This window comes from Mixophyes fleayi, chromosome 7, assembly GCF_038048845.1.
Source record: "Mixophyes fleayi isolate aMixFle1 chromosome 7, aMixFle1.hap1, whole genome shotgun sequence".
NCBI classification, from domain to species: domain Eukaryota; kingdom Metazoa; phylum Chordata; class Amphibia; order Anura; family Limnodynastidae; genus Mixophyes; species Mixophyes fleayi.
This window is the reverse complement of record NC_134408.1, coordinates 102,093,395-102,165,483: the sequence shown is the minus strand read 5'-3', so window position 1 is coordinate 102,165,483 and position 72,089 is coordinate 102,093,395. Positions and strand designations below refer to the sequence as shown.

Below are 72,089 nucleotides of genomic sequence, written 5' to 3'. Positions count from 1 at the left end.
AATGGTGATGCTATTTGAGGAACTATCGGCAGTTAGTCGAGCAATTGATTGTTGGTTGGAAAATTTTTTATAGTTCTGCTGAACACTCAAATAAAACAACGATCGGTACTTTGGAAAAACTATCATTCATTGTGCAAGTATACACACTAATGCAATATTGGGCCAAACATTCATTTTTTGGGTGTTTGGCAAATTCATTGGCTGAAAAACTTGTAGCCTTTATTTTGTAGATCATATAGAGATTTGTGCTGTGTTGTGCTTACTCTTGACATTTATTAACTCAGAATAATCTTTGTCTCTTCTTTGGCTTTGGTTCACTTTTACTGATGTAAGTTTATTGCTAAGTTTGCTAGTTTGTTTTAATTGTTCAACAGTCTACAGTCAGTGTGACAGTATGTTATAATTCAAGTGTTGTATTTTCAGTTTGTAGTAGCAGTTCACATCTGGTGAATGAAGTAATTGCATAGTTTGTTGATTTTGGTATTTGAACTTTTGTTGGTGTTTAATATTGATATTGTTACAATTTACTAAAGTGGTTGGGATGACTTTGAAGTGTGCATATGAAAGCCAGGTATACTTTTCATTAAAGCTTCATGATCCTGCATTACAAACAGTGGAGAGGTTCTTTTCTGCATTATCCCTCCTGTATGATGACCCAGTTAAGATGTCCTCTGCAGAATCTTCATTGCACGCTCTAAGACAAACCAATTGTCCCAATGAAGTGTACTGTTCAGAATTTTGTATGTGGCAGTGGAGACCACTTGGAATGATCCTGCTCATTGCAGTCAATTCCTTGTTGGATTATATGAGGTGATAAGGTACGCCCTTCTGCAATACCCTCCATCCGAGATGTTAGATGCACTCATGATGCATGATGAATATCTGCCCTTGTTAATGGAGTGTCTGGTGTGGTGGTTTCTGTCTGCTGGAAGGTCTCCATGATGCAGTGGTTTTGGAGGTCTGTAGTTGGTTTGCCTATATAGCTTAAAAGAAGAAAGGGTATGGGATGTCTGCTTACCTGGTTATGTGCAAGCCTTGGTTATTGTCTGGATGTGGAGATGGGTGGTATTCTTGATGGTCCTTTGTTGGTGGTTCTCGTGGTTGTTTTTTATAGAGTTCTGTGAAGAGTAAACAGATGGAGAGGTTCACCTTATTGGGATCTGTGGTTTGTGGAAAATTAAGTGGTTATCCTTGTAGAAAAATCTTGTTCATTTGTGTCTGTTGTCCCTGTAGTAACAATCTTTTATTTGCGTGTATGTTTTAAGCCATTATCTTGGCTTATAGCTCTTATGCAAATATATATTTCATAATGTTTATAGCTGGTCGAATTTAGCCTGTGCTGTTTGTAAATAGCAGTGTTTATGACTCTTTAACACAGTGTATAAGGTTGTATCTTAGTAATGTTTATAGAGGGCAGTGTGACTGTGTGTAGCAAAGAATGTTTATAGCAAGTGGTCTGTGTTGCCCAGTATTTATAGTTAGTTGTTTTTGTAACTTTTTGCACTGTCTGTAGCTCATGATGTATTGAAGTTTGTAATGATGTTTATAGCAGGTGTTGTTGCTCTTCCAAACAAAAATAAGATATTGGGAAACCACAAGACCTAGAAAATAGGTGTTTCTCCTCGGTCTTAAACCTGAAACTCTACACAATCCCTTAAAATGTATTACAAGACTGCTATCTGTTACCACTGCAATCCACATTCAAACTGTATTCTGTATCTGCTACTTAAGTCAAGTTGATGGATGAATACATAAAATAATGCTTTGAGAAACGTTTCATTTGCCATTTTAAATCATCAGTTGGAGACGGATTTTACTTTGTTTCCGAAAAAGACAGAAGGTTACACCCCTTTGACTTAAGAGAACTTTGTAAAATAACTATAAAGAATCAATATTTACTTTTATTAATTTCTGGACTTTTGACCAGCTTAGTGGAGCTACCAATGTTACCAAGATTGGTCTTCGAGGGGCCTACAATCTGATTAGAATGAAAACTGGTGATGAATGTAAATGACTTTTAATATTATCTGGCAATGCCATTTGGTCTTTGCAACTGTCCTGCAGTGTTCCAAGACCTCATTAATGATACTCTCTGGGATTTCTTGAGACATTTAATTGTGGTGTATCTCAACAACACCCTGATTCATTTCTAGTCTCACAGAACATCGAGCCCATGTATGCCTTGAATGTCTATGATTTAACATGTTGTTTGCCAAAAGGAAGAAATGTGAATTTGCAGTGTCTCAAGAATCCTTTTTGGGCTACATCAAATCTGTCGAAGGCTTCTCTATGGATCCCATCAAGATCCAAGCCATATTGTATTGGGGAGAGATTATTAATCTCAATTACATCAAAAGATTCCTGGGGTTCATTAACTACTACAGGATATCCATACCAGCTTTTTCTTCTATAGTAGTACCAATCACAGCATTCACAAACAAAAGTGCAGATCTCTCCTGCTGGTCCCTTCAGGCCTTGTAAGCTTTGAAATCACTGAAGAAAGCTTTTACTTCTGCACCAGTTTTGCTACATCCTGATCCACAACTGTCATTCTTTGTTGAGGAAAATGCCTTGCATGTGGGAGCTGGGGCAATTCCCTCTCAAGCAGATACAGAGATTCAGAAACTCCATCCATGTGCATTCCTTTCTAAAACAAAATCTGCTGAGCATAACTATATGGAGTAGGCAACAGAGAAAATTTAGAAGTAAAATGGGCTCCAGAAGAATGGCGGCACTGATTGGGGGTGCAAATCACAGAGTGACCATTCTCACTGATCATAAAAACTGGAATACATCAGTGCATCTAAGAGACTCACACTCAAACAAGCCCGATTGGTCCTCTTTATTACCTGATTTAACTCCATGATTACATACAGGCCAAGGTCCAAAAATATTAAAGCTGATACACTCTCTAGGAATTTCCTGCCTTCTCATGAGAGCATTCCTGATAACAATCCAATCCTGTCTGAAACTATTTTTTTTTAACTGAAAATAAGTTTATTGAGTTTTATAAAATATTTGCTGGGCGTACAGAGAAAAACAAGGAGGGTGGAGAGGGGAAGACATTACATGTGGGGAAGGGGTACATAGTGGGTATGGAACACAACAATATATCATAAAACACAGGCAAAATACATAGTCACATCTCTGAAGTAGTCAAATAAAGGTTTAGCCAGTTGGATAATAAAGTTAGAATCTAAAAACATAAACATAGATCACGCCTGCTTTTACAGTATGACCAGACCATTGTAACCTTGGACTTAAACCTAAACACTATGAACCTCTTAGATAAAAACTGTTAAGGCCCAGAGGGATCAGCCGTGTCTAACTGGTGAGGTGACCGAGACGGGGCTCCCTCTCCCTCTGTAACATAAATATGCCAACTACGCCATTTCACTAGTGGAGGTGGCAGCCATGGAAATGGAACTCCTAGGATCTCCATCTCAAAACCAAAGTTCACTTTTGCTATAATCTTAGGCAAAGTCGGTGGAGACGGTTGCTTCCAGGCCTGTGTTATGGCAGCTCTCATTCCGAAAAAAACTTGACACATCACATATCTGTCCCATGAAGGAATTTAGGGTGGATAGTAAGGCAAGCTCTGGGGAGGGGTATATTGGGTATCGAAGGACCGTTTCCAACAGATGAAAAACTTCTAACAACAGGGATTGCAGGATTGGACATGACATAAAAAATATGGAATACATCTCCTCTCTCAGAGCAATTACACCTGCATGTAGGGGATACTGAAGGGCAAATTTCATGTAACTTCTGTAAGATCCCATACAGTCTATTCAAAAGTTTAACCAACATTTCAGTGTGATTGAGACATTCAGACATTTTGAAGGAATTCCGGAAAATATGTTCCTATTCCTCCCCTGAAAACTCTACCTGGAGATCTGACTCCCATTGAAGTTGAATTTTGGATTTGGGAAAGTCTACTTATGTAGTTATATTAGCTCTATTACTGCTCTTTGTCAGGTTCACATGATATATAGCCAGAGCGGATCTTATGGCAATGTCTTTGAGTGAGGGCTCTGCCAGGCAGTGCCTAAGCTGAAGGAATTTGTAGACATCCCTTCAAGGCAAGTGGCATTGCTCATTCAAATGGATAAAGCAGGAAAGTGTACTGATTCAAAAAAGTGGCTTAGCACCAAAAGCCCTCTAGATGTCCACCCTGAAAGATTTAAATCAGGAAACTGTCTGGCAACAGCTTGTATTGAGACATTTGCAGTGGGTCGGGCAAATCCCTCAGGGACCTCACACAGTCAGTCCTACACTGTCAAGGTGTTCCTAGTAAGAGTGGGCAGGTTATGGGCCGGAGGTCTCCAGTCTCGGGGAACCCACTATAGATCAACCAATGGAAAGCCTTTTCTAGGTCAACTCAATGCTTCCTTCCCCCTGGAAAGAACCAATCACGCATCTGTGAGAGGAGATATGCTTCATGGTACCTCCCCAAGCCAGGGAGGGTCAAACTCCCCTGTGTATTTCTCCACATCATACATTGTAGGGCCATCCGTGGAGGCCTAGCCTTCCATAAATATGACCTCATAACCTTAACTAATTACTTATAAGGCGAGTCGGAATGGGAGCATGCGGAATAAATACATCATCTTTAGGAGGCTAGATGGAAGAAAGGGTTGCGCTCTACTTCTAATGTTACAAGAGCTGAACTAGAAAGGGTGTCCCTCCCTTAAAATAAACAATAGAAGAATTAATTAGGTGCTCAGTGACTAATAGGGTTAACCCTAAATCGGGGTGTCAAACTGTAGTGAAGGTCCTCAGTGCAGGAGTGGTTCACCAATAATACTGATTAATCTATTAAGTAAAAAAGGGACATGCCCCTGCCATTCTACTCGCTGACACGTCAAGCAGAAGTGACGTCTGCGTTCCACGGTGGAATGCAAGCATCTTCAGACTCCCCGCACACTGGACCTGCATTACCACTGAGCTTCCATAGCCTAAAAAGTTACTGGGTAATGTTTATTACCCAGCAAATCTCACAACATCAAAAAGACCAATATGGTTATGTTTGTTTAATACCGCTTATAATGTGCGGTAAGAACTTTATGCGATACTAGTGAGATCAATACAGCGCATCCACATAAGCCTCCCCCATAAGAGGACTACACCTTCTGTGACATCAATTATTCTATGGAATTATCTTCTGTGGACTGCTCTCTACTAGAGGATTTACAGCGGACATTATTTCAATTGCTGATTGGCTGGTTACTTTGCTGGTTTCTAACATATTTTATTATTATTATTTTATATATATATTTTTCTATATTTTTGTGTTCTTTATTATTAATTTTTCCTCCATGTATTGTGTATTAATAAATGAAGTTGTTTTATTTTTTATTATTTTTTCATTTCACTTTTATTTTTTTTTGTGTTAGCTATGGTGTGTTATATCTAATATATAATTAATTCATATACCATCTGGGATCAATAGGGTGTGATTTGATTTCACTGGACAAGGTTAGAATACAACTAGAGATACTAGTCAGTGACCATTGGTCTTTTTAAGGAATCAACAAGGTCTGTTTTAGTGGTATATAGAATGTGTAATAAAACCCCTTTTTTTATTTAATAGATTAATCAGTGTTATTGGTGAACCACACCTGCACTGAGGTCCCTAACTACAGTTTGACACCCCGATTTATGTTTAACCCTATTAGTCAATGAGCGCCTAATTAATTCTTCTAACTTTGGGAGGCTGTCTCAAGCTTTTAAACAGAACTAAGGTATGGCTCCACCCAAATCTCCTGAAAACCTATTGTTTGTCCATGATTGTTTCCGGCAACAAGTTCTGTCAGAGTTCCATGATCATAAACTGTCTGGACACCCTGGTATTAGGAAGATGACCTCTAACGTTTACAGATCAGTATGAGGGCCAGCCTGGTGACAAGATAGTTGTGACTTTGTAAACTCCTGTGAGGTATACTCCCACAAAAAAATTAAACGTGACATTCCCTACCTTCTGCTAAATTCGTTACCAGTACCCACATGTCCACGATCACACATTTTCATGGATTTTGTTTATGGGCTTTCAGTTTTAAAAGGTTTTACTGGTACTTGGGTAGTCATTGACAGATTTAGCAAGATTGTACCTCTTTCCCACTGCTGAGATGTTAGCTCCAATATTTGTTCAGCATTTCCTGAGGCTCAACGGCATCCCATAAAATATTGTGTCAATTCATAACTCATTTTAGGAAAGTTGCTGTAATCTGCTTGCCATTTATCTCAGTTTCTAATCTGCATATAATCTACAGACAAATGGGCAGATGTTAATCAGACCATGGAACAATATTAAAGATGCTTTACCTCTCTTTTATTGGTTGACTGGGTGGAACATTTACCATGGGCTGAATTTACTTATAACAACTTTGTTAGGACCAGGGCTAATAGATAAACTTTTAGAACTGAGCTAAAGAGGTCTTCACCTAGCAGCCACCTTTCCCATAGAACTAGAATCATTCGGAGGTACTTGGATGTCCCCAGGACTTAAACTCTAAGGTAGTAGAAGTTTATCAATTTATCTGTAGCGCAGGGAGTAGGAAACCAGAATACTGGAGACAGGAACCGGAGACAGGCCAAAGGTTGTAAGTCAGAAGCGAACAGGAAATGCCAAGATCAGGCCAGAAGTCAGGACAGGAAGAAAACAGTCAGAGGTCAAAATAGCACAGGTATATAAGCAGAGTCAAATCAACAAGTCGAAGGTCTCAACAGGTAAACAAAATCTTAGGACTGCAAGGAATGCAAAGGAGCTGGTGTACAAACTGTGAGGCACACAAACGCTATAACCGGCAGAGAGGTTTAGCCCTCTCTGCCTTATATACAGAAAGTAACCAATCAGGGGACAGGAGAACCATGGTCCAAATGTGTACAGCACTCCTTCTATTGCCCAGGAGGCTGAATAAAAAATAATTATATTAATTGCGCACGCCAGTACTTAACATATTGTGTCTCTAGAATATCACCATTCTACTGCATTTATCAAGTTCATTCTAAAGGAAAACTATTTTTCAACTCCTAATCATGCATAAACCTTTGAGGTTTGTGATACTTCCATAACTCAGAAATTGGTTTGGAGGAGCGTTCATAAGGCCTAGTATCCAAGCAGCTGTCCAAGGCAACACATTTTTTAACAAACACCACAGACCATTTAAATTATTCATTGGAGATCTTATTTTGCTTTTAGCAAAAAACATCTGTAATTGTCAAACCACTGCTAAATTCAGGCTGAAGTCCATAGACTATCATCAAGAGAATTAGCCAAGTCACAGTACATGGGCTTTGCCCATGTCAGGCTGATCACCTAGTATGAGGGTGTACATGCTAGATTAACACAACTGAAACAGAGTCTAATATGCCCTGATGTTCACCAGGGCCCCTGCAAGGAGGTATGGGCTTTGTTGCGTGGGCCAGGTGTAATGAGGTAGCTGGAGATCAGCCGAATAAGATAATGAACAAGCTGGGTCAATACCAATCAAATAGAGCAGGTATCATAGGAATAAGTAGCGCATAATCAGGAACAGCTAAAGCCAAAACCAGATGTTCCAAGATGTTGATACCAGAAGAGGAAGTGGAGTTTGGTAAGAAGTAGGTGTCAAACCAAGATCAATCCAAATAGGAGCAGCAGTATAGAAAGACCAACAGAACCTGAATACACCAAATTGTTACTCTGCCACAAAATATGTGCCATAATGGGGTTAATAAGAGCTGGGTTAATAAGATCAGAGAAGCAGAAAGGGGCAGACAGCAGGGTCAGCTGAGTGCTCTGCTTCCATTCAGCAGAGAGCACAGAAAGAAGGACTACAGGAATGGGCATCACTGTTGCAAAGCAACAGGGCCTTCCGGTCTCCGAAGAGGAAGGTGCGTCCCATTGCCTAGCAACAGGGCATGAGAGCAAAATTCATACTCTTAAAATTCATAATGCTTTCCATTGTTCTTTGCTTATTCCAAGGCTCTACCTCTGGTAAGTGTTAATGGATCTCCCAAGCATAGAGTGGATAAAATGTTAGATTCAAAAAGGGTACAAAACCAAGGATAACATCTGGTCCACTGTAGGGGTCCTTCCTTGAGATCTCCATGCAGATAATCTAAAAACAACATCTTATTATTAATTTCTGAGCATCCCCCACTAATGGACCCCTCCTCAAAGAAGGAGGGGGTAGGGGCTAGTCTTTTTTGGTTTTCATCTGCTTTGTTTTATGCTTGTTGCTCAGACATGCTATGTAGTTCAAGAGTGTGTCCATCTGTGTACTGATTGGAAGGCTGCACTTTATAAGCTCTCATCTGTCCTGCACTCATTGGCAGTAATAGCTGTACACACTATCTTCCTGGCTCATGTATCTGTGTGCTGTGTGATTCTGACCTTGCATCAAGCAGTCCCTGACTTTGCATTCAGCAGTCTCCTGGTTCCTGATACCTGGCTGTCAGGAGTCCTGTGTTTAGATGCAGGACTCAGTATTCAACTCTCACTTCATGTAATGCTGAAAAGTGGTGAGCTGTACCGGTAGATGCTGAGAAGCAGTAAGCAGCACAGATATTCTGAGCTGCACAGGTAATGCCGAGGAGTGGTGAGCTGCACAGGTGTTGCTGAGTAGTGATGAGCTGCACAGGTATTCTGAGCTGTTCAGGTAATGCTGAGAGTCAGTGAACACCACAGGGATTGCTGTGAAGTGGTAAGCTGTACAGGTATTGCTGAGTAGTGCTGAGCTGCACAGATAGTTGTTTAGAAGCAGTGAGCTGCACAGGAGTTCTGAGTAGCAATAAGCTGCACCATCCACGATGTCAGGAACAACAGGAGTCAGAGGGAATGCTTCCTATCAGGCAGAGAGACCTGATGATCTGACACCCATTAAAGGGAGAAGGGCTCTTATACAGGGAACTGGTTGCAGATGATCAAATCACTGCGGAGCAGAGGTTTTGAAGGTTCCCAGGGAAACGCATGTGCAGACCACTAGGCAAGATTGCGTCCGTTGATAGAGGAACGCCAGGCTGAACAGCAGATAGCGGTAACCAAGGGAAACCAAAGCACACAGTGAACCACACGAGGTGAAACTGGTGAGATGCGTGATATAAGTTAACAGTGCTATTATTGAACTCTTCTGAGCCAAGATGTTGTTGTCATCATCCTCAGCCTCATGCTCACCCTCATCAGTTTCTACATCATCCTCACACAATATTAATTCATCACTGCTGGAATCCACCATTACAGAAGTCTCAGTATTCTGATGTAATTGGCTGGAAAGGCCTTCCTCGCGGAACTTGAAGTTCACTTTTATGAACCTCATCTTTTCCACATTTTGAGGAAGTAGCCTCCTACGCCAATCGCTGACAAGGTTCCCGGCTGTGCTGAAAACTCTTTCCGAGTACACACTGGAGGGTGGGCAGCTTAGGCAGTGCAAAGCAAGTTGGTACATCGGTCTCCAAATTCCCTTTATGTTTCTCCCAGTATGTAAAGGGACTGTCTGATGTGTCTATTTTCTATGCTGTCATGAAAATAATCCTCTACCATCCTTTGGATGCTGATAGTGGGATTAGGTGGAGTTACGGCAGAGGTGTAACATTTTTTGGTCAATTCTTTTAGACCAGCCCAGATGTCAAAATGTTGTGCTGAGTCATCTGCATCATCCCTGGGTCTCTTGGGAAAGCTAAGTTTTTTCCTAGCAGCATTTGACTGAGAAACTGAAGGAGGAGATGCTGTCTTGTCACGTAACACTTGAGCTGTCATCTTGCTCACCAGGAGCTCCTTGCATCTCTTCAGATCTGGGTCAGTTGGAAAAAAAGAGAAGACATAGCTCTTAAACCGAGGATCAAGCACAGTCGCCAAAATGTAGTGATCCGATTTCAAGATTTTGATAACTCTTGGATCCTGGCGAAGCAAATAAATTACTTGATCTACAAGTCGGACATACTTAAAGTAATTGCTTTGTTTAATCTTCTCCATCAGTTTCTTAAGCTACTTTCCAAAAGTCTAATTAAGGGAATCACTTGACTCAAGATAGCTCACTTCACAAGTGACTACTTCGAATGATTTCAGCACCTTGCACAACATGGAAAGTATTCTCCACTGCGCTTGAGTAAAATACATCCCCCCTCCTTTCCCAATGTCATGGCTTATGGAGTAAATGTGGATGGCTTTTTGCTGGTCTTCCATTCGCAAAAGCATATACAGAGTGGAATTCCACATTGTCAACACCTCTTGCTTCAGTTGGGGGCAGGGCAAAATAAATTGCTCTTGTAGTTGCTGCAATCTCCAAAATGCTGTTGCCGAATGCTGGAAATTTCCAGATATTTTATGGGCCAAAGACAGCGTCTCCTACAAGTCCCTGTCATTTTTTAAAAAGCTCTGCACCACCAAGTTTATTGTGTGAGCAAAACAGGGAATGTGATGAAATTCACCCAGCTGTAATGCTCTCACAATATTGGTGGCGTTATCAGAAATGATATATCCCGAGGAGAGTCTAAGTGGGATAAGCCATGTTGCAATGACATCTCTTAGTTTTTGTAACAGATTGTCAGCTGTATGATTCTTAGTGAAGCCGCTGATACACAGAGTAGCCTGCCTCTGACAAATGTGACGTACTTGGGTACATGCTGCCGCTGTTACTGTTGGTGAAGGTGAATCACCAACCCAGTGGGCTGTCACAGTCATATAATCTTTAGTTTGCCCAGTTCCACTTGTCCACATACCTGTGGTTAAATGTACAATGGCTAGAATGGCATTTTGTAGCCCAATAATTACATTTTTATGAACCTTCTGGTAGAGGTGAGGAATAGCTTTTCTAGTGAAATGGTGTCATGATGGAATTTTGTAACGGGGACACAAGACCTCAAGTAACTGTCTAAAACTAGCTGCATTAATAGTGGATATTGGACGCAGATCTAATACTAGCATAGTCAAAAGGGTGTCTGTGATCCGGGTGACAGCTTTAATACTTGCCTCCTCTTACAAAGGATTATTTAACAGTCAATTGTTGTAAACTACTAGTAGTCTTCTTCTTGGTCTGCTTCTGGGATGAAGATTCACCCCCCAGCAGCAGCAGTAGCAGTGGGACTAACGCCCAAGAATTCTTCTGAGGAATCCAGGATAGTGGAGGAGTCATTTAGCCTTACCAACTTGGATGCAGGACTAACTCCGATAACTACTGAGAATATTGATGGACTGCTTGTTGTTATTTTTTTAGCATAAGCTTCTGATTTTCCCAACAGCTTGCCATGAACTTGCTTCAAATGGCCTAAAATGAATAAGGTTCCTAGATTGTTAAGGTTCCTTCCTCTACTGACTGTGGCTTTACAAACAATACAAATGGGCAAAATAATTCCACGCAAGTGAAGTGGATTTTTTGGTCTTATGTCCAGGCATGACAATGGCCTTCTTCTTATCACGTGCAAGAACTGTTTCCACCAGTGCAGGACTTACTCAAACAACATCATCCTCATCAACATCCTCACTACCGCCCTCGTCGGCTACACAAATATCCCCCTCATCCTGTTGCAATTCCAAAGTGGCATCCTCAATTTGTGTATCACTGGCTACACTTGGGCTGTTCATGCACACATTTGCAGAAATGCTGAAAGGGGCCTTCTTTATGGGTACACTATCAGAATTGTCAGGATTACACATAGCACTTGTGGATAGACTCTCCTCAGGGATTTGTGTCATTTCTGAATCTGAACATACATTTTCCTCTAATGCCTCACTGTTTTCTTCCAGCTCGGCGTTTACACGTAAAAGTATTTGGACACCACTTTTGGAGTCCAAATGACAAGGTCTTGCTTGGTCATGACTGATCTTGCAAGAAGATGCCTCAGTGACAGTTGCAGAACTAGCACTCATAGAGAAAGGAGAAGGCCTCATTCTTTCCTTGCCACTGTGTGTGTAGAATGGCATGTTGGCAATTTTATTTTTTTCTGCAGATAACTTTGCCAGGATTACAGGTCTTTTTTTCTTGACCAAGGTGAAAGGTGTTTTTTTTCATTTCTGTTTCCCTGACTTGCAAACACTATACACTTTAGCAAAGGCTTTGCCAGATGACGTAGAGGGATTACTATCATCATGACTGGTGCCAGCAGCTGCTTGGTGCTTCTGCTCTTCTGTGTACTGCTGCGAATCCATTTTGATAACACTGTACAATTTGACTGCAAATTCAGAACATCAAGCCTTCCAGCCTTAGTATCTCTATTTCAGCAATGACAATTAGCAATTGAGCAATGGAGCTCTGCTCTTTGTGTGTAACCTATATAACACCGTACAATTTGACTGCAAATTCAGAAGACCAAGCCTTCCAGCCATAGTATTTCTATTTCAGCAATGACAATTAGCAATGGAGCTCTCCTCTTTGTGTGTAACTTATATAACACCATACAATTTGACTGCAAATTCAGAAGACCAAGCCTGCCATCCATAGTGTTTCTATTTCAGCAATGACAATTAGCAGTGGAACAATGGAGCTCTCCTCTTTGTGTATAACCTATATAACACCATACAATTTGACTGCAAATTCAGAAGACCAAGCCTGCCAGCCCTAGTATTTCTATTTCAGCAACGACAATTAGCAATGAAGCTCTCCTCTTTGTGTGTAACCTATATAACACAGTACAATGTGACTGCAGATTTACACCAAGACTGCCAGCCTTAATATTTGTATTCCAGCAATGAGAGTTAGCAATGGAGCTCTCCTGAATGTCACTGGAGACTTTGAAGAACACTGCTACCCCGTCTCTTTCTTTTCTACTTATGACGCTGCCCAACTGCTCTAGAGACTGCCAAGAACTGTGCTACCCCTTCTGTGTCCCTCTGTGAAATGGCGCTGGAAGGCCGTGGATGTTGGTACTTATAGAATCCAAAACTTGTGAGATCCGATGATGTAACAATGACATTTTGCCTCGTTTTCATTTCTGAGGGAGCGCGGATCTGCTAAGTTTGGGTGTATTCAGTTCTCGGGGAACTGAGTCTGAGCATCTTTAATTTTAGTTAAAAGGAATTCTGTTTTTTTCTTGTTCCTTTTGTCTATTTTATAGGTAAAGGAAGTTAATAATAAGTATTGGCAATAATAGGTCATTTGATTTATTCATCAATGCCATTAACTTGGACTCACAGAAATAGGGTAGCATGTTATGAGCAACTTTCTGAATAAACAGACTTGTTCTCACGTTCAAGGAAAGACAAACTATTTCATTTCACACTTACTTACAACATAAAAATATGCAATATTATATGTAAACTTCCAACCTCCTATCGCTCCATTCATTGCATTAAGCTGTTTATTAATTTATTGCCTCATTTATGGCTTATAATAATCATGAGAGTTTGGGGACTTCAGGACTACCTTTATTATATGTTTCACATTTGTGTGTTTGAAGATTTTGTTTTACGTTTTCTGAAGTGTGCATCTCCATTTTAGTGCAACTGAAAGGTACTAAATGTATCACTTTAAAAGTATAGGACAAAATATGATCTCTGCAAGATCTGAACCGTTGCAAAAAACAACTGGTTTGTGAAAAGGGCTTTGGTTCTTTTCCGCATTGCAAGGAACACTTAAAAAATTTCACCCACTCCTTATTTTATTTTGGTAATCTAGCACCGCAAAATAGCTCTCCTTAATTGTTCTGTTCTGCAAATCATATCACCCAAGAGGATTTTGCACTGTGCCTTGGCCAAATTCCGTATTGTAAATGAGGTGCTTTAGGTGTACCTGCACCGCCTTTTGTTTTAAACAAGGTACATTTAATGTGGTGCATTAACTATTGCTACACAGCATATTTTCTGGTTCTTTTCTTCCTTTTTCAATACAGACATATAAAAGCATATTTAAAAGTTCCACTTTATTATCTTTTACAATAATCTATACATCCTACTCAGGGCCGGATTAACCAAAGGGCTAACTGGGCTAGAGCCCAGGGGCCTATGGCATCCAGGGGGCCCTTGAAAGTGCTCAGCAGCAGTATTGATCGGTTGGGGGCGGGGGCACCCCCGGCACGATCAGTGCTGCTGAGCACTTTCACTGCGGTCCTTCTCCGGCGCGCTGTAGTCTCCTTACTGAGGAGTCTCACTCTCACAAGATCTCCTCAGTAAAGAGCATACAGCGCTCCGGAGAAGGAGGTAAGTGCCGGGGGGGGGGGGGAAGCAGGGGCGCGGGCAGCTCGGATCACAGGGAGGGGGGCGCGGGCAACTCGGATCATGGGGGGGTGCGGGCAGCTCGGATCACGGGGGGGGGGCCTCACAGGGGAATGGAGGCCCCCTTAGCCCAGGGGCCTCCATTCCCTTAATCCGGCCCTGATCCTACTGTATCATTACAATCCATTTTGCAGCATGTCTTTGCTACCTTATTACATTATTCTTTACATTCTTTGCATTTCCACAATATATTTTCAATTCTTTCTATTTCCTACAATGCAAATACTCTTTTCTCATGTTACCGTCAATACTTTATTATTTAACCACATTAATTGTATTTATACCTAGAAAAGTTGGTATCTACTTGCAATAGTGTTAATATAAAATATATATTCTTTTAAATGTTCTTGTATTAATAAAAAATATTGTTTTAAAATGCCCCCTTTGATCTTTTACTTAAGAGTACTTTTACTTACCAGTCTACGAGCTTCAATGCTTTGCTGAGACAATTACATTTCTTATAATAGTCAAAGTTTTTGTATCTCCTTTATTACATTCATATTGCCTTATTTAACAATATAATCAATAATTCACATTTCACTGTACTTACTGATTAGGAGAAATGGTACTTTGTAGTTTTCCAGATATAGAGAATAAAAACAGATAAAATGAGTGGTAAACCCAGCATACATAACAAGAGAAGGTATGCTTGCTATATCTGGTTAACTAGCCTCCTGTGAGGGCCATTTTTTTAGTCTCTGTACCATCTTGCTAGTCAGCATTCAGATAAGTCCCTACTACCCTGATTTTAAGTCCCGGGGGCTATCTGATTACCTGCTAGTTTTTCGCAGCCTATAGGAAAGGTAGCTTGCTATAGGTGAATACCTCATTTAGTTCTAGTTCTGGTTCTAGGGATTCATCTGGTGGCGTAACAGAGAGGAAGGTGAGTGCATATAACTATAGGTCCACTAGGTCTCTGGTTATCGTGCACATCCCTAAAAAGGAGTATAATAGAATAGAGGAAGTAGAAGTTAATAGATCCTGATGTCCAGTCTGTGTGTTACAGTTAAATACACAGTGTGACAGTGATCAACATTTTTTAAGGTACCTAAATATTTTATAAGCTCCTCATCTACAAGCTTGCCAACTAGTACATATTGGACACAATATCAAAGCACATTCTATTTGGATCCGGCCTACCTATCTACCATAAACGGTTTAAATATAACTGCAGAACCACCCTTAATTAATAAAAAGACTTCAATCCTCTTTCCACCTTACCCAACCGATTCCCAGACACAATACAAATAAAGTATTTTGTGAGCAGGGACAGATTGTACCAAACCTTTCCAGAGATAATTTTTTGTAAGATCAACCCATGAGTTATTACAGGAGCAGTGCCTATTCTCCATTAAAATTAAGTTGCATGCCCCTTTTGTTTAGCCGAGCCCCAGAAATTTATTAGAGCCTTAAACTATAAATAATAATCTAACACATTTAGGATATCATATCCTCAATTTTATCTTCTTCATAATGTGTGGAACACATCTAGCTTTCTACAATTCAAATATAATATCTACGTTTAGCATAATGAACATGTCACCTGTGTGATGATTACAAGATTGAACACTCTTAAATCACCAAAATTTGCTACACTATGCACCATATATACCAAGTAACTGTGGATGGCAATTTGTGTACTTACCTCTTTGTCTCTCTCTTGTCAGAATTTCTTATTGTCCCAAAGGACATGTTCTTTGTGGTGTCACTGTTGTGCACACTGAAGATAAAGCTAGTTGCAACACTGCAACCTCTCCAGGCAGCAATAAATGGTTTCAGACAGCCTGAGTAATCTGCTACAGCATATATATCTTTATAAACAGCTATGTGCACTGTTGTTATCCAGAGCCAAGTGGCCAATCTATTGATGAATGATTCCAGCTGATTTTAGATTGGCTAGAGGAGAAACAGAGGGCCCACAAGAGCTTATTATTATGCTGTTCATGTAGACTGAGACCACTAGCAGTCTATACACTGCTTTTTATAGGCGGCCCTTCTGTGGCAAAGAAGAAAGCCTGCAGCAACCTTAGTTACACTGGTAGTGGTAGGAGCATTGTCGGCCCTTCAGTTCCCTATGCCCCTAATGAACAATCTGCCCCTGTGATGAGTGCAGAAATATGCTTGACTGTTTCAGTCCACAAATCATTAATGACCTCAATAAATATATATATATATTGCCGGTTGTCCATCTCTGCACTGTGACTTATCGTGTCTCTCTGCATTGCTGTATGTGGTGTTCCGCTCAGGATTTCTCTCTGCCTCAGTCCCAGTACTATGCCTTCTCGTATGTTGATGCTTGCATTGTTATATGTTCTCCTTGTGATTTGCAGCACTTTCCACTGCTTCCATTAATCTAACCCATTCTCTTTATTCTGTATTACGTTACTAATACTTCCATGTATTAGCTGTAAAATCTATACGTATTTATGCTTCTCCATTATATGTGATATCTGTATTATACACATGCAGACTATACTTCATTCCTGTCATCTGAACATATTTATATATATAGAAGATATACAGCAATAAACAATTGGCGCAAACAACAGTATTGTATATGTATGGTATGTCAAGAGAATCCACAAAAACACCTCTTCCACGTATGGAGGCAGCCTTCCTTAAAATGGGTGGTAAGTCCAATCATCATAAAAGCGTAATCATCATAAGAACGGAGCGTTCTCATAACCTTCGTTAAGGCCAGCCGGGGCCAGGGTGTTAAGTTGGAATATCCAGAACATTTCCCTTCTGGATAGTTTAGTTTGAATATCTCCACCCCTTTCACCCAGACAGACACTGTCTATTCCCTTAAACGTAAGGTGGGTGGGAATATATATGTTTATTTGAAGTACTGAAGAAGTAACATCCGTGTCTTGCCTCATTATTCTGGAAACACTCAGCACCAGATCATGTGTACAGGCCTGCTCTGATTAATCAGGCCTGTATCAAACAAGATCCATAACAAGGCAAAAAAAGGGAATATGTTTTCTCCTGGACAAACCATGTTAGAATGTAAAGGGTGCAAATTAGTTTATTATTATGCACAGACGTTAAATACTGGTTGTTTTTCATATAACACACAAATACTAGATTGCTTTATATTTACACTAAAATTTTAAGTTGATTTAGAACATACTCTACCCCAATTATAAATCTGCCATTAAATTTAAAATTTACAAGAGTATTTGCTTTCTACTGTTCTTGGAGGTGTCAGAAATTGGAGGAGCACAAGCCAACACCTTCACAAGTAACAAGCTGCTGATTGATGCACTGGTTCACCATTTAAGGAGCACCCTAACCAATTGCTCCCTAGTCGACTGCCTAGGTTTTCCATAATGATAGCGCCGGCTCTTAATGTGCATTTCTATGCCCATAAATCCCACTGTAACTAAACCATTTCAGCATATTAATGTGACACGTGGGAGAAAAATGGATACGGTTAAATTAATTAATGGGGTGCTCCAAAAGGAAATTAGGTAATACTTTGCTGTAATGTTGTTGAAGCAATTTTATCTGGACATGCAATCCCATAAAAGGAGCATGATCCTGAATGCAGACTATGATCGTCAAAATAATTTGTGATCTTCAAATGGTAGACAGCACCCTTTAAAGATTCTATTTTTAAACAAGGATAAGGCTAGATTTTAAAAAAATCTTGCTTTTTCCTACCATATTGAACTTGCACAGCATGGGATTATCATGTGGAACACACCGTTATAAATTTCTGGATGCCTAAGGTAAGATAAATTCTAAGCATAAGTCAGACTGTTCTTTTTATAGGGCATAGTGTGTTCCATAGGATACTTTTTAACTATTACATACCTTTAAAGCTTTTTCTCAATATAGTGTCTATTTATCAAGACCCTTCATAATGAAGATTTTCTTTTGGAAAAATCTTGTTTCACCGTATTTATGTAAAAAAGTTACTGGGACACCTGAGTAATGCTCAGTTTTCAAGGGATAGTGGCTGGCAGGGACAAGAGGACTTTTATAGCTCGCCAGGCAAGTGTAGTGTCCCTCCATGCATAATGATAGTGATTGGAGGACAGCGGCGGTAATATACTGCTGCTGTCCATGTTAATTAGGCTTTTCCATGCTTTCCAAAGGGAAGCTTTGCTGGACAGAGAAGGCTTCATAAATAGGGAGAACTACATGAACTAATTAATACAGCACTTTGTAAAGTATTTTGCTTTAATAAAACACAGAGGGCAGAAAATGGAAGCCACAACCAATACACCTGTAATCATTCAAAAAAATAATAATAATAATATAATAAATCATAAAATTCCACTTACATGACAGATATTATCTTAAACAAATACATATACAAAATATTTTTTTGGTGCGTAAAATTTTGTTACAAAAAACTAACACTTTGCAATCTTTAAATAGCTCCATAGTTGGGTGAGGTACGCGTTGCCGATGCTGATAAATTCAACGCTCAGGACGCTGAGGACACCTACAAAAGAAAACTGATTAAAGAAGAAAACGACAAGAATATGCACAGACTTACCTGATCAGCGACTGTCCACATATCCGATCCTAACAAAACACTGACAGGAGCTTCTTCCGAATGCACAGATGTCTGGGAGTAGTGTCTGACGTCAGTGCGCCCTCAATGAATTTTTATTTCAAGCGGCAAGGTTGGGACCCCGCAGGTTAACTGTTAACTGTTAGCAGCTTTTCCTTCTGCTAACACCCTCTAACGCGTTTCGTCCTATGATAACTTTTTCAAAGCATGCTTTGGTTATGTCTATAGTTTTATTGGGAATTCTAACCAGCTTATAAAGAACTTGTGTAATTGTAATATATTTTTTTTGTAACACAATTTAGGCACCAAAAATATGTTTTGTTTATGTGTAGATAATAACTTTTATGTAAGTGGAATTTTATGATTTATTACGTTAAATATTTTTGAATGATAATATGTTTATTGGTTGCGGCTTTTTTTTCTGCCCTCTGTGTTTTATTAATGCAATAGACTTTATAGAGCGCTGTATTCATTCGTTTATGTAATTGTATATTGAAAGAAAAGTACTGGCAGCCATAGTCTTTTTATGTTTATTGTGATTTACAATTAAACAATTAATATTATTCTATTTTATATATTTTTACTATACTTAGATGTCCATTCTGCGCCTGAGAAATTTCTTTGTCTTTGAGTTTTCTATAAATAGGGAGAAACCCTAAATTTCACTGGAGTTGGGGTTTTTCCTTATAAGTTTGTTATTGTCTTCTGATTTCATGAAGCAATAAAGCTAAATTCACTAAACAAACAAGGATTCTGCAATAACAAAGATGTATGTGTAAATGGATTGTCTTCTATCCTTCTTATGACTTAAAATAATAGTTCTACTGGAGGCTAATTAAAATACATGCATCTTCATAAATTCCCCAATTCCAATTTACTTTATGTAATAGCTGATCCCATAGAGATAAAGGAATACATGCAAAAAGTTATAAACATTAGTAAAATATACAGTTCAAGGAGCAGGGCACAATTACATTTCCTTGAAGAAGAGAAAACCCTTTTAGACCAGAGCAAGCTTCAAGGGATTTGTGCATGCACTCTCAATCATGATGTGCCATTGGTTAATGCCTCTGATTTGTCTCAATGTCAGCATGAGTCATTCATTCCCCCAACAAACTCTTTATGAGCTGTGATATCTCATTGCTCTTCTAAACTGTTGTGCGGAAAGAATTTGAATGAGTGAACGAAGTGCAGAATTTCTGCAGCATTTGAAACTCATGATTTCCTTCATAAAAAATGTTTCATTGGTACAAACACAGGAAATCAGAGTTGAAAATAAATTCTAAGATCCTTTTTCATTTTTATGTAGTTATTATAACTTTGTCAACTTGTTTATACTGGTGTAGCTGTGATCCTATAATCAACGTTATGAGTAAACAGTTGTGTTATCATTTCAAGGGAAAACAACAAGATAAAAAATATTGCCTGACAACCCAACTTATGTCAAACAATATTTGGCAAATATTTTTTGGGATAAAATACAGAAAACAGGACTTGTTTTTGTAAGCTGTGGTCAGCATAGGCTTCACGGTGTTATATCAGAACTGATTTACGTATTAAGGGCCTCATTTAGGGTTATCGCTTTTGATTGGCTGCCTACATATTGATCCCTCCAGTTGATTGGTGTTGTAGCTATATTATACCAAACTGGACACATCTATTCGGATAACGTATTCGTTATTTCTGTTTCGACTAATGCAGGAAAGAAGATACCCATTGGATTTATAAGTAGAGATGTTCACTAACCCCCATGTTTTGGTTTTGGTATTGGTTATGGATCTTGGTTAACTTTGTGTATTGATTTTGGTTTTGGATCCCTATTTTTTTTCTAAAATCCCTATTTTTTTTTGCTAAAATCACATAACTTGGCTCTTTTTTTGTTCCTACATTATTATTTACCTCAATAACATTAATTTCCAGTAAATTTTTGTCAAGTCACAAGTACACTGATACCCCTTCTGTTTCTGTGTGAGCAATGGCACTGAGCAATGGCACTGGAGAATGGAGAGTGACTAGAACACTGCTACCCCTGTTTCTGTGTGAGCAATGGTGCTGGATCTCCTGATGTTTTGTCTCGATTCAGATCCGATGACGCACGAAAGTACTGAGCCAGCTCATGAGCCTACTCGGATCCCCTAAGTTCGGGTGGGTTCGGTTTTCAGAAAAGCTCGAGCATCTCTATTTATAAAACAACAGATGTGTGGTGTTTGTATTTCCAATAAAATAGTCTGTTGAGAATAACACTATCATCACACTATTCTCTCTGGTTGGTTAATGCAATTTAAAAGTAGCATTGCTATACTATTATAGACACCTGACATGCTCCTGACGCGAAAATGCTGCTGGGTTTTGAGCTGAAAGTATCTTGAGAAATGTGCAGCTTATCATACACACGTAATTACGCTTTTTTTGACACAGAATTTTTATGTGTATGTTCGAACAGCAAAATGTATCCAACTGTAAATGAGGCCCAGTTTACTACATGATGGTGAGACATATAGGGCTTATTAGTCTTAGGCTCAAAAAGAGGATAAAGTAACTTCGTAAAACCTGGAGTAAAATTACACCCCCAACCCCTCAAAAAATGTTTGGTACAATTAAACAAAGCTATTCATATTGCAACAGCTTGAGTCAAGATAATCAAAGATAATTGAAATGTATCTATATATTTACTAAATAGAGGGTTTCAAAAAGTGGAGATCTTGCCTATAGCAACCAATCAGATTCTAGCTAAAATACAAAATGATAGCTAGAATCTGATTGGTTGCTATAAGCAAGATCTCCAGTTTTTCAAACTCGCACTTTAGCAAATATATCCTCCAATCTCTAATTTCCACAAATGTTTTATGCGATATGTCTTCTGCCACTGTGAAAGAAATACTAGCCTCAATATTTTTCTGGACTACAATATAACTAATGTAATCAAGAACTTTGTAACATGTACTCAATATGAATCATAATATAAATGGGATATAGCACCATCCTACTATTAAATAAGAGAATATTAGAAGTTACTAAGAAATGTTATGGCCACAAAAAAGCACAACACTGTAGGAATGTATGGTATTCCTTATAATAATAGAAATCTTAGCTTTTGAAAACAATTTCAAACATTCTAATAATTTTCTTCATAAATGATACACTTTTTAGCAATGGATTTTCATCTTCTTCAAACAGCTGTATTCTGTAAGGGTATTTTGTCTGATGGGCTGTTGCATGGATGAGCCTAAGACAGAACTAAGTTCAAGTTATGATTTTTAGAACCAGAGCGAGATTAAGACACCATTGGGCTGCAGACAAGATACAGGTTTACCCATGACCCACCCCGCCCCCTTTTCCATGGCATTCACCTGCACTTTTCCACCATACCATTTACCTAACCTTGTTGATCTTTATATTCCTGAAGCCAACTCTCCTCCCACCACTATCAGAGGATTCTAGCTGTTGTGGAACTCTAGCATACCAAGCAATAGGTTTGTAGTTCCACAACATCTGGAGGACAACAGGTTGTATAAGACTGATCTGCTTTAAGTTCTGACTACATATTTACCTCCCCCATCAAGTTTTATTAAAAATATTAAATATTATATTAATATTAAAACTTACAGGAGGCTTTCTCTCTCCTGCAGTTCTGGGGCAATTTGCCTGGTCACTCTGGCCAGAGGTGATATCACAAATCAAATGCTATTGACCCAATGCAAGCTCAGCTCCATGTGAATCATGGCACCAAAAGTTAGAGAAGAATGTGCTGAGTCCTGAATGGAGGAGCACAGAACACATATAATAGATGTACCAGGGTGGTACAGTGCATGGTCTATATGATGCACTTTAAGTATAGCGGTTGGGCAATGTACAATATATAGTGGCACCAGGCACATGGTAAACTTAGAAAGCCCCTGAGTGCAATAGAGTATTATCTCTTGAATCCATAATTACAAAGATTAAGCCATATCACACATTTTTAAGTACTATAATTCAAAGCAAGGGCTATGAATTCTTGTGCTTTTCCAGCTGGAAAAATGCTTTTAATCATGGTACTTAAATACTCTCATAGTGACAGGTTGATATAAAGGAGAAAGCTTCTCCCCTGTGACACAGGAAGTATTAAGCTCTGAAGGAGCTAGTGAGGTTCCAAGTCGCAACCTTTTTTTGGTAGTATAGTGTTGTAGGTGGTAGTTACTTAAATGGTCTAAGTTCTGGAGGAGATAGATGTTTGAAGATGTTTTTCCTGTTCCATTTCATGGTCACTGCTTAGCTGGATTCCTCCTGGGAATGTTTTGTACTGTTGAGGAAACCGAAAGTGGGTGAGTGCCAGAATATGGGTGTTATTTTGGGTTCCAAGTAAAGTATTGATAATAGGCAGGGTAGAGATATTTAAGTTTGTTTGCTGGTTCTTGCTATGGGTGTTTTATAGCTATATTGCTTTTATAGCTCCTTTGCTTTCATAGCTCTTTTGCTTGTATAGATCTATTGCCTGTTATAGCACTTATGCTTGCTAAAATCGGTCTCCTTGCCTTCAATAGCTTTGATCTATAGCAGGAATTTTCTGTCACTCTTATATCACATTTATAAAATATCAGTTGGAATGTGGTGTGTATAGGGGTGTGTGTGGAGTGGGTATGTTATGGTCTAAAAGGGGAGGAAAAGGGCTGTTCCTGTGTAGCTGGGGCTAAACTAGCGGTGTGTCCCAAACTAGGGCTAACTGAATGTAGAGGTATATTAAATGTGGGTCTAATGTGAGAAGTAGTATGTATATTAGGTAGAGTTGGAAGTGGAGAATGAGTGCATGAATACTGGAGGACACCGAGAATCTGCTTGCAGTAGCTCAGTGTCCCTGTAGGGGAAGCAGGTCTAGGCACAGCTGCTCAGTGGTTCTTCAAGAAATCCATGAGTGGATTTCATCAGCTACGCCATGGTCCCCAGATATATATCGAAAACAGTGAGAACTACTCTGTAAATCCCACCACCTCCATCTCCAATTCATAAGATAGCTATATTCTAGAAGTTCATAACAGAGATCAAAACCAAGTTATTATCCACATTTATCCCTATATGAACTTATATACTATAAATAACATTAAATGAGGGTTTTATACTTATATCTGTTTATATTGACAATATGCACACATAACAATGACATTGCATTATCCCAGTACTAACCTCAGTGAGACATTTACAGCTTTCCAGGATGACAAATGCTGCATATAAACATTGCCAGGTGCATCATCAGGAACCTCTTGTGTTTTTCTAGGTACCGTTGCCAAGCAGCCAGTGTATCTGGCTTATGCATCACTAGGAAGATAGATGAAGCAGCAAATCAACCAGCATTACATCACATGAAGCTGAGCTCCAGATGTCAGAGGACCATGATCTTGGATTTCAATAAAGGAGCAGAGCGCATATACAGTATAACAGAGGGACTGGTTGGTGCAGCTGCATTTTATGTATAGCCGCCAGACCTACACAGTAAAATATGCTGTAGAAGTGGCTGCCCAGCAGGAGACCTGGGAGGCTCCATCTACCTCCCTCCTATAGTTAGGAATCTGGGTCTCACAGAATCTGAGTTGCTTAGCTGGTGATCCGGTTCTGATTAAAAAGACCCTTGTCTGTTTTTAGTGTAATGTAATCTCTGGTTACAGTAACCATGAGGAAGAAAGAAAAGAATCAAGCAGAAAATCATACCTCCCAACATGTCTGTTCCTGGCAGTGGGCCAGGGGGTGTGGTCAAATCACAAAGGCGTGTGACTGCTGCACAACAGCCTAGTGCTGTAAAGTGCTAGTCTTCCCATTACATATCTCCCTTCCCCAAACACATGTCCCCAGGTGGGACAGCGGGACAGGGCCCTAAAATTGGGGCTGTCCATCTGAAATCGGGATATTTGAGAGCTATGATAAAACAGTAGATGGGGGTCAAACACAGTGTATGAATAAATGTAAAATGCATTGCTATGCTTGTCGATCTTTGTCATGAATAAATTATGCCTTAAAATGAACCCTGTAGAGTACAAAAATATTGTTAACATTATTCTCTGCAATCAATAGTCATCAGATAAAAGGTTATGTTTTACAGTCATTAGACATTTTATTATTATTATTTTTTTTTAATACTACAATCAGCTCACTTATGGCCCAGATATATATAGATAATCAGGTATTTAAATGGAGAGAGCTAACACTTGTTTATAAAAACAGTACATCTCTATCTCTGTTGAGCTTCACTGTCTAAGTAAAGTCAGGTTTCAGACAAAGCTGCAAGTTGTAGTTCAAGAGCAGTTATAGAGGCATAGGGTAAGTTCTAAACAAGAGATGGGTTATCAAAGAACATTTAAAGATTTCAAGGTTGTGGCAGAGTCTGATCAGACGTGTTAAGGAATTCCCTAAGTGAATCAGAAATCATATGGTCCGCGCTACACACCTCAATAGTAATTTGACTGTGTGAGCAGCACAAATAAGGAGTTAACCAAACCTCCGTTCCTTCAGCCTCACCGTACCTCATGCCCTACCCCTGCACCCAAATCCACACGTAACTCTCAACCCAATCCACTTCTCATTTTCCCTAAAACAACTAATTCTTCCAATGACTGCATTGTCCTGTCCTAATCAAACTGCCTCTTTCTATAGCAAAACAGTCACTTCAACCCTAGACAATGTAGCTCTAGCCACTACATATAGTCCCTGATGGTCCAAGCCCCAACCATGGCACACCAACAGACCCGTTATCTGCAGAGCGCCACTGGAGGAAATCTTGTTCCTATCATGGATTTCTCCACTATGAATTCATTCTCTCATCTTACAGTACTGCCCTTTTAGTTGCCAAACAAACATTCTTCAAATCTCTAATATCCACTCTTCAAACCCATGTCACCTCTTTGCCACTGTAAAAATCACTTCTCTGCTTACCTGCACCTCTTCCCCTTCCTCCCTCACGGCCCATGATTTTGCCACCTATTTCAAAGACAAAATCGACACCATTCAACAAGATATTTCTTCATGCCAAATGCCACCCACTCCACCCACTCTATCCACCTTTACCTACACTCCACAATCCACCCTTAATTAATTTTTTCCAGTAACTGAAGATGAATTCTCTGCACTCATCTCATCAACTCAACCTACAACTTGTTCTCTCGACCCTATTCCCTCCCAACTCCACTCCCTCTACACTGCATGCTCAACCTCATTCTCACCTTTTCAACCTGTCTTTCTCCACTGCCACTTTTCCATCCTGCTTTAAACATGCACTTAGCTCAGCAATTCTAAAGAAATCATCTCTCGATCCAGCCTCTCTGCAACTACCGCCCTATTTCTCTTCTATTTTTTGCCTCCAAACTGCTTGATTAGTGTACAAATGCCTGTCTCACTTTCTCTTCTCTCATTCCATTCTTTACTCTCCGCAATCAAGCTACCGCCCCAACAGTCCAATGAAACTGCTCTCACAAAAGTGATCAATGATCTAGCTGCTGCAAAGTCTAAGGGTCATTTCTCCATACTCATTCTCCTGGACCTCTGCTGCATTTGACACTGTGGATCACCCTCTTCTCCTACACACCCTTCATTCCATTGGCCTTTATGACACAATTCTTTCCTGGTTCACTTCCTATCAAACTGCTCCTTTAGCGTTTCTACCTCTGGCACATCCTCCCCTCCACTCCCACTATCTGTTGGGGTCCCACAAGGTTCTGTTCTTGTCCCGTAGTTTTTTAATTGTACACCTCTTCTCTTGGGGCACTAGTTCTGTCTTTCAGGCCTCCAAAACCACTCTACGCTGATGACACCAAAATCTCTATCTTCTTCCCTCTCCTTCTGTACTATCTTGTGTAGCCAACTATCTCCACATGGATGTCCCAAAGCTACCTAAAACTCAACATGTCCAAAACAGAGCTTATTATTTTCCCTTCTGACAGAGTCAAAACCTGCCCCTAAAATCTCCCTCATTGTCAATAACACCACAATTTCCTAAGTTTCCCAAGCTAGCTGCATTGGTGTCACACTTGACTCCACCCTCTGCTTTATTTCTCACATCCAGACTCTGTCCCAATCCTGTCGACTACACCTTAAAAACATTGCCAGAATATGCCCTTTTCTTACTCAACATGCTACCAAAACTCTTATCCATTCTCTCATCATCTCCCGTCTTGACTATTGCAACCTCCTGCTATCTGGCATTCCTGACACACATATATACACACTTCAATCCATCCTAAATGCTTCTGCAGGACTGATTTTTCTCCCTTACTGCTGTACATCTGCTGTATCCCTTTCAAATCCTTACACTGGCTCCCTGTGTCCTCCAGAATCAAATTCAAATTACTCACCCTTACCTACACAGCCCTAAACAACATGACCCCTGCATACATCTCAAATCTCATATCAACATACTCTCCCTCCTGCCCTCTTAGATCTAACTCTGGCCTGTGCCTTGTCTCTTCTCTGGTAACCACCTCTCACTTCCACCTACTAGACTTTTCCTGTGCTGTTCCCCACTTATGGAATTCCCTACCATGCTCTATCAGACATCTCCACAGCCTTCAAATCTTTAGATGCCCTTTGAAGACCCATCTGTTATTTAGAGGTGACCTTATGCTATTCACACAAATGCACCTTCACAACTGTCCCAATCTCCACTCTGAACCACATTTTCTCCTCTTGTTTCAGCTATGCCCTCTTCCACTTAGAATGTTAGCTGTCTAATGAGCAGTGTCTTTCATATCATTTGATCAAGTCTGCAGTTATATTTGTCCACCTTGTATGTCCCTGGTTTATGTATGTACTGTTTTCCCTACTGTATGGCGCTGTAGAGCACTGTAGAGCACTGTGATATCTTACAATTTTACGATAATAATAATAACCACACTTCTAACATAATATATATATTCAATATTTATACGGCTTCCTGTTGAAATAATTCAGGATATGTAAACTGTATTCACTGAAAAATTATTTTACAAGCAAACTGAACAGCATGAATAACCAATAGCTAATGCAATGATTCAGATATACCTAATTGATTGTCTGTACATATATAAGTATATAGAAATTAATAATGGCAGCTTGTGAACTAGTGTAGCAACTCCTGTTGATGCAATCTACTGCAGAGGTTCATAAACACCCAGTGATCCATATTTTCCCTTTGGCCATTCAGGAGTGGAGGATAAATCTTGATCCAGTTAGATAAAATAATAATGTCTAACCAATTACCTTCAGTAGTAGCTTTTTCAGCCTTCAACAGTGCGTCCGTGCTGCTCATTTCATAAGTGGGTTGCTCCACATGAGAAGTCTTGTAGGTGGCTACCAGAAATGAAGTGAGGCACAAGTCAGAGGTTGTTTTAAGAGGGGAGAGGGAGAGTATTTTGAGATGAGATCTGAGATTTATGAAGGGGTTGTGATGTTGAGGTAAGGGTGAGTAATTTGAATTGTATTCTGGAGAACACTGGAAGCCAGTGAAAGGATATTTGCAAAAGTGATGAGGCAGATGTGGAGAGGAAGATCAGTCTTGCTGGAGTATTTAAGATGCCAAATAGTAGGAGATTGCAATATTCAAGGTGGGAGATATTGAGAGAGAATAAAAGATTTGGTAGAATCTTGTGTTAAAAGGATTATTCTGTCAATATTTTTAAGGTGGAGGTGACAAGATTGGGTGGAAGACTGGATGCTAGAAATAAAGCAGAGAGTGGAGAAAAGTGGGACACCTAGGCTTTGAAGATGGAAAATGATGGTGTTATTGAAGATGAGGGAGATTTGAGAGTGGTGGTGATATTGGAAGGAGGGAAGATGATATGTAGAGATTATATAATATAATAAAAATATGTACAATGCCACCCCAACAAAATTTACTATATCATCTTCTAATAGTTTAGAAATGAAAGCAAACAGAACTGTGGACATGAATTTATGGGCTTATTTATCATTAGTCCCCTGATCACGACCAGCTTGAGCATGCATAGTGAAACTGAAAGCCTACATTTGGGCTTTAATTTTACTAATGCAAAAAAAAAAAAAAAAAAAATTTTATTTATTTAAAAATGTAATCAACATTTTTAAACATTATTATTTTAAAGAATGCATTATTCTGAGAGTACCGTATTTCTCTGACTTAATACTTGCTAGGTATCCCCCATGCCTTTTTTACAACAGCTCACACTGCTTTCTGCAAATCGGGACTGTTAAGAGGTATAATTTTTACATTTATTGGGGTTAAAACAAGCAATATTGTATTTCTCCTTAGAAATAAGGAGTTACAGCAACTTTAACAGAGGCAATTGAAAAATGTCCTTGTAAGTGGAGTCATAGACTAAGAGTATACTAATATAAGTAATACCAGTACTAATATTTATATTTAATCTCTATAGGATCACATTTTATAGTGATACCATTGCCATGATATAACAGTTACTTATTGCTAACTCTTGTTAGTAATGAACTGTTTTTACCACCTAGACAAAGGGAGTCACAGTGCTTTTTTGCAGCACTGTCTGGGGCAACAGAAAAAATTGTTGATCAGTTTTTGAGTAATCACATGGTATAAAAAAACAGGTGCCCCGTGCATATTAGTACTGTGATTCCAAAATACTAAGAGAGTACTTTCTGTTGAATTCTAGCCAATTAAATTTGTGTAGGAAGTACAACTAGTTACAAGCAAGTAGGACTTATTCTGAGTGTAAAATATTGGCTGGAGATTATTGCAAGGACCATGGACCCAAGTGGAAACAAAGCCCAAGGTTATAAGGAGACAGGGTGGTCTATATAACGCATATGAAGCTGTATAGAGAATATGAGTTATTATAAATAAATTTAAGACTATTTGATAGCATGTAAGTCTAAACTGAAGCATAAAGGGTTATATAGTAGGCTCCGAGGCTATTTTATGGCATTACGATAACGAATCAGGTTTTATTGAGAAGTATTAAGCTTTATTGTGATCTACGAGGGCATAGCTTTTATGCAATACTTAAGTTTTAGCCATACTATGCAAATCATAGCACATGTACTAAGGGCTTTTTCAGAGTAGGGTGTAAATCTGTTTGTGTAAATCCTTTTGCATTCATGTTTTGAGTGCAGCGAATATTATACTGGCATCCACTTGAGCTTGGAGGGGCAGATCCGGAGTGTTCTCATTTAACTCCTTTACAGACACAACTTCTGGAGAAACAAGTCAACCATGCCTCTTAGAGAGGAGTCCAATTACTTACTCCTGTCTTTAATAGTCACCTTTTAGGAAGAGTGTTTTTGTAAACTGTATAGACTTATAAAACCCATAAAATTTGCTAGATTTAAAGTTGCAATTATCTTAAGGTTATTAAGATAAATGCAGCTGTAATTATAGCCGTAGAAATGTAAGAACACTGTAAAAATAAAATCAGGTTGGCAGGTATGACAAATATTGAACAAGAAAGAATACATGAGCATTCATTATTTTTATTTCTCAGGGATTGTATGAAAGAAATGCATAATAAGATTATTTACTCACAGAAAACTATCTAATAATCACAAGCAATTTTCCTCTTTACAATCCCTGAAAAAGGATGTCAACTAGCTTTCAAGATTTATACCCAAGCAAGAACAGGGTAAGAGGAAATGAAAATTCCAAGCTGGAGTCCATTCTCTGATGAGATAGGAATACATTACTGAACAGTTACTCTGCTACTGCTGCAATCTGGTGAGACAGAATTCCCAAACTGTTTATTCCAATTATGCTGGCAAGATGGTTTGTGTGTGCCAGTGATAAACTGCAATCTGTAGCTGCTTGCTTTTAATAAAAAAAAATACATATTTAAAATGCTGGCTTAACTTAGAAAATTGAGGGATCAAAATGCAAAAATCTACAAGCACTAATCACACATATTTTGTATATTGAATTCACAAATAAATTAAACTGCATTCACTGTTTCCTAACTTTATCCCTTGTCTTTCTTGAACATATCTGAAATAATACCAATAATGAAAACTTATTTTTCTTAATTATCGGTGGGTATATAAGTTACTGCATGACTGTCGTGGTAAAACCAGGACAGAAATGTTATCTCTAAATAAATATTTACTAAATTCATATACTGAAAATTACTTATTTTTAAGCTACCCCAATGTCCAAGAGATGCTTTGTTCAGAAGTTATTGCTTCATAAAATTAATGTATATTATCTTTTGGCCTCTGGAGGTGCTGTTCATTTGAAGTCAGTTGGGGTAATGTATGATCTCCAAAATATATGGAGGTGCAAATGCTTCTAACATACCATATATGCTAAATTGGCTGATATTGGAAATGTGTGCTCAGGAGTAATATTGTTGCAGCAGGATACTTCCTTTAACCACCAAAAATGTAGTGAATGTCCAAAAATGGGCTGATTTAATTAGTATGTGCTAGGGTTTAGCATATTGTGGATTGGTTTGATAGATTGTTATTAGAGGCTGGGGAGGAGCCTGAGGACACGGTATATATTGGTACCACTGACAAAAAATTATTTCACAGAATTAAGAGATAAACTTAAAAGAAGGACCTTTAAGGTATATTATTGTGTTAACTGTGCCATATGGTATACCTAAAATACAGGATGGGTCTTAATGAGGTTAATAAGTGGCTGTGAAGTTGGTGTAGAATGCAGGGTTTTATGTTGTTGGAGAACTTAACCCCATTTTCTCTTGGCTACAGGCTCTACCATAGAGACAAGCTACACCTCAATGGTTAGGATGCAGCTGTGCTGGGGGAGAAGATTGTTAGAGGGAAGTTTTAAATGGGGAATTGAGGGAGGGTGGTGGATAAAGATAGAAACTCCACCACCACCATTTCTACCAATAAGGTAGGAATGGTGGTGGTGGAGTGTGGATCAAGCAATAGGGAGGTTAATAAAAATAGAAGTGGCAATACAAATATCAAATTTGAGGTAAAGGCAAGAAGATTTCCAAACAAAATTAATTTACTAGAATTAATAATTTTGGAAGAGGATCATGGCATATTGGGTACAGCTGAGGCTTGGCTGGATGAAAGCCATGGCTGGGCACTGAATTTGGAAGGATATAATAGATATAGGAAGGATAGGAAAATATTAAATGAGAAGGTGATTATCTATTCGTAAAAACCTGACCAGTAGAAGGATATATGTAAAAAATATAACTATTGATAAGGATATTCCATTTTGTAATATAATAAATGAGCTTCAGATTTAGCCATACTTGATTTAGAAAAGTGACTCTGCACATAACTCTCCTCCCACATCATGGCTGAGGCTTGTAAAACTTGTGTAAACCTGAGTAGCAGCTCAAGATTTGCATATCAAATGCTGTGACTTCCTGTGGAAGGTTGACTCGACCCCAAAGAAAGGTTTGATATCATGTTACATAAGTCAAGTTAGATCCCTTTTGATGCCTACACCCAATCTGAGAGGACATAGCTGATGGAACCTGTACGTTTAATAGAATGGAGGTTTGTGTACATGTGCAGTGGCCTGGATGGCAATATATATTAGAGGATGGTTAGTATGAAAATTGATTATAGTGTATTTTCAGTGGAAGGTGAATGGAAAATGTGTAACTGCAAGGCTTGTGAAAGTTCATAAAAGTTAGTTTGAGTTTTGGTCAGTATGTGTGAAGTTTAAATGGTATCATTTCTATTTTTTGCAGATGTTAGAATGGGACTGAGATTAGAAGTTTGTAAGTGAGATAAATAGAAATGTATAGTGTGAGATGTTGTAAAATGGATGGAAGAGTGAAATGTGTTTTGAATGCTTAAAATGTATTCTAACATGAGGGTCTATCCCCCCCCCACACACACACAATATAGTCACACACCTTCAACAATAGATGAAACTGACTCACACACACCTTACACCACACAATAGGTGTTAAATACAAAAACACAATGACTTGTATATGTACAAAACAGACAATAACTGTAATGTGTTGTATGAACATCTATTCTATATCACCCAGGTTAATAGAGTTATAAAACTTGTTGCATTTCTATAAATATACTCTGTTATGCTGTTTTTTAATATACATGAGTTTTACAATTAGAATGTTAATTAAGAATACAAAACATTTTTTTTCTGAAACAAATTTTTATTGAGTTTTACAGAACAAAAATATTAAATATAATGCATAATGGAAATCACATTCCGAGTTGACTCCTGATATATATATTAAGTGGATTAAATTCAGAACGTAATATAAGCATTTATATAAGTTTTTGTTTCAAGTATTCAGAAAAATGACAAGTCAACAACAACTAACATAAGGACAGATAGGGGTTAAGAGATGAAAAAGAGAGAGGGGTCAGGGAAATAAGAGGGAATCAGATCCATTTCTCAATATCCAGGAAATGATTCTCTATTAACCAGAGTTTTCAAATGATGAGTTCCGAGGGTATTTAAACTATATTTAAGTTCCATATAAGCTGGTGGGGATGAAGATATTCATATGAATTAAAAAAAATCCAACCATGGACCCCCAAATGGTGCAATTCATTTCACATTTATCATCTGCTGAGAAAAGCATATCATCCATAGACCCAGAGCTGGATTAAGGCTTCGGGGGGCCCGGGGCACTTAAGACAGAGGGGCCCCTTAGATCTAAAATTAAGGGCATAGTGACACATCCTGCATTACATCACCTACAGCCCACAGTATGACACTTACAACTTTCCCAGAGGGCTCACTTAGGTTGTCTGCATAAGAAAAATCATTGCTTCCACAAACTAAAATACTGTACATTTAAACAATCATCAAAACACCACATTAAAATGGGTATTGACACCACACATTAAAACTCTCTTCTCCCCCTTTTTCCTCCATACTGTGCCTCTCTTCTCCCCCTTTTTCCTCCATACTGTGCTTCTCTTCTCCCCATTTTTCCTTCATACTGTGCCTCTCTTCTCCCCCTTTTTCCTCCATACTGTGCATTTCTACTCCCCCTTTTTCCTCCATACTGTGCCTCTCTTCTCCCCCTTTTTCCCCCATACTGTGCCTCTCTTCTCCCCCTTTTTCCTCCATACTGTGCCTTTCTTCTCCCCCTTTTTCCTCCATACTGTGCCTCTCTTCTCATCCTTTTTCCTCCATACTGTGCCTCTCTTCTCCCCCTTTTTCCTCCATACTGTGCCTCTCTTCTCCCCCTTTTTCCTCCATACTGTGCATCTCTACTCCCCCTTTTTCCTCCATACTGTGCCTCTCTTCTCCCCCTTTTTCCCCCATACTGTGCCTCTCTTCTCCCCCTTTTTCCTCCATACTGTGCCTTTCTTCTCCCCCTTTTTTCTCCATACTGTGCCTCTCTTCTCCTCCTTTTTCCTCCATACTGTGCCTCTCTTCTCCCCCTTTTTCCTCCATACTGTGCCTCTCTTCTCCCCCTTTTTCCTCCATACTGTGCCTCTCTTCTCCCCCTTTTTCCTCCATACTGGGCACTTAAGACAGGGGGGCCCCTTAGATCTAAAATTAAGGGCATAGTGACACATCCTGCATTACATCACCTACAGCCCACAGTATGACACTTACAGCTCTCCCAGAGGGCTCGCTTAGGTTGTCTGCATAAGAAAAATCATTGCTTCCACAAACTAAAATACTGTACATTAAAACAATCATCAAAACACCACATTAAAATGGGTATTGACACCACACATTAAAACTAGCAATGATATCACACATTAAAAATACCATTGATAACGTACACTAAAACTAGCAATGATACCGCACGCTAAAACTAGCAATGATACTGCACTTTAAAAATAAAATTTATAATGCACATTAAAACTAGCAATGATACCGCAAATTAAAATACCATTGATAATGCATCATTGGGCATGGCCAGGCCACCCTGCTAAAGACAAAAAAACTGCATTGTTGTGTACACCATTGAACAGTCACCAAAAATTGAGATTGTTCCACTAGAATCACAACATTTCACAGACTTTGCTGCTCTCTCCTACCTGTTCTTCTCACTTTCACCACCTGTGCTGCAGGTTTCTTTAGTTGCGGCTTGTCTGGATCCTGGAATGTTAGGGGCCCTATTTGGAAAAAAAAATGGGTACATTTAGAAAATTACAGCCACCCCCGGCATTAAATCAGTACCACCCATGATTAATAATTAGGCCTTCCTCCAGCCCCAACATTAAAATAATAGTATTCACATTTAATAAATAAACCTATTTCCCTCCCTACAAACAACCCCAGCAATAAATTAATAGTATTTACATTTCAGAAATATACCTATTTCCCGCAACCGTCACTGCCATTAAATAATTCATAGGCACATTTAATAAAGGGACCTCATTCTCCCCAAACCACCCCATCTTAATTTAATTAATTGTCCCACCTATTGTGTCTCTCTCCCTCCCCTTTTTCCTCATGCTGTGTCTCTCACCCTTTTTTCTTATACTGTGCCTTTCTCCCCCTTTTTCTCATGCTGTGCCTCTCCCCCTTTTTCCTTACTGTGCCTCTCTTCTCCCCCTTTTTCCTCCATACTGTGCCTTTCTTCTCCCCCTTTTTCCTCCATACTGTGCCTCTCTTCTCATCCTTTTTCCTCCATACTGTGCCTCTCTTCTCCCCCTTTTTCCTCCATACTGTGCCTCTCTTCTCCCCCTTTTTCCTCCATACTGTGCATCTCTACTCCCCCTTTTTCCTCCATACTGTGCCTCTCTTCTCCCCCTTTTTCCCCCATACTGTGCCTCTCTTCTCCCCCTTTTTCCTCCATACTGTGCCTTTCTTCTCCCCCTTTTTTCTCCATACTGTGCCTCTCTTCTCCTCCTTTTTCCTCCATACTGTGCCTCTCTTCTCCCCCTTTTTCCTCCATACTGTGCCTCTCTTCTCCCCCTTTTTCCTCCATACTGTGCCTCTCTTCTCCCCCTTTTTCCTCCATACTGGGCACTTAAGACAGGGGGGCCCCTTAGATCTAAAATTAAGGGCATAGTGACACATCCTGCATTACATCACCTACAGCCCACAGTATGACACTTACAGCTCTCCCAGAGGGCTCGCTTAGGTTGTCTGCATAAGAAAAATCATTGCTTCCACAAACTAAAATACTGTACATTAAAACAATCATCAAAACAACACATTAAAATGGGTATTGACACCACACATTAAAACTAGCAATGATATCACACATTAAAAATACCATTGATAACGTACACTAAAACTAGCAATGATACCGCACGCTAAAACTAGCAATGATACTGCACTTTAAAAATAAAATTTATAATGCACATTAAAACTAGCAATGATACCGCAAATTAAAATACCATTGATAATGCATCATTGGGCATGGCCAGGCCACCCTGCTAAAGACAAAAAAACTGCATTGTTGTGTACACCATTGAACAGTCACCAAAAATTGAGATTGTTCCACTAGAATCACAACATTTCACAGACTTTGCTGCTCTCTCCTACCTGTTCTTCTCACTTTCACCACCTGTGCTGCAGGTTTCTTTAGTTGCGGCTTGTCTGGATCCTGGAATGTTAGGGGCCCTATTTGGAAAAAAAAATGGGTACATTTAGAAAATTACAGCCACCCCCGGCATTAAATCAGTACCACCCATGATTAATAATTAGGCCTTCCTCCAGCCCCAACATTAAAATAATAGTATTCACATTTAATAAATAAACCTATTTCCCTCCCTACAAACAACCCCAGCAATAAATTAATAGTATTTACATTTCAGAAATATACCTATTTCCCGCAACCGTCACTGCCATTAAATAATTCATAGGCACATTTAATAAAGGGACCTCATTCTCCCCAAACCACCCCATCTTAATTTAATTAATTGTCCCACCTATTGTGTCTCTCTCCCTCCCCTTTTTCCTCATGCTGTGTCTCTCACCCTTTTTTCTTATACTGTGCCTTTCTCCCCCTTTTTCTCATGCTGTGCCTCTCCCCCTTTTTCCTTACTGTGCCTCTCTTCTCCCCCTTTTTCCTCCATACTGTGCCTCTCTTTTCCCCCTTTTTCCTCCATAATGTGCCTCTCTTCTCCCCCTTTTTCCTCCATACTGTGCCTCTCTTCTCCCCCTTTTTCCTCCATACTGTGCCCCTCTTCTCCCCCTTTTTCCTCCATACTGTGCCTCTCTTCTCCCCCTTTTTCCTCCATACTGTGCCTCTCTTCTCCCCCTTTTTCCTCCATACTGTGCCTCTCTTCTCCCCCTTTTTCCTCCATACTGTGCTTCTCTTCTCCCCATTTTTCCTCCATACTGTGCCACTCTTCTCCCCCTTTTTCCTCCATACTGTGCCTCTCTTCTCCCCCTTTTTCCTCCATACTGTGCCTCTTCTCCCCCTTTTTCCTCCATACTGTGCCTCTCTTCTCCCCCTTTTTCCTCCATACTGTGCCTCTCTTCTCCTCCTTTTTCCTCCATACTGTGCCTCTCTTCTCCCCCTTTTTCCTCCATACTGTGCCTCTCTTCTCCCCCTTTTTCCTCCATACTGTGCCTCTTCTTCCCCTTTTTCCTCCATACTGTGCCTCTCTTCTCCCTCTTTTTCCTCCATACTGTGCCTCTCTTCTCCCCCTCTTCTCCCCATTTTTACTTCATACTGTGCCTCTCTTCTCCCCCTTTTCTGCCTGCAGCCTTATGCATTGCATGCTGCTTGCATTGGCAGCTCCTGCCTCCTGGACTTTGGACTTGTACTTTTATGTATTATCTGCAGTGCCTCTGTTCACCAGAGGTGCTGCTATTGTGTGATATGCAATATATGGTGTGATATGAGGGAAGGGAGGGGGGCTGTCTTAATAGTTCATGGGTGGGAGGTAGGATATTAATTTAATGGTGGAGTTTAGGTTGGCGCTAATTATTTAATGGGTGCTATTATTTGTGGGGTGATGGTGGGGCAATTTAATTTATTGGTGGGGCAATTTCATTTAATACTGGGGCCTATTAAATTAATATGGAGTGAAGGGACCTTTTATTTAATGCTGGGATGGTTTGGGGCTATTAATTGAATGTGGGGCTAGGTTTGGGGAGGAGAGGTATATATTAAATGTGAATTTTAATTATTTAATGCCGTGATGTTTGTGGAAAATGGTTATATTAAACGTAAATGCTATTAATTTAATGCTGGGGCTATTTGGAGGGAGGGAAATAGGCCTAATTATTAAATGTGGGTGCTATTGATTAAATGCCAGGGATGGTTGGAGTTTTCTAAATTTCATGTACCCATTTTTTTCCAAATAGGGCCTCCAACATTCCCCGATCCAGAGAAGCAGCAACTGATCCAGCAGTCACGGGTGGTGAAAGTGACAATAACAGGTAGGAGAGAGCAGGACAGTCTGCCAAATGTCCTGAACCTGGTTGGGCAGTCCAGAATTTTGGTGATTGTCTCGCTTAGGATTTGGTCTGACTGAAAGGACAGTTGGGAGGTATGTCCCACTTCACACTGTACTACTCATGAAGGCAGAGCTGTGTGTACCTAACAGAAGTGCACACAGTTTTGTCTGTTTATTTGCCATATATGAAAACCCTACTGTCTTAAGTGCACCGGGCCCACCCGGAGCCTTATTCCAGCTCTGGCGATACTTTAGTGGTTTTCGCCTTGAATCCATTGCCTGCTTTCTACCATGCATTGGTTCCATTCTCAGATCACTTTGTTGAACATATAGCCAGCCCCCATTGCACTGACAATATCATCATCATCATCATCATTTATTTATTTATATAGCGCCAACATATTCCGTAGCGCTTTACAATATAATTAATCCTGTCTCCTTTGCACTTACTATATCACCAGCAAACCCTTGGAATAGCTCTCCCCTTCACTTATGTCATTGTCTGCCAACCCTCCCTGCACTGTTATTAAATCAAGCCACCACCAATCACTAGCCACATTTAGGGCTCATACACAATTGTTACAAAAGAAGTGTTTTCTTGCAGATGCTTGAAGCATTTTACCTTTCTTGTGATCGCACTGGATAGCCATTTATTAGAAGGATTATTTTTAATGCATTTTGTGAAACACACAGTACACATTTTTATATATTAAAAGAGAGATTTGACTGGTAGTTTTACAGCTCATGATGTCTGGAAAAGATGCAACAATGCGGTGAGGTGCTCATATGCTGCTCTGGCAGACTGATTAAATAGGATTCTGCCAAAAATTTTTGTAATAGTTAAACTTATTAAACAAAGTCAGATATGTTTCTATGAAGGGAATTTTGGAAAGATGTGTTAGTAGGCAACTAAGATGTTTGAGCACAGAGACATAAACCAGTCACAGATAATGTAAAATGATTCATGTATTTTTATAGCACAGGACTGACAGTTTTTTCCCTGCTTTGCTTTAGAAATGACCCACTGTGTCCAAAGTCATCACATTTAGGTTTTCCTAAATGTTACTACAACCGAATTCCAGTACATCTAAATCCCGCCTACTTTTGTGCTGGCCCCACCTAAAGTTGATTTTGACCCGCCCACATGAGCCACTTCAAGAATTTTTTCCAGGGCCACTTTAAGTTCCCAATCCACCCCTGACAGAAAGCCTTAGCCAACATGGAACACTGGTTTATTTGCCATTGAAAAAATCAACGATGGCATCTACAAAAGTCATGCTTAACCTTGTCATATAAAAGTTTATTAACCACTCTTGTTTATGTCAATTCAGTTGTGGATTCGTTGTAGATTTACATATACTTATGAATTTATCTATAATATAAATGTCTAGTGGCGTGTGTTAGTCTGTCTGTGTGTGGAAAAAATAAAACCAAGCTGCAGCGCCACCTGCTGGGCGGAGTTATACACTGACCTACTAAATTCTTAGTGTGTGTGGAAAAAAAAATTCAGAAAGGGCTGAAATTTCGTATACTAAGATGTTTTTAATTTGTTAATTTAATTTGTTAATTGTTAAAAGTGTTTATAAAGATTTAAAATATATATATATTTCTTGAAGGAGAAGTGACAGTTGGGAGTGGTTGGTGGTTGCCGGGGGTGACAGTGGGGAGTGGTTGGTGGTTGAGGCCTGGGCTATGGCCCAAATGCATGACAAGAACCTTTTTAACACCTTAAGTAGCTTGATTTGACTAGAATGCATGAGTATCATGCACGGGTTAACTTGTAGATTTATACTTGGGCAGCACGGTGGCTAAGTGGTTAGCACTTCTGCCTCACAGCACTGGGGTCATTAGTTCAATTCACAACCATGCCTTATCTGTGTGGAGTTTGCAGGTTCTCCCCGTGTTTGCGTGGATTTCCGCCGGGTGCTCCGGTTTCTTCCTACACTCCAAAAACATACTTGTAGGTTAATTGGTTGCTATCAAAATTGACCCTAGTCTCTGTCTGTATGTGTGTGTATGTTAAAGAATTTAGACTGTAAGCTTCAATGGGGCAGGGGACTGGTGTGAATTAGTTCTCTGTACAGCGCTGTGAAAACAATGCCGCTATATAAATAAATGGTGATGATTGTGATGATGATACTTGCAAGAATACAAAACAGTTTAAATGAAGCTACATCTTTTCTTGAAAATATAAGCATACATTTATCATATAAATTGGTCCTTTGGATTTAAGGGAAAATAAGAACTATCATTCTGAGGTGAAATCAGAACTACCTTTGTAAGGAGTTGGTTGACGGGGATAATAATAAATATCGCTATTAATTGAGTTTCAACACATTTGCCAGACTATTAGTATCCCTACCCCAGGTAGCACCTTTTTACAACTATGTAGAAACCTTATGGAACTTATACATGGAGAAAAGCCTGTAAAGTACTGATTGGGGTTTGTTATAAGCCTATCATAAATATTTGTCTGAAATTAAATTGTTATTACAGGATGAAAGGATGGCAAGAAAGAATGTGATCCTCCCCATGGATCATGTTAAATAACCAAGTTTAAAATGAGTAAATTTTATAATTTATTTCAAAGACAACCATCTTCCGAAGCTGGTAGAAAAACCAAATAAAGATGGAATGCTACTGGATGTGGTATTATGTAATAAAACAGATATTAGATCTAATGTACTAGTGACCTTTAGGGAACAGCAAATTTAACATGGCAACATTTATGTCATCGGTATGGTTTGTTTTATTGTCAAGCAAGTTCCAGAAGAGTACTTTGGTGGTTTCAAGCTGCAAGATAAGAAGATTTTTTTACAACATGTTTGGAATTTTGTTATGGTGTTTTTTTATGGAGAGTTACAGGACCTTTGGAATTTGTTTTGTGGTTTAAAGCTTAGAAGAATTGGATCCATTAAAGATTAAAAGATTTGGATATGATGTTGGTAAATATTACTGGATTTGTTTATTTGTAAAAACAATTTGTGGTGTCAATGTGGAGTGTAGCTTATATAAGTTTTGGATTGGAGCACTACAGGTCACAGCAATGCTCTGGCTGCCATGGGTATGCTGGTGTACTATATACTATGTATTATAGTACTGCAAGCACTAGCATGCCCAGACTGTTAATGACAGCCTGGGCTTGCAGGGACCTGTATAGCACCAACTCAAAATGGATGTGGTACGGCATATCGAGGCCGAGAAGAACGACAAGACTCACCCCGACGTGACTATTCCGAAGGAGCTGGTTCCCGACCCTGCCTGATGACGACTCCTCTTCACACCAACAGCAGCCAATGATGATGAAGCAAGAAGGCGGTTGCAGCTGATGACATCATTGAGCATGCTGACAGCATTATTGCTGTTGTTAAGGGGTGAGGTAAGTATGCACCCATGTACAATGCATTTTAGAAAGGATTTTACATTATTTTTTTTACAAATTATTATTTTGAACACAAAGAAAATGTTAGTTGCTTTTTCATGTAGCATGAAAATAAATGCTAGTTTAATTTTTACCCTAAAATTTAAGTTCATCGAGAACATGCCCCACCCTACTATAAATCTGTCCCCACATTTTAACTATATCTCCCCTTCCAATGCAACGTGGTCTTGCCAAAATACAAATCTGTTCCTTTTTTTCTTCACTTCTAAAGGATTTTGTACTTATAAGGCCATTATTGTGGTTTATGAATATGTCTTTTTCTTATCCTGCCATGCCATCAATCATTACTGATACTAATTCTGCAAGTGATTTTGTCTGGCAGCCAACTGCAATTATGCACAATTGGTTATGCATGGTAGGTATTAGTCCTTGGACAATTACATTGTTTTTTTAATGGCTACTTTTCTTTTTTTTGTATTTGCCAGGCACTAGTATTATGCCTTGCAAAGCATTCCCATTGTTTGGCAGCAGCGTACTGGTGCCCTTTACCCACCCGCTATGCCTGTCAATATTTGATATGTCCCTTTTTCTGATGCCATTGGCGTGCTTTCCAGAAGCAACACCGCTATCTGGGTGATTGACAAAATGGGTGGCCCTTGAGACTGCGGCATCCAGGGTGCAGTTTCTACAAAAAAAAAACCTCTCCCTGGAAGAGGTAAATAAAAGAATAAGTAAGTATCAATTATATATTACTTATGTAGCCTCTGCCCAGGTAGTGTTTTGTGGTGAGTGTGGGTTCAATTACAATCGGTGTCTTCAGTGCCCCTACCCAGGTCTCTTCAGATTATATCTCTCACCAGGGAGCAGACATGTTTTCATTTGACAGGGGTTTACCACAGAAAACTCTTGCCCATCTCATCCATAGCACAAGTACAGAGCATGCATGGCAGGGGTAAGCCAAAGTGATACATGTATTTAGAAGTGGGGAAGAGTGGAGTGGGTGGATGGGGAGGTAGGTAAGTTAAGGTAAAAATTCAAAGGTCAAAGATAATGTGGAATACAATGATAATCAACAATAGATGCAATACACTATATTATTTAAACAATATCCAACTATGGTCTTCCCAGTCTGTCAATATACTCTTTCAACAATATATGCAACTAACACTTGGGGGTATATTTCATAAACTGCGGGTTTTAAAACGTGGAGATGTTCCCTATAGCAACTAATCAGATATATATATTAGTTATCAATTTTTCAGTAAATTCTACAAAATGACAGCTGTAATCTGATTATCTCCACTATTTCAAACCAGCAGTTTAGTAATTATACCCCGTGGTGTTCCCTCAATTTATTTTATACCAAGACATCAGTATAGGGTCTAGTCGGATGTTTTGGGCCTAGTTATGGTATGCAACAATAGAAAGGAATTATGCCCAAACTGGCAATGCCCACATTCACTTACTTACACTTAGGGGCCCTTGAAGTGTATGATAGAGAGGACGAGGGATCATTATTTGTGAATGGTAGAAAGACAGTTTTACCATGCGAATAGGAGTTCTTTACTATAAAAGTGTATACGCTGTGAAATTGTGTACCACATGTTAGGAACCCCTCCAGCCGGCACAACACAACCCGGAATCTACTCTGCCAGTCAGGTGTTCACTGGAGCCCCTGATGGTGGGGACAGACTGGGCCGCAGACTGACAGAGGGTCGTGAAGTGCGTACCAGCTGGGGAGAACCCAGGCAAGAGGAGTCAGGTCCACGCAGAGGTCAAGGGCCGGCAGCAGACAACAGTTTCGATGAACAAGCTGAGGTCAGGGGTCACAGGCAAATAGCAGAACGGGTAAACAGGCCAAAGATCAGGGTCACAGGAAACACGAGCAAGGTCCAAATCAAAGCCAAGGGTCATACACGGGGAGTCAAATAGAGATATCAGGATACAGGACAGGAACTAGCAGGTTAGCAGACTGGAACACAGTAGCTATAACCGGCAATGAGGCAGCAGACCTCATTGCCTTAAATACCAGTGGCCACCAATCAGAGCCTAGCTCTGAATTAGACACAGCCCCCAGCATAATTAATAGGCTGCATTAATTAGCCCACAGGCTAGGACATATGGTGAGCGCTGCGCCCGGCTTCCTCTCATTGCCGGGACGCAGCACTGAAGCGTCTTCTCGTTGCCCCGGCACCGGCCGGGTCAGGGCCGGAAGTGACGTCCCGGTCGCCATAGCGACGGCCGGGACGCAGGTGAGTGAGTCGCGGCGGCTGGGCACCGCCGCGGCTCGTAACAGTACCCCCCCTTGAGGAGGGGTCGAGGGACCCCGACGTCCAGGTTTTCTTGGGAACCTCCTGAAGAATTCCCTCAATTGTTTAGGGGCATGGAGTTGTCTTCGCGGAACCCAAGATCGCTCTTCTAACCCGCGGTTCCTCCACTGCACCAGGAAGTGCACCTGTCCTTGCACTTTTTTGGAATCTAAAATCCTTTGAACCACATATAGTGGCTTACTCGAACTTCCCCCAGGCACAGTTGAGGATTGGCTAGGATACAATACCGGCTTCAACAATGAACAATGAAATGTGTTCGGAATTTTTAGTGAACTAGAAATCTTCAATCTAAAAGCTACCGGATTGATCTGTTTGGTAATCATGAACGGCCCAATAAATTTAGGCCCTAGTTTTTTACAAGGCTGTCTGAGCCTAAAATTTCTAGTTGATAGCCATACTTTCTGGCCCACTTTGAATGGGCAGGTGGTACGGCGGCGATCCGAAATTTTTTTGGCCGACAATGAGGATTTTTTCAAGGAGGACTGAACTTTCCCCCAAATTACTTTCAGATCAGCAACTGTGGAATGAATCTCCGGAATACCAGCAGATTTGAGAGAGTACAGAGAATTAGACCTGGGATGGAAACCGAAGTTACAGTAGAACGGGGAAGTTTGAGTAGATGAGTGAGATAAGTTATTGTAGGCAAACTCTGCCCAAGGCAGCAAAGATGACCAGTTGTCATGGAATTCTGAGGAATAACATCGGAGGAACTGTTCAAGTGCTTGGTTAACCCTTTCAGTTTGCCCGTTAGACTGAGGGTGGTATGCAGATGACAGACTGATCCGGATTCCGAGGAGGGTGCAGAAGGATTTCCAGAATTGTGCTATGAATTGTGAACCACGATCAGAAACAATATCGGAAGGAAGTCCATGGAGCCGGAAAACATGTTGTATGAAGAGAATGGCCAGATCTCGAGCTGTAGGAAGCCTGGTTAATGGGATGAAATGTGCCATTTTACTGAAACGGTCCACCACAACCCAAATAGTATTATGTCCTGCAGAAGGTGGCAAATCAACAATAAAATCCATGGACAAATGTGTCCAAGGTTTTGCAGGAATGGGCAATGGAAGCAATTGACCCACGGGCGAGTCCTGGGGACTTTGTTCCTGGCACAAATTTCACACGAGAGGACATGACTCTTGACGTCAGCGGACAAGGATGGCCACCAGACCGTACGGGAAAGGATCTCCAGCGTCTTATAAACTCCAGGGTGTCCAGCAGACCTACTATTATGCGCCTCTGCAAGAACCGCCTTCCTTAGATGGACTGGAACAAAAAGACGTTGTTCCGGAGTAGTATCAGGGGCTAATTTCTGGAATCTCTGAAGTGTGATACTCAGATCTTGGGTTAATCCAACATGGATTATGGAAGGAGGAATAATAGGCTCTGGGTTCGAAACTGGAACGTGGTGTGCCAAGAAACTTCTGGACAGAGCATCTGCCCGGACATTTTTGGAACCCGGTCGATAGGTGATCAGGAAATTGAACCGGGTAAAGAATAACGACCAACGGGCCTGTCTGGGATTTAGACGTTTGGCCGATTGTATATATTGCAAGTTCTTGTGGTCGGTAATGACAGAGATCTGATGTGGAGCACCCTCCAGCCAATGTCGCCACTCCTCGAAGGCCCATTTGATTGCCAACAGTTCCCTATTCCCGACATCATAGTTGGCTTCTGCTGAAGAGAACTGGCGGGAGAAATAGGCACACGGGTGTAGACGATTAGTATGAGGGTCCTTCTGTGATAGTATAGCCCCAGCACCGACGTCAGGCGTCGACCTCAAGAACAAATGATTTAGCTGGATCCTGGTGTCTAAGGACCTGAGCAGAGACAAAGGCTTTTTTCAGGCTTTCGAATGAGGCTACTGCTTGAGGCGACCAATTAGTTGGATCCATTCCTTTACGGGTTAGGACGACAATGGGAGCCACGATGTCCGCAAAACCTGGAATGAACCTTCTATAATAATTGGAGAAGCCCAGAAACCTCTGCACCGCCTTAAGGTTGTTTGGTTGCACCCAATCTAGAATAGCCTGAACCTTAGTTGGATCCATGGAGAATCCCTCAGAAGAGATTATGTAACCTAAAAAGGATACTTTCTGCACCTCGAACTCACACTTTTCTAGTTTGGCGTAAAGGTGGTTCTCTCGCAGTCTTCGTAGAACTTGTTTAACGTGATTCTGATGTACAGACAGAGATCTGGAATAGATGAGGATATCATCTAAATAGACGACCACGAAACTACCAAGAAAGTCCCGAAGAACCTCATTGATTAAGTCCTGGAATATTGCAGGTGCATTGCTAAGACCGAATGGCATAACCAAGTATTCATAATGGCCAGAGTGCGTATTGAATGCCGTCTTCCACTCGTCTCCCTCCTTGATACGGATGAGGTTATACGCTCCACGAAGATCGATTTTTGAGAAGACAGTAGCACCTCTCAGCTGATCAAATAATACGGAGATGAGCGGAAGGGGATAGGTATTCTTGATTGTAATAAGATTCAATCCCCGGTAATCAATACAGGGTCTTAGTCCTCCGTCCTTTTTGGATACAAAGAAGCATCCTGCTCCTACGGGAGATTTAGATGGCCTGATGAAGCCCTTCTCCAGATTTTCTTCAATGTATTCCTGCATGGACTTGGTCTCCGGACCAGAGAGAGAGTACAGGCGACCCTTAGGCAACTTGGAACCAGGAATAAGCTCGATGGCACAGTCAAAGTCACGGTGAGGTGGTAAGGTGTCAGCAGCTTTCTTGGAGAACACATCCCAGAACTCATGATATTGTGAGGGAAGCTGCTCCGGAATAGACTGAATCACCCGCAGGGGCAGTGACAAGCAGGACTGTGTACAGTAAGAGCTCCACTGGACAATTTCTCCTTTTACCCAGTCCATGACAGGGTTATGACGGGAAAGCCATGGGTGGCCCAAGATCAAGGGAACTGATGAACAATCGATAAGAAGGAAGGTTATTGACTCTGAATGGAGAGCTCCGATTTTTAATTGTAGTGGCGAGGTCTCACAGGAAATCTTGCCACCAGGTAACGGACCTCCATCTAATCCACAGACAGTAATAGCGGACTTGAGTTTTACCATCGGAATTTAAGCAGCGCGGGCGAACCCGATGTCCAGGAAGTTGCCTGCAGCTCCACTATCAACGAAGGCGGACAGGTCCATTGAACGAGCACTAAACATGAGCTGTGCAGGGATCAATACGGCGTTTTTCGGGGAGACAATCTGCAGACCTAGGTGAACTTTCCCCTAGTTCCCTAGGCATGCTCTTTTCCCGGCTTATTCGGGCAGGAACGGGAGAAGTGGCCTTTTGTGCCGCAATAGAGACATAGGCCCTGTGATCTTCTCTTGTCTCTTTCCTCAGGGGAGAGACGATACGCCCCCAATTGCATGGGTTCCTCACCATCCGTGGGAACAGGAATGAAGCCGGATAGAGGTGATGATGTCTCCTTTTCGATTTTCCGCTCTTTAAATCTCCTGTCGATTTTAATGGAGAGGTGCATCAGATCCTCCAGAGAGGTAGGAGATGGGTACTGCACCAAAGAGTCTTTGACCTGTTCCGACAGGCCAAGACGGAACTGACTCCGCAAGGCAGGATCATTCCATCCACTATCAGGTGACCATCTACGGAATTCAGCGCAGTATTCCTCTGCCGAGCGTCGGCCTTGTTTCAAGGCCCGTAGATGAGTTTCAGCGGAGGCAGTACGGTCCGGGTCGTCATATAGTAGACCTAACGCCTCGAAGAAAGCGTCTACTGACTGCATGGCAGGACTGGTCTGCGGCAAGGAAAACGCCCAGAACTGGGGGTCACCCTGTAGAAGGGAAATGATAATCCCGACTCTTTGATGCTCTGACCCGGAGGAGCGGGGTCTCAATCGGAAATAGAGCTTGCAGCTCTCCCTGAAATTCCGAAACAGGGACCTATTTCCAGAGAAGCGATCCGGCAAGTTCATCTTAGGTTCACAGACGGAACTTGGAGTGGGTTGTGACACTTTTGCGGCTTCTTCTTGAACAGACAGACGCTCAGCCAATCCCTGGATCATCTGATATAAGGACTCAACATGGGCTGCTAGGGCTTGTGCCGGAGATGGTGAGGATCCACTTGCATCCATTCCAACCTCGTCTCCGTGAGTGAGCCGGTTATAATGTTAAGAACCCCTCCAGCCGGCACAACACAACCCGGAATCTACTCTGCCAGTCAGGTGTTCACTGGAGCCCCTGATGGTGGGGACAGACTGGGCCGCAGACTGACAGAGGGTCGTGAAGTGCGTACCAGCTGGGGAGAACCCAGGCAAGAGGAGTCAGGTCCACGCAGAGGTCAAGGGCCGGCAGCAGACAACAGTATCGATGAACAAGCTGAGGTCAGGGGTCACAGGCAAATAGCAGAACGGGTAAACAGGCCAAAGATCAGGGTCACAGGAAACACGAGCAAGGTCCAAATCAAAGCCAAGGGTCATACACGGGGAGTCAAATAGAGATATCAGGATACAGGACAGGAACTAGCAGGTTAGCAGACTGGAACACAGGAGCTATAACCGGCAATGAGGCAGCAGACCTCATTGCCTTAAATACCAGTGGCCACCAATCAGAGCCTAGCTCTGAATTAGACACAGCCCCCAGCATAATTAATAGGCTGCATTAATTAGCCCACCGGCTAGAACATGGTGAGCGCTGCGCCCGGCTTCCTCTCATTGCCGGGACGCAGCACTGAAGCGTCTTCTCGTTGCCCCGGCACCGGCCGGGTCAGGGCCGGAAGTGACGTCCCGGTCGCCATAGCGACGGCCGGGACGCAGGTGAGTGAGTCGCGGCGGCTGGGCACCGCCGCGGCTCGTAACACCACATGAGGTAGTAATGACAAATTCACTGACAGAATATAAAAATGGATTAGAGCAGGCTTGTCCAATCCGCGAGCCGCATGCGGCCCAACACGGCTATAAATGTGGCCCAGCAGAGTTTTGGTTGTGGGAAGGGGGCAGCGCTGTTCATGGGAAAAAAAAAATCCTGCAAAAAAAAAAAAAAAAAAAAAAAGAAAAGAAAATACTTACCTTGCGGTCACGCGGTCATGTCAGCTGGCGCTCGGCTCCCTTCCTGGTCTCCTCCTCCATGCGGCGCTCGCAGTGCATGTGGGGCGTGACATCATCACGCCCGACATCCATTGCGGAGCACAGCACAGAGGAGTCATTCGCTCAAGAAGAACAATCAGCAGCAGAGAATTGGAGAAAAGAAGAGAAGAGGATCGGAGAACAAGCCGATTATAAGGTAAGTTAAGGGGGATTTTTTTTTTTATTTCAAGCGACGCTGACCAGTGCATAAAATCACCTGGTCCTGGAGCATCACAGACCTTCTCTCCCTGCTACATACTTCTACTTGTAATACTAATGGGGCATTATATATTATTCTCTTTGGATTTGCATTTTATTGATATTGCATGGAAACAATACAAAAAGTGATTATAGTATAATAACTAGAGAGGATTTGAACAGGGAGATTGAAAGGTAAGTAGAGGGGGATTTGAAAAAAAAGTGATATAGAGATATATAGATATATATATATATATATATATATATATATATATATATATATATATACTATGTTTTCTATGGTTTTTTGGATGATCAGCTATCGTTAGTGTTAGTGTATTTTATGTGTGGCCCAAACCATCTCGTCATCTTACAATGTGGCTCGGGGGAGCTAAAAGGTTGGACACCCCTGGATTAGAGTATTATTATTGCTTATTTGTATAGTGACACCATATAACACAATCGTTCACATCAGTCCCTAGCCCAGTCTAAATTCCCTACCAGATAAACACACACACACACTGGGGTCCATTTTGTCATAAGCCAATTAACCTAACAGTATGTTTTTGGACTGTGAGCGGAAAATAGAGCACCCAAAGAAAATCCATGAATACTCAACACAGATACTGCCCTGGTCAGAATTTAACCCATGGCCCAAGTGCTTAATAATATTAACACTAAAGGTTTTGTTGTGAGTTTCTATGGATCAAGGCAATTAGAAATATTGAACTTCATATATTTTTATTTCTTTCAACTTTACTAATTATGTAACTAATTTATTTGATGTTTGGCTTTTTTCTCCTAATATACTACTTGTTAGATTCTAATATATGTATTAAAAAAACTAATTATAGAAAGAAGAGGGTTTAAATGTATGGATGCAAATGTGCAGGATCACCAAAAATTATCTAGAGACCAGCCAACTGCAAAGACCATTAAAACTTGTGTAGCCTTGTGCCAATATATTACATAAATTATATTTTTATTTAAACACATTAAATATAATGTCTTAATGTGACCTGCCTTTTTTAAGCATATAGAAAGTATATTAAGTCTGCATTTATTTACAAGAGTCAAATTTTACGCTTTCATGCATTGGTGTATGTATGCAAATTAATTTGCTTCTCCTGTAAAATCAGCCTATATGGAGCAAAAGCCACCTCATTAAACGTTGTGGTCAAGGACCAAAGATATGTAAAAGATATATATATATATATATATATATATATATATATATATATATATATATATATATATATATATATATTAGATGATACCATTTTGTGTGGTGCAAGTGGGTTTGTCATAATATTTGTTCAATAATTAAAAAATTTTTGCTCATTGTCATAGACAATCTTGGTACAACAGGGCTTATAAAGCTTCTTGCCAGTTGTTTATGTCCAGCTTAGACTTTTAACGTTACCAAGTGGTACTTGAAATTGGAAAAGTAAACGTGGTATGTGGTGGGTTCTATTAGTAATATTGTTCGGTTATCTATGTGAGCACCCCAAGCTCACGTTATCTCTTCTTATATTTGTACCATTGAGTCCAGAAGTACTGGACCCTCTTTTTACCATGGGCTACTGCCCTAAGCACTTTTATATTCTAATCAGCCACTGTAACAAGCTCCAGGTCACCTGCAGCAATATCACAGGGATTATTTAGGAGACCTATGTCATAGCACAAATTCAGGTACCTTGGTTAAGCTTATTGGGTATTCTCTTCCTTTTGTACATTTATTATAGTGTTCACATATAGTGTGAGCAAAGGATGTTTGTAGATAACCTTATTATGACCATGTCTGTCTCTAACATACTTGACTTAAATAAGCCTTGTAGCATGATTCTGGTAGCCAACCATTTGCACCATTTGAAGCATTCAGTTCACCTTACTGTTCAGTTAATACCAAATCGAGAAATTGTTATCACATAATCTCAATTTAATTGAATATGTTGTTGCTGTAACAATCTATGATATCTACACCATAGAATACGAGCTAATGTTTACTCCATCTGTGCATTCTAGTGGAAATTCAAGGAAGAATGTTGTCTGCAATTGTAGGGGAGCATGTGTTTCCTTGCTTTGCAGTTCATCCTAGACAAAGAGTTACAGTCTTCCCAACTTAGTTCACAGTCTCTGCATGGAGGTCACATTCATAATAGAGTTCCCCTTGATATGTGGATGTAAATAGTATGTTGCAGTGTTAGGTATTGATTTATTTGGAACAGATGTGGGTGGTGTGAATGGACGAAGTAGTGGTTTATGAGTAGAGTATGAGAGTCCAGTATTTTCTACTTTTAACTATTTGAGCAAAGTCACATGAAATTGTTTGTAAACATTATACTATCTTGGTGTCATGGAAATCTTGACTTTTTATGTATATATTTGTGCAAGTAATGTAGTACTGTTGTATAATAATAAAACTGAAAAAATTAGTTTTATTGTTGACAAATTCTATCATTACTGCTACTTATATGGTATATATTATACATGACATGCAAAAGTGGAAGATAACACACTATACTCTTGTGTACTATTTGTTTATGCAAAGGCCAGGTTTTATTTTATGATGTAAAAATCCTTCTGAATCTTCCCTAGCAGATGTTACCTTTCTTAAAGATGTTAATTATTCAACAGGAGCCCAGTCTGTCGTCAAAACTGTTAATGAACATGGCATTTATTATAATAACATTTTGATAATAGATTCCGACAATGCTAACTACATCAAGAAAGCCTTCTGTACTGTCAAAGATTTGCACTCGTGAAGTGTCCCAAGGCAGTATTTGTCTGGCATGCATTGCAAATTTATGGGCTGAGTTTTTCAGGAAATCATCTCTGGCTGGTTTACAAATTTTACATGCGTTCCTTTCAACACTTCTCTCTGCTTTTAACCGTGTAGTGTAAGGTCACACAATGGCCAAACAGAAGAAAAGTCAAATAAATAATGAAAAAGATAAAAATGATAAAAGAAATCTTAAAATAAAACAAAACTTTACAATTTGTGCATTTTAGCTCACGTGACTGTTATAGTAAAATAATTCACACATTGTTAAGGGGATAATTATTATTACAGTTTAGATTCCCTATACTTTACTTTGAGTTGGGGTTATCACTACCGTGGGTGTTAAAAAAATATTAAGGGGTTTATATACTGATGGGGAGTATACTATATATTTGTCGGGCTCTGCTATACTGGAGGGCATACTATGTACTCAGAGCTGACTATACAATATATAGGGCTGTGAGAGATGTGAACTGACATAAATATACCAATGTAAGGAAATGTTCTCTCCCCTCTCCCATGCAGAGCCCATCATTATATACCATTTAATCAGTGAATTGTTATTTAAAATATGGTAATACACAGCATCAAGAAAATCTGCAAGTTCATGTTATTGACAGCAAATCAACATTTTAAAAAGAAAAAAAAGAATCTTATCAGAAAAAGAATAACTGAAGCAGATTTATAAACAGCTTACATAAAGAGAAAGGGCCTAATTCATGTCTGTCCATTTGCGTAAAGAATCTTGTGTGAAATAGCTCTGCACACACACAGCAATGCACCTTACGCCAAAGAACTTAATTGCAAGCAACTTATGTCCGAAAGCAATTGACACGGCTTGAGGGGTGGAACACGGGAGGGAAGGGGCGAACTAGCATGTCCAGTAAGGGTGTGCCAACGCTGTTCCAAAGCAGACGCGGCCGGCCCAAGCACTGTGTTTATGGTAAGTACCCTAGGTGTAAGCTGTATCATTGGCGCCAGCTACAGGGCATGTGTTAAGTGCCCACTAATAGTAATGACTGACATAACATAGACTTTGTTTTAAAAACTACACATATGCCACTAACTATAACAAAACATGTGTATGCAAGTAAGATAGACTATAAAAACGCATTTTATGTATGCATTAAAAGCATCTTTATTTATGTATTTAATGTTATAAAAAATATAATTAATAAAGCATCTCTGTATTTTATTTAGGTTAAGTTTATTTTAAAGCGCATACACATACCCTTTAGTTGTTGGAAGAGAATGAATTCACATAGTCCTGATGAAGAATCTACAAAAATATATACAAAACATTAAATACAGTGTAATGCAATGTAATACAATCTTAACGTTACTGATACGGCATACTCACCAGAAAAACCTCTCAATTAGCCTTTCTCTGACCTGCCTCCCCCCTCCTGCCTCTGTATTTTTTACATCAGCTGATGCTATGAGCTCCCCTGCTTCCTCACTGTCTATTGACAATGGTAGGGGTATATTTTGGTTAAGCGCTGAACACAGCACGACAACACCATACTTGCCTATTTTCGGCAAGTGTATTCCAGGAGAAGCGCGTGACTAGAGGGCAGGAGGTGGCGTGGCTAAACGCGTCATTTTGGCCCTGCCACTGCGATGGAAATTATGGTTTGTCGCAGGGCAGGGCCAAAATGATGCGATTCACAGCAAATAGCGTCATATAGGCTAGGCAGTTGTGGTATGCGGGAGACTTGGCTGCTCTCCCGGCAGTCCGTGAGACCGACCCAAATTTCAGAAGTCTCCCAGACATTCCGGGAGAGTTGGCAAGTATGGAGAACACAATATCAGTCACCTTAGCTGGGGCATTTAGAAGCACATCACCAAATTGATCAAGGCACCTGAATCTGGTCTTCAATAGCCAAAAGGTACCTTTTATCACACCTCTTCTGTCCTCACTATAAACTATAAACTTCCCTTTGGCCTTAGTATAATCAGTAGACAGAATGACCACTCCTACTTAATAATTCGGTCTAGATGTGAAGATCGGTGTTAAAACTGAAGAATAGTGTTTATATAAGTAGTAATGAACATGTGAGATCAAGTGTTAAAACTGTAATACATGGATAATAGAATAAAATCACAATATGAAAAGGTATAAAATAATGCAAACATGAAAACATGACATAACTATACAACCTGAAAGAAATCTCACAAAGGATGCTGAGCTAAGGGGAGGAATATACTGCATCTCTGACTTAGCATGTTAGATTTAAGATGGTGAGCCCCTGTCATTTACCCATGGTGCATTGAGAGCTAACTATGGAGGCCTGAGTGTTCAGTTTAAGCTGATACTAGACTGGCCACTACATGGAGTTTGCACAGAAAATAATGCATATAGAAGAAAAAAATCCCAAAGACATAAAAACACCTCTAGTGGATGTGTGCTCCTCATTATATATGTGTTGGGCATGAGTCTGTGGATTAAACAGATGTGTCATTAACCAGGAATGACAACCATACTCTGAGTCCCCTAGAATGAGTCATGAATACAAACAATTTATCAAAAATTAAAAAAACCAAATAAAAAAAAACCACACATACGTATATATGAGAGGGAGTCCTTTTTTCAAATGTGTTCTTAAATCACGTAGTCTGTGCAGCCTAAGTGGACCATGTTGCTGGTGATGTTCCGCTCATTTTCTGTGCAGTTTCCAAAAGCTCATTTCCTCTAAAATACCCAACAAAAAATGTCCTAGCCACTCCCTTTTCATACTCCCTCTGATAAATAATGTTTTGGGTGTTAGGCTGACAGGTCTCGTAATAAACTTGCAGAACTAGCGGTAGAGGTCCTCGTCTATAGCAGCTGTCTTTCCCGTAGCGCTTGATGCGCTCACAGGTACTCGGATGCCTCCAGGTCTTAACTCTATTGTAGTGCAAGTTTATTAACAAAACAGCAGAAGAAAGGCGGGAGGAGGTAATCCAGATGATAACGGGTGGTCAGACATAAGCCAAGGTCAGGGGGTCCAAAACAAGTAGAGTAGTAGGGGACAGGCCAAATGGTCAGGGCTGGCAGCGAACATGGAAGTCCGAATAACAAGCCAAAAGGACAGGGTCACCAGAACGTAAGGAGAATCCAGAAACAAGCTAGGGGTCACAACGGGAAGTCCAATAACAGAGAGACAGAGTATCCACAGGAACACGGGTAACAGGACAGGAGCAGGTCAGCAACAGACAAAATCTACACTCAATTGTTTGTGATTGGTGGAATGTTGATTAATAAATTGAAACTGCTGGAGAAACTTTCACAACATCCAAATGATTAACCCTTTGATATTAATTCACAAAACCACATATTTGAACAAAAATAAATTAATAAAAACAATAAAATTATTAATAAGATTAAATTAAATATGTCAATTGGAATTTTCAACATACAAAAAGCATATATATTCTCAGAATCTGACTAACCTTCACACAAAAATAAATACATCATATATTGTTCAATGCATCTATATTAAGACCAATATCATGTGTATAAATACATATCCTTAAATATAAAAATACATGGATACGTGCAAAATAACTTTCTATCCAATTTCCAATATAAAGGGAAAAGTAGGATATGAACAACCATACTAAATGGGAAGGCACATATATAAATACAGACACACACAAAACTTGTGCATATGTATGCATGCACATATACTAATATATACATATGCAAGTATATAGAGATATACATATATATATAAATACAAAATCAACCCAGGTAAGTATTATAAACAACACCATTCAGGTGCCGAGAAATCCCCATGTCAGCGGTTATATATATATAAAAAGACTAAATATACCAGAAATAAAAAATATGGGCAGCAACAATTAATATTAATCTAATATACAGGTCCAATTGAAAAATATATTTTTAAATCAACAAACAAAACAAATGTAAAACCCAAAAAGCAAATACCACAAGCCTCAATAATACATGTTTAGGAATTTAAAGATAAAAATCATTAAATTCTATTTTATCATTTAGACCATGAGGTGACAGAGTCTGCAATTGAAAATCCATGAGGTTTCCCCCCTGCATAGGTTCTTATATTCATCTCCCCCTCTAAGGGGGGTATTCAATTGACGTCGGGATCGCCAAAAATCCCGCGCTCAAAGAATATTACCATTAATACGGTAATCCTGCGCGTAAATACCGTTAATATGGTAATTTACTCGCTGGATTTCAGCTTGCAGCTCAGGGAGCTGCGAGCTGAAATCCAGCGCGTAATTACCGTATTAACGGTAATATTCTTTGAGCGCGAGATTTTTCGGCGATCCCACCGTCAATTGAATACCCCCTAAGAGTCTGTTTAATTTTCTCCACACCTATAATGGTTAATCCTATTGGGGAGATATTGTGTTTATAAAAAAAAAGTGTCTAGAAACACTATGCGTAAGTAAACCACGTAGGATATTTAGTCTATGTTCACGGAACCTGGTTTTCAAGGACCGTGTAGTTCGGCCTACGTACTGAAGGCCACAAGGGCACTTCAGTACGTAAATGATAAACATGGTATCACAATTTATAAATTATTCAATCTCAAATTCGGATCCGTTACTGGCAGATTTGATGACTTGTTTACCAATTTCCAAAAATGTACAGGTCAAACAGACATTTTTATTGCACCTATAACATCCTATTGCTTTTGGAGGCAACCACATATTGTCATTATTCATTGAAGTGGTGTTTTCTTTTCTTCTTTTTAAAATATTAGGGGCCAATTTTTTTTTAATGTTGTTGTTTTTCTTAAAGACAACTTTCGGCTTCGGATCCAAAAAAATTCCTAAAATCGGGTCATATTGTAACACTTTATAATTTCTAAATACCACATTTCTAATTTGATATGATTGGTTATTAAACCTAGAAATAAAGGCAGGTGAGTGTTTATGGTCAAACGTATCATCAACATTATATTTTCTCGGGGCTAATAAATTACACCTGTCTTGTTGAAGTGCAAATGGCTTCTTTTATAAGGTTATCGGGATAACCTCTTTCCAAAAAATTCTTAGACATAATATCAGCCTGTATAGTAAAATCTTCAATTTTGAGCAATTTCTTCTAAGTCTATTAATTTAACCTTTAGGGATATTCATTATCCATGGTTTATGATGACTACTAGTATAATGAAGATATGAGCTCAAATCGGCAGGTTTATTGAAATAATGGAATTGTCACTCACTGAGAGAGTAATATCAAGAAAGGTGATAGAATCAAAATAAAATTGGTGTGTAAATTTTAACCCATACAAATTATTAATAAGATAAGAAAAAATTGTTGGGCAGACTCTCCATCTCCTTTCAAAGTAATAAAAAGATTGTCAATGTTATGATCATAGAGGACCAGGTTCACACCGAACTGTCCCCCCCCCCCACAAGGTAGTTTTCCAAGTACCCCATGTAGAGGTTAGCATAGCTGAGATAATGGGCCTGATTCATTAAGGAAAGTAAAGAACAAAAAATGAGTATCTGTTCACCTTGGCAAAACCTTGCTGCATTGCAGGGGAGGCAAATTTAAAATGTGATGGCAGATTTATAGTTGGGGTAAGGTGTTGTTCTAGATCAACTTTAAAATTCAGTGCACAAATAAAGCTATCAAATATTTGTTTGCTACTTGAAAAAACAGCCAGCATTTATCTTATGTGCAAATTAATAATCTGATTGCACCCCTTGCATTGTAACATGCTTTTGTCCAGGAGAAGACTTACTAATTTTTTTTGCCTTACTTTCCTTAAAGAATCAGGCCCTATGGTTCTTCTTTGCTCTTTTCAGAGATGTTACATACTTATCCATTAAGTTCGAAACTGGCAGACACAATAGAGTGTTTGTAGAATGTCCTCAAGCAAAGAATGGTGTTCCCTCCAAAAAGGTAGAAACTTTAGGGCATAAGCACTAGATAAAAATAAAATCTTCTCTTCATAAATCGGCGGGTTCAAACTCGCCCGATAAAATTGCTGAAAATTGCAGCCTGATACATTTTGCCACTGGTTTGGCATTGTTTGGAGAATGAACGCTAATTTGAGAAGTTCATTAGTTTTGACAGCAACTATGCGCCTGAACCAGGAGATAATATGTTGTCCCCATGCATGCAAGTCTGATTTTATACTAGAACATAGTGGAAAGTTCTCCTTTGGGAACTGTATTTGTAGCACTTCTAATGAAAATACCTAAATATTTTGTTTTCTTATCTAAAGTAAAGTATAATGTTGAACCAAGGATTGTTTATATGATTCTGAATATTTTGGATATCTATGGGTAGAGCCTCTGACTTATAATTAAACTCACAATGAATAAAGGTTAATTATATCAGCTAAGCTGATAGTGTAGTAGCTGAGTCAAAGGTTCTATATAGATTTAAATGAGGGCATGTCAGGATGAGTAGAACAATCTGGAAAAGAGATAGTTTATGTTATTTACCCTCACCTAAATCCCCCTTAAATCTGTATTCTGTCTAATGAGTTCTGTCAGCAATTCTATTGTTAGAGAAAAAATATGGGGGGATCATGGGTATCCTTATCTAGTGCTGTTCCCTTTATTTCTAAAGAATGAAGTCAATTCGTTGACTATTATCTTAGCAGAGGTGTTGGTGTAAAGGTCTCTAATTTCCATAAGAAGGTTACCACCTATGCCAAACTTACCCAAGGTTACAAACATGAAAGGTCAGATTCAGTCAATGGTATCGTAATTTTATTAATTTTGTATACTAAGTAAATTGTTCGTCTGGTGTTGTCCCTTGCTTGTCTACTACAGACAAACGCTACCTAGTCATTATGCATGATGCTAAGTCTCCCATTGTTATTTAATACAGATATAGGTCTCAGTTTCTACATGAGTTTGGGTCCTTGCATCCAGAGCCTTAGAATAAAAGGATTTACTCTTAAGGAGATCACTAAAATGATTTTCCAATTGCACAAGTAGGATCGGTTGCACAGTTTTGTAGTAGGCAGCTAATAAGCCATATATATATATATATATATATATATATATATATATATATATATATATATATATATATATATATATATATATATATGTATTATGAATATATATATATATATATATATATATATATGTGTGTATATGTGCCACATGGAGGCCAGGACCTGGAGATTGTTCTTCTCAGATTACCAACAATAACAATGATTAAAGGCACCCAGATAAAGAAAATACTGGGCCTGCAGCATAACTCCTAACACTTGGTCCGACGATGGTGGTGGTTGACCTCCTTCAAAACCCCCAGGGTAGGACCTCTTGAAAACTGAATGAGAGTATTCTCAAACTGACCCGATTTAAAAGAGGAACATGACCTCCATTACTAACTTTTTTACCTAACTTCGAGCTCGGAGATCCCCATGCTCACTATTTGGGAGGCCCATAAGACCTGGGATAAAAACAAAAACAGAGGGAGTGCCAGGACACTGAAGCTGATAAAAGTAAATATCTATCACAAATATAGTGCAATCCGTCTGATAAAATCATACAAATAGTACGGATATAAAAACAAATAACAACAATAGAATTCTATAACAAATAGAAGGATTTGTTTCCACAAAAAAACTCAAATGTTTTCTAGCAGTGCATATATTACATTAATCCCAAATATCCAGGTAACTCAAGGTAAGCAGATGTCAATCATATACAAGGTGCAAATTTGCATTCCCACACAACCAACAGCAAAAACTTGTTCTTGCTGTGTCAAATGTTTCAATAGCGCTAGTTGGAGATACAAATCTCAAAACAGCGTGAGTAGCCAGTTCACTTATAATAAAAAAACAAATTTGTGCACATATTTGAATCACTGTCCTCAACCCAACAGCATTTGGAGCTGTGTAAAGGTTTCATGCATGTGAACACTTCTGGAAATAATTAGGAGCTGTCTCACCCAGTCTGACGTAGTGGCTGTTAGGGAGAAAACTTTCTCCTACTGGTTGATCACACAGCCAAATAATTCTCTGTGCTCTGGGTCTCTGTTCACACTGATGTCTTTGCTGGTTCTGATCAGATTAGACACAGTTCTGGCTCTAAAGTGCAGCATGTAAAAGCGCATCATTAATGAAAGTCCATTCATAGACCCGGAATGCTGGATGTGGGAAATAAGTTCCACTGACGCGTTTCGTCAGTATAAAACTGACCTTTTCAAAAAAATATGCACAAATATATTTATATATATATATATATATATATATATATATATATATAGAGAGAGAGAGAGAGAGAGAGAGAGAGAGAGACAGAGAAATAGATATATATATATACATATACATATATATGTAGGAGCACACAAGAGTCTTGTTGTTTAGTGGTACGTAGGGACATCAATAAATTTGCTTCCCGTAGAAAAAAAGAACGCTTTCCTTCACCAGTTTTTTGGGTTTCTCTGAATCGCCATAGATCTGGACAGGAACCAGATTTATGGCGATTCAGAAAGTCCACAACAACTGGAGAGGAGGGCAATATTATTAACTTTGAGAACATCCAAGATGAAATAGATAAAAAAGGTAGCACATCAATGATACTTATGGCATCTTATAGGGCCACAAAGAAACAGTGTAGCTGATATTTCTATGATGATTCAAGGAAAATAAATTTTATTAGTGTGTAGTGCATGCACTAAAATCCCCAGATGCACCAAAATCTTACCTAATCACGATACGACCACATGTACAGCCACAAAAGGACACAGAATTAAGTGTATTGCTTGTCCTTAAAGTCTTGTACCAATTGTACTTGCAGGGATTCCTCAACATCTCTTTAAATAAAAATAAACAAACAGATTTTCTTTTCCCTAACCACGATCCATACTCTGCAAGTAGCAAAGCATAAGACACACAAGGACAAACAAATACAAAGAGAGGTGTCAGGCGCCGTTTCCGCACTGTCCGTAGGTACCGGGGATGGATGCCTGTACTCCTTAATGTGCCGCGTCCCATTGCCTGCCAATGGGATGCACTTCCGGGTCCTGCCCCGCCGCTGCGCGTGCATGCACAGTGAGGGCGCGTCCCACTACCAGGCAGCGGGACCCTCTCTTCTTCTGTTATCGGCGGTCAGGTGCATCTTATCGAAGTCAGCAAATTGGATAGAGTCATTTCAATTAATATTGAGCAAACTTGGTTGTCTTTGTCCGAAAATATGCGTAGACAATGCTACGGCGTGGAGGGGCGTATCCAGCTGCAACACATGGCAATAAACAGTTTCTACACTTGTACACACATTTGCACAAAACATATACAGTAGTAAATAGTACACATTGATCGTAGTTGCAACACATAGTCATTTATGTCGAAATATAGTAGTATTCAGGTTTAATATTATAAGTTATATGCATATTAGTAAAACCTATGGTTCAGGTAAAGGGAAGTGTGTCATGTCTGATATCATTTTGATCCCCTATTCATCAGTAGCTGTCCGGTTCATTCGGCAAAGAGATCACACTAGAGTATGCAACATACTCTAGTTATTGATGTTAGGGAATAGACCTTTAATGTGATGCTGACTATAAAATGCTAATGGACTAGTTGAAACTGGAGTCTTGGCGGGAAGAAGGGAGCACATCCCCTGGAGCGATGACCCCCACCTTTGGATTCTTTAGTTTGAACTAGCCTATGATCTGCAACCCCCTGGACCTTCCTGAAGCCTGGACCAATAGAAGAAAGCCACACCATCTGCATTGTTTTACTGTATTTCTGTCTGCATATAAGCAGGAGCTTTTCATCTAGTGTTCAGTCATCTTGACCACAGACTTCAGACCTGAATGACTGTTCACTGGATCCAGAGCGCCTGTGATAAGTAACGGCTGTACTTATTATTATTTCGCTTGAATTATTCTGCAACTTTTTGAGAATAAATATTTGTGCATTGGAAACACAAATCAAGATTCGACAATCGTTATTGGATAGCAACAAAACGTGCATAACAATCTGACCTCAGATATCACCAGTATCCTATCAGAAGCTGGCTATCACTATATTAGGTACCTCCTTACCTCAGTCTGGTGCCAGAGTATTGGTTCACCAACTCAAACGTCCCTGTCTCCAGTTCCCTGTTCCTGCTACAGTTGTTTGTTTCTGACTTCTGGCTTGTTTCTGACTATTCTCTTGCCCTGCGTTTTTGGTACTGCTCACCGTCTGTATTCTGATCTTTGGCTTGTCTCTGACCATTCTTCTGTATCCTCCCTGTGTACCGCACCATCGTTTGCTAACTGAACCGTACTGCACGACCATCCCTGTACTTCACCCATTGCACTGGTAACTAACTTGGAGAACCACATCCTGCACACCTCACGCAGCCAAGTCCATACCTCCTTGTAGGGTCCCTGATCAATACCGGGGGTGCATTACGCCTCCCTGTTTAGTTGTGCCAAGACCAGTCAGTTGCATCTATAGCATCATTAACGTGACAACAAGGACCACTCACCAACACATCCGTTGTCTTGAAGGCGATGTACTTACTCGCTCTCTCTATGGTTGTGCGAGCAAACAAAACAAACCCCTTCGCACATGGCTGACTGACCCTAGACTACATCTAGGGTAGCTCACCCACTCTAGTCTAATTATAACAACTGCACTGTGTCCATGTGTAATACTGCAGCTGACTAAGTGTGGTGCACTATCCCTGACCAGACCCTCCTCACTATAATGCACAAAGGAGTGGATAGAGGAGATCAGCAGTACACAGCAAACCATAACAAACATTTACTCAAACACTCCACATGGTTCAATACAATCACAAAATATAATGGGCAAAACCCCTGGCCTACCTTTAATGGTGCCTGAATACAGGGTATAGAGTTACAGGACACTGGGCAATTTACAGGTCTAAAATGACCACTTTACATTCTGTCTTTAGACTTGGCACAGTCTCTCTAACTGGGGTTGAACTCCTAGGGTCTGATTCATTAAGGAACTTAAATTAAGAAGTTTCTTATTTAAGTCTCCTGGACAAAACGATTTTACACTGCAAGGGATGAAAATTAGTTTTCTGTTTTGCACATAAGTTAAATACTCACTGTTTTTTTCATATAGCACACAAATTCTTGATAGCTTATTTGTACACTGAAATTTTAAGTTGATATTTGTGTGATAGCAGCGTGTTGTATCAACACATCACTGTTACACTGGCAGTGTTAAAAAGTTAAAGAATAGATAAAAGTTTTTTTTAAAAAAAGCGTGAGGTCCCCCCACTATTTATGCTTAACCCTAGTGCTGCCTGACTAGTGCTGGTCCCGTGAAAATCGGGAAAAAGTTTGCGTGGGGTCCCCCCGATTTTCACTTTACCAGCACTAGGCAAACCAGCCAGGGTTGGCGGCACTATAGCAGGGGGACGCGCGGCAGGGGTCCCCCTGCCATAATGACTAACCAACCCTAGACTGTTCAGCGCTGGGCTGAATTCCCTAGGGAGTGGGGTCCACCGAAAAAAACGAGCGGGCCTCCCCCCCTAGAAAGAACCAGCCCAGTGCTGATAGCACTAGGGCTCTTCCTACTACCCCTGGGCTGTGGGCAGTAGTGCTGGTAAAGTGAAAAGCATAAATAGTGGGGGGGACCTCACGCTTTTTTTTTTTTCAACTTTTATCTGTTTTACATTTTAACAGCTGCCGGAGCTCCGGCAGCTCTATGACAGGGCCAGTGTAACAGTGATGTGTTGACAACTCACTGTAACAACACAGGGGAGTTTGCCAAACACAGGAGAGTTAGCTAAACTCGGGAGTGTTTACATCGCTCAAAATCGCCAGAGATGACCAGCGATTTTGGACATGAGTGTCAAAATCGCAGCTTGATACATTTCCAGGTTTTTTTTTAAAACTCGCCGGTAAACACCCGAGATTTCCCGCGATTTAAACGCGCTGGCAAACTCCCACTTTGATACATTTACCCCCTAGTGTTATACAGGTTACATTATGTTGTTTTTGTTTCCTCTTTTTTTCATATGTTTACAGCGGAGTCACCATGAATAACCGTCTTCTCATATTCTAATCAAGAACTATACTTTTGGACTCTGTTTTTTATTCTTACTGTTTTTGTATACACTTTGCATTTTTTGTATATATTTTATCTGTTTTGTATTTTTATACAAACATTCACTATCCTTTGTTTTTTTTTTGTATATGTCTTTGGCAAATGTGTTGGGGGGACATTTAGATAGTGAGGTTTGCTGCAGGTGGAAGGAGCACTTTTTTTTTAATATTCCATTTGTTTTGTGTTAAACTCACTTGCTTTATGAAGGAAACAGGTCTTCTCCCCACTTCATCCTCTTCTTCCAGTCCGACACCGTTCTATTCAGTCGATGTCTTCTGTTATTGCTTGAAGAGAGTCCTTCCTCAAGCTCCGGCATCTCTTTTCTTTAGTCTTCATGCTCCTGCGCCTATTGCTCTTCTCACCTTTCCTTCTTCTCTTGACCACGCCATTCCTCTTCTTTCTTCTTCCCGTACAGCAATGGTCTCTTCAGGCTTAGTGGCATGGCAAGTCACAGTTGGCTCACCGTGGTTCCTAATTCAAATAGCAAATGGCAAGCCATGATTAGTTAGCCATCCAGGCCATTGATTGGCTGACAGCAAATCTGTACAGATTCTGTGGGCACTCCACAACAAGTCCAATATTGTGAATAGATTACCAAAACAGGAGGTATTGTCGTCAATAATTGGAAGATTGTAAGATACAGCACATCTTTGTTCTGTTTTCATTATGCCATTAAATAAAACTTACACTCTTAAATACTCTTTCAACATACATGTTCAATCCAGAGACAAAACATAGGTAAGAAAATAGGCATCCAATGGAATATAGTAGTTGCCTTTTATCCTCTTAAAATCTGCTTGAGGATAGGTCAAGACAATGTACAGGAAACTATAGGGGATTATTGGCAGGCCAAGGTTACAAAGATGAAAGAAAATTAGAAACCAGTGTCTCTCAACTCTTTACCAAATAGTTTTCGCAATTTATGGTCTTCATAAAACTATAGATGTAATGAACCAAAGAGAGAAAGGGCTAATAAGCATGATATGGTCCTTTTGTCTGAGTGCTATGGAAATAAAGGAACTTTGTCGCAAAAAGGTTGGAAGGTTGTTTAAATAACAGTGAGAAACAGAATACTATTAAATCATCATCTGTAATAAAACATGTTCTTACACGAATGTTGTTTCACTATAAAAACATTGTAAGCAAATTAACTACCTTGCAGTTATAGATATTTAGATAGCAATTGCTTGCAGAAAAAAAAATATTTGAGAGTACATTACACCTTTTCAACAATACTTTTAGGATGCTGTTTAAAAACACTGGCACAGCAAAATACTGTTTTTAGGAATGAGTAAATTTGTCAAATCTATTCCACAAAATATTTATTATTAATTATTATTAATTTTTATTTGTAAGGCACCACAAAGTGTCCGCAGCGCCGCACAGGGACAAACAATAGGATAGTACAAGGTATAACATTACAGTACAATAAACAAGCATCACAATAACTCAAGTAACTCAGCGCACAGCTAATAAGAAAGGGTGAGGTAAAGTCAGCCCAGCAGGAAGCCTGCTGTGCCCAAGGGTGTGGGCACAGCTAACAGGTAAGAGCAACTGAAAAGGTGCAGAGAAAAGCTGAAGTGGAGTCAGAGGGCAGAAGGCTCAAGAAGTAGGAGGACAGAGTAGCTGTAGAGCAGAGTTAAAAATGGTGGAATCAGGAGGAGAGAGAACCCTGCACAGAGGAGCTTACAATCTAAAGGGAGGGCTGGACAAACCGAGGACACAAGGAAGATGAAAAGGAGACAGGGTCAAATGGAGCTAGAAGGGGGAAGAAGGGGAGAGAGGGAGAGGAAGCCGACAAGGGGGTAGTTGGGTTTTTTAATGCCCATTTGAAACTGTTAAGATTGGGGGAGGTTCTGATAAGATGGGGAAGATCGTTCCAATGGAGGGGGGCAGCACGGGAGAAGTCTTGAATACGTGAATGAGAGGAGGTAATCAGAGGGGAAGAGAGGCGATGATTGTCAACCAATCGCAGTGTGTGGGAAGGGGTGTGAATAGAGAGGAGGTTGGAGATGTAGAGAGCAGTGGAGTTGGTGAGGACCTTGTATGTGAGGGTGAAGAGCTTGAAAAGGATTTTGTAGGGGAAGGGGAGCCAGTGAAGGGTGTTGTAGAGTGGGGAGACAGATGTGGAGCGGTGAGAAAGGATGATGAGTCTAGCAGCGGCATTGAGTATAGAACGAAGAGGAGCAAGTTGAGATTGGGGGAGGCCAGTGAGGAGAAGGTCCAACCGAGAGATGATCAGGGAGTGGATAAGAGATTTGTTGGCGTCCTAGGAGAGGACGGGCTGAATGCGAGTAATGTTGCGTAAATGTAAATTGCAGGATTTGGTAAGAGAATGAATGTGGGGGACAAATGAGAGAGAGTAGTCGAGGCAGCATAGTTGGGGAACAAATGACATAGTGGAGTTGTCAACAGTCATAGAGTGGTCAGAGGGGAAGAGGATTCTAGATGGAGGGAAGACAATAAGCTCAGTGTTAGCAATGTTAAGTTTTAGAAATCTGAAAGACATCCAAGAGGAGATGGCAGAGAGGCAGACAGACACCCTAGAGAGGAAGGATGGAGAGGGGTCAAGAGATGAGAGGTAGAGTTGGGTGTCATCGGCATAAAGGTGGTACTGAAAGCTGAAGGAGCTAATGAGTTCACCCGGGGAGGAGGTGTATACAGAAAAGACTAAAGGGCCACGAACAGAGCCCTGTGGGACTCCAACTGGAAGGGTGGAAGGGGTGAGAGGGAGCCAGAGGAGAGAACAGAGAAGGAGTGGTTGGCAGGTAGGAGGTAAACCAGTGAACAAACAACAGCGCAATATACTAATATACACAATCAATACACCAGTGGATCCGTGGAGTGAAAATAAACACTTTAATATAAAAACATACCAAAAAATATAAAATCATCACTGGCCAGTGGATGAAGGACTAAACATATAGAAATCGGATGTGTCAATAAACATGTAAAAATACAAATCGTAAACCATCTGATTGGTCACTCAATGGTCAGTGACAAGCTGAAGTCCCACAATATAAAAAATGTATATAAGTCAATGTCCAATGACCCGGTGTAAAAACACGAAGTGGAGCAAAAACTGGATGATAGACGTGTGGCCACACTGTTGATATGAAGGTGGATAATATCGTTAATGCAACAAACACCACTTCAGTGTCTTACACAATCTCCCGGAGGTATGTGGGTGCCATCCGTACTGATGGTAAAAACACTCTGTGCAACAGCAGTTAGCGCTATACAGACCTGATCCGCAGCTCAGTCCCGTGCTCCGGTTTTTTGAGCGCATAAGCCTCATAACATGGTAAAACTTCATGAAACCCGCGGTGAAGCCATAGCTGAAATTACTATTTCAAATAGATGGTATTAATAGCGGCTGAGGCACTTGCGGTTATTGACACATCCGATTTCTATATGTTAAGTCCTTCATCCACTGGCCAGTGAGGATTTTATATTTTATAGTATGTTTTTATATTAAAGTGTTTATTTTCACTCCACGGATCCACTGGTGTATTGATTGTGTATATTAGTATATTGCGCTGTTGTTTGCTCAGTTGTTCCTTTTGGTTTGAGATCTCATTGATCTTTACAGCTGCAGATACTATTCTACACCCAGTCCCTGTTCTTTATCATCTCCCCTTGCGCTAGGTTTTTTGGTGTGTTGTTTCAGGAGGTAAACCAGGAACGGACAGTGCCAGAGAGACCAATGGACTGGTGTGAAGCAGAAGGGGATGTCAACAATATCGAATGCTGCTGTGAGGTCCAGGAGAATAAGAAGGGAGAAATGTCCTATGACTTTGGCTGCGAGGAGATCATTGGTGACTTTAGCCAGGGCAATTTAAGTGAAGTGGAGGGGGCGAAAGCTAGATTGGAGGGGATAATGCAGGAAGTGTTCAGAAAGATAAGTAGTGAGGTGGTTGCAGACAAGTCTCTCAAGTATTTTTGAGGCAAAGGGGAAGAGAGAAATTGGGCGGTAATTAGGGAGTGAAGTGAGGTCAAGATTAGGTTTTTTGAGAGTGAATTAGATGAGAGCATTTTTAAAAGAAGAGGGGAAGATGCCAGTGGACAGGAACAGATTAAAGAGGTGAGCGAGCAGAGGGTGAGGGAGAGGGAGCGGAGCACGTGGGAGGGGATAGGATCCAGGAAGTAGGTTGAAGGGGGAGAGGATGAAATGAGAGAGTGGACTTCATCACCCGAGGTAGGGCAGAAGGAGTACAGGATTTGGTGGCTGGAGGGAAAGTAAGGATGGGTGGACGGGTGATGGAAGAGTTAGTGGAGAAGGAGATTTCAAGCCTCATGGACTCAATTTTAGAAGAGAAAAAGTAAAGGTCAGTGGTAGTAAGGGAGGATGAAAGGAGAGGAGGGGGTGGGCATGAGAGAGTGTGGAAGGTGGCCAAGATGGTGGGGAATGGAGGACTGAGCAAAGATGAGACATTTAAAGAAGGATTGTTTAGCGAGGGAGAGGGCAGAACTGAAAGAAGAGAAGATGAACTTGAAGTGAGTGGAATCAGCTAGGGAATGTGCGAGTACATTTTTGGAGGAAGCGGCTAAATTTGGAGTGCCACGGTGAAGTTTGGAGCAGCAAGAGTTGACAGAAAAGGCAGGGGCGACAGCATCAAGAGGAGAAGTTAGGGCATGGATTTAGAGGGAGGTTGCCTGGTTGGGGCAGGCCAGGGTGGAGAGGAGGGTTTCCAGGGAAGATGACAAAGTATCAGGAATCAGGATCAAGAGCATCAAGGTTGCGATCAGTCTGGGTAGAATAGGGTGCGGGAAGGGGTACAGGAGATGAGGAGAGGTTGAATGAGAGGAGATAGTCAGATCACATAGGTGGGAGAAGACAAGGTCAAGGGAGTGACCAAGGCAGAGAGGCCATGGGTTGAAGAGAAGGCGAGCAGCTCATAAGTTGCAGGGTCAGTGGGGTTGTCGATGGGGATGTTGAAGTCACCTAAGATTATGGAGGGAAGGTCAGAGGAGGGATGGTGGTGAAACCAGGCTGCAAAATAGTCGAGGAATTGAGAAGTGGGACCAGGGGGACTGTAAATGACAGAGACACAGAAATGGATGGGGTAGAAAAGACTTGTAGAATGGACTTCAAATGATAAAATGGGAAGGGAAGTTTCAGGAGGAATAAAAGTGTAAGAGCGGGATAGAAGGATGGCCACCAATCCACCTGGACGGTCTCCAGGTCTGGTGGAGTTGATGAATGAGAGACCACCGTGCAAGAGAGCAGCAAGGGAAGCAGTGTCTGAGTTGGAGAGCCAGATTTCAATAATGGCAAGAAGGTTAAGAGAGTTGGATAAGAAGAGGTCGTGGATAGAGGGCAGTTTATTTCAGACTTATCTAACATGCCGGACGGTACAGGAGAAGGAGAGAGAGGGATATGTGGATGAGATTGGCAGGGTTTGGGCGTGCCTGGGCGAGGGCGTTATACGGGCCATGGGACAGTATGGGAAATATTTGCCTTTTTCCACCTTTGGCAATGCAATGTATTTGCTGGAGGAATTTGGCCTTAGATGTTCCCAGTCCTACCCCAAATACATTACAAAATGAATTTACAAGAGCAGCCCAAGTTCGAATCATAGACTAAAAATTCTACAAACTGCAAATTTACAAAAATATTATTTGAAATTTTGCAGTCATTCCGCTGATCTCTAGCCATTTAATAGCTTTTGAATTATGATAAAACATTTAACCCAGTGTGAGATGAAAACTACAACTGACACTGGTAAGTACGGATGAGCCTCCTACTCCACATCGTTTATTCTTACTCATTGAAATGCTCAGAATTATTTAATATCTATTCCAACCACTTTCCAGTTTGAGTTTGTAATAGAATATACACATTCTATTCCCTGATATATTAATGAATGTAGTAACCATCATTCTCCAACCTTTTGTCAGTGAAATAGTAAAAATATCTCCCCAAGTTGATTGAAATTTTGTAACAATCACCTTATTCCTAACTTAGTGAGTTAGTTTTCAAATTCAATTACAGGAAGGACTTTTCCATACCACTTAACTGTCATAATGTAATGCTCTTACCTTTCCTCGTTCCAGCGCTGCCTCCTGTTTGCCGCGATCAGTACTTCCAGGTAGCGGGTCACATGACTCGACTGACGGGGTGTTTTTTTTAATCTGCCTTTATATAATTTCAGCACTAACACTTGCTCAGTGTCAGTGCAACTTTGTTGCTGTGTGTCTGTCTCCCCTGTGCTGCTTCTTGTGTAGTGTTTTCTGTTGGAACTTCTGTGTATCATTTCTGCCTGTTTGGCTATGTGTTGTTATATATCCCTATGTACCAAACTTGGCCTGACTAACTTCGCATTGCTGGATCTTCTTGTGTGCCGAACTTGGCCTGTCTGACTAGGCATTTCTGGATCTTTCTGTGTACTGAACCTGGCCTGTCAGACTACGGATTGCTGGATCATGCTGTGTACCGAACCTGGCCTGTCTGACTACGCATTGCTGGATCTTCCTTTGCACCAAACTTGGCTTGTCTGATGATTCCCTGTCTGATATTCCATATACCAGATCCTAACCTGTCTGACTACTCTGCCTGACTATCCGTGTACCAGTTCCTTATCTGCAGATCTTCAGTGCAGTTTATTGTGTTCCTGCCTACTCTCTATTACAGTCTCTGCTTCTCCGGGATTTCTCCATCTTCCTCCTAGGGCCCAGTGTTACATCTTGAAACATTCCAGAGGGCCGCGAACTGCGTCTTCCTGGCAGCATAGTCCATCCAGCCTTACAGTGGCTCTTGGTGAATACTGGGGAATCCGTTAGACTCCGTGCCTCTGGTCTGCTAGTGCCAATTGGGATTGACACAAGTACCCTCTGAGTTGTAACACATACCTCCCAACTGTCTCGATTTTGGCGGTTCATCACAATTCACTGGATACAGAAGGGGTGGGGCTTGACAAAATGTGGGTGAGGTTTAACAGGCATTTGCTCATTTATGGGCGGAGTTTTGGGCAGAACAGGGTGGGGCTTACTTTATCACAATTTCGAGATTAGAAATGTTTGTAAAAGTATGCCTTTGCCTACAGGATTGCATAAATCCTTCATTACAGCCTCAAACACTTATATTAAACAACTGCTGAAATAAGTGATGTTTTTTGTATAAAGAGAGAAATAAATATGTTTAGGTATGTGTCACGAACATGCTTCCAGCTTTCTTGACTTTGGGGTGTTTTCTGTATGAGGTTACCCACGATTCCAGCCACAGTCTCTACCTATCACACAGGTTACAGACCTACTGAATCACCCCCACACAGCGCTCTCACCCCCCCCCCCACACACTTCAGGTTTGCAACCACCTATTAAATACAGGCAATAGGCCCCCAATATACAGTCCCACACTAGAACAAAAGGCTTCTGGCTACCCACAGGTTAGCAAGGCCCATCTCAGCAATCAAAGGGTTAACTCTTTACACCTCCAGACTGTTAAGCAAATGTAAATGCAAACACACAATAGGCTTTTTAGTCAAATGTATTAACAAATCACACGTCGGCATTTAAAGGGTTAACTTGGCCAAGACATATTCTTCTTAACAGGCTAATGGATTCGTTAGAGTATCAAGGACGCCACGTATAAATTTATAGATTTAATATACAGAGGTACAGGACGTTCAAATATAAAAAACAATTAATAAACAATTGACATAACATACACAAACAAAACAGTGTAAAATAAAAAGTGTTACATTCAGAGTATAACTTACATGAGTTGTATAATCTGTGCCATGGGAAATTGGCTAGGTAGATGGCCAGCTTATCAATGTGGATTGATTTTCCCAAAAGAATGACAGTTGTAACTGGTCTCAGCTTTTTAAAGACACTTCCACACCTGTTCCTACCCATCAATCATTAATCATCATTTGCCTTCTGCCTGATTTACTACCCAATTCTAATATGAGACCTAACATTTCTGTGGAGCGTCAAACAGGCCCAATTTTTATTAGTAATAGATCCCTTATGAATTCACACATCTATTGATATCAAAAAAGCTTAGGGTATCAGTTGAACTTATACTCATTTTCTCAACTTCTCTGTGTGGCAGAATTCTTAATTTGACATATGATCTGCCCTTCATCATGGAATTAAGGAATTTGTGGTTGAACACTACTTTTATTGATTTTAAGTGGCATATTTTACAACTGAATTATTCTTGTTTATATACTATAGCCAAGTCAGCACATGGTCTCCTGGAGCCAGCCACCATGCTGAGCGGTTCCTAAAAGTCTATTCAGGTGTCAAAACTCCATCCCAGGCCAGGATATATCTCACCGCAGGTGCCCTTTGAAGTTGCTACAGGTGAC

At 40.3% G+C, this 72,089-nt stretch overlaps 1 long non-coding RNA gene across 1 annotated transcript; it reads right to left on the bottom strand.

Moving 5' to 3' along the window:
* Nucleotides 1-22,561: 22,561 nt before the first annotated feature.
* LOC142096994 (uncharacterized) lies at nucleotides 22,562-53,973 on the bottom strand. Its single transcript, XR_012678081.1, has 4 exons — nucleotides 53,925-53,973; nucleotides 52,980-53,027; nucleotides 23,877-24,008; nucleotides 22,562-22,998 (listed from the first exon to the last, which is right to left on the bottom strand). It is a non-coding gene; the product is annotated as an uncharacterized LOC142096994 (long non-coding RNA).
* Nucleotides 53,974-72,089: the final 18,116 nt, after the last annotated feature.